Source organism: Accipiter gentilis, chromosome 11, assembly GCF_929443795.1.
Source record: "Accipiter gentilis chromosome 11, bAccGen1.1, whole genome shotgun sequence".
Classification (NCBI taxonomy): Eukaryota; Metazoa; Chordata; class Aves; order Accipitriformes; family Accipitridae; genus Astur; species Astur gentilis.
This window is the reverse complement of record NC_064890.1, coordinates 25128275-25200363: the sequence shown is the minus strand read 5'-3', so window position 1 is coordinate 25200363 and position 72089 is coordinate 25128275. Positions and strand designations below refer to the sequence as shown.

The 72089-nt window shown below is 39.3% G+C and overlaps 1 protein-coding gene across 1 annotated transcript; it reads right to left on the bottom strand.

The window, feature by feature from the left end:
• Nucleotides 1–17559: 17559 nt before the first annotated feature.
• On the bottom strand, nucleotides 17560–70741 carry ATP6AP1 (ATPase H+ transporting accessory protein 1). The gene is made up of 10 exons (XM_049813623.1): nucleotides 70482–70741; nucleotides 63242–63368; nucleotides 63078–63146; nucleotides 56278–56471; nucleotides 55170–55213; nucleotides 49891–49976; nucleotides 29631–29872; nucleotides 28971–29024; nucleotides 22211–22448; nucleotides 17560–18188 (listed from the first exon to the last, which is right to left on the bottom strand). Exons 1-10 carry the CDS (start codon nucleotides 70592–70594, stop codon nucleotides 17979–17981), a joined length of 1377 nt encoding a protein of 458 aa, XP_049669580.1. The 5' UTR covers nucleotides 70595–70741; the 3' UTR covers nucleotides 17560–17978.
• Nucleotides 70742–72089: the final 1348 nt, after the last annotated feature.

Sequence of the window (72089 nt, the reverse complement as noted above, 5' to 3'; positions counted from 1 at the left end):
TGTTAATCACTGTACCATCTAACCTGGCTTCAGGTCACTACCTTTACTCTTAATCTTTGCAAAGATTAACAATCAACCAATTTACATATATAGCTCTGTAAAAGATTTACAGATTCAGATTATAGGAATGAGCTCCAGATACCCCTGCAAGCTTCCTGTCTTTCTGGTTCTTCCAAATTAAATCCTGGATTATGTTCTCTTCCCACTGTCCCTGCCCCCTCAAAATAATAATAATAATAATAATAATAATAATAATAATAATAATAATAAAAAACCCCCATTCATCCAACCACAGTGGAATAACAATTAAAAAAAAAAAAGTATTTTGTTCTGACTTTTTCAGAACAGGGTCATTGTTTCTAAAACATATCCTGAGTGATTATAACTTTACTCATGAAGAAGGCAGAAGCAAATAGTTCAGGGAAAAAGATTGTGGTTATGTGTGCTGCTGGGTAGCAAGACACAGCAGCTCAGGGCTCTCAAGGGCTAGATTCTTAAATAGCAAACTGAACAGCAGTAGCTTAAATTAACTTCTTGGCCAACTGTTGGATACACTTTAAACAAATTGTCAGCATTTCAATGAAATTAACATTTTCATTCCTTTCCTGTTGTGTGACACAGGAACTTTCATGGAAAAAACCACCCATACAATCCCTGGTCAACTTCCCTTATGTGATGAAAAATGTTGTTTCCTACCTGACTTAACAGTTTAAAATCTCACTATAACACACCTACTTGTTCAATACAAATAAAATACTTCTTGAAAACAAGAATTACATTCCCAGCTCTGGTAGTCAAGGGCAGACTGACACTGTACCAACTATTCAGGCTCTCTACCTTCAACCTTCCAAAAGGGGCAGTAAACCTCCCTCTTTTCTGTCTCCTTTATTGAGGTTGGCACGGCTCAATGTTGGCTTATCCCGCACTTCTGCTTTTCCTACAGGACACCTCCACTGGGCTTGCTGCTTTCCCTGAGAAGGGGCAACTGCTAGTTAACAGCAGTCATTGCCTCAATAGCCAAATTCCTTCTGCCTGCCCACAGCTGCCAGTGACAGCAGCCCTGGTCCAGAGGAGGGTTGGAGCCTGAACTATGGTTTCCAAAACCAGATCTGTCTCTTCTGACTGCTGAGGCCAAGACAGTTTGCAACAAAGATTTCTGCTGCATGTGTTAAGAGCATCCACCGAATGGGGTCCTGTTTCATTTAGGGTCCTTGTGCTCTAGCTACGTACAGACAACGAGCACTGCTAACCCACTATAGGCGAGTGTCTTAAGAGTGGTCGTGACAGCTCTCCTTTACAGGTTGTATATGTTGTGTGTTTATGCAAACACCCCCCCCCCCCTTTCCTCAGGTATTCTGAAAAACAACAATGGAGGGATAAGTGACAGTTTCTGTCAGATTCTGGAAACTCTCTCCTGGTTAATCAAGCAGTCTGCAAATTCCTCTGTCACAAGGTTCAGTGCTTCCACATTCCTTTGCAGCAGTGTCAGGGTGATCTAACAAGAGGAAACATGCTGCTGCTGGTTGCAGAGCAACCAAGGAGAGAAATTCTCTGTATTGTAACAATTTGGTCTTCAGCCAGGCTCAAGTTTGTGTTGCTGGGGCTGGGGAATAGCTGACCGCAGCCGGGTGATGAGACTGAAAGATGTCCACAGCTTTGAAGTTTCCTCCCTAGACCACTTCCTTACAGGGCTCCTCAAAGGCAACTGAGTGGCTTTAAAGCTTTAGAAAGAAAAACCCCCACCACCCGAACCACAAAACAAACAGGCTTTATTATAACCTAAAGTGAGTCAGCTAATATTTTAAGTAGGAAAGAAATCAGCTCGTTCGGATGCTAATAAAATTAAATATATGAATAATAATTTTTTATATATATAGCTCTCCCTCTTCAACATAGTCCTTTACTCTGGGCTTGGTTTACCTAGTTTGGTGGCTTCCTGACCAGAGCAAATTCTGCACAGCCTCCCCTGACCTGGAGAGGCTTCCCTCTGGCCCTGCCAGTGCTGGCCGGCTGCTCCCTGTTCCCGGCAGCAGTTCCCAGCTCTGAGCTGCAGGTTCCCAGCTCCATGCCTGGCTCCCTCGCTACCTCTCTGAGGGCTCTTGAACCTGCCTGGTCCCTCAGCACACTTGCTTGCTCGGGAGCAATTTCCCCCACCTTGCCTTCTTTCCAGTTGGCTCAGCTCACCTAGTTTCTATTTAAAGGATGAGCATGAAGACATCCGTACCAACAAACCAAGCGTCAAATCTGCCTGGCTCAAGACTTCTCAACTGTGTGGACCAAATGGCTTTTTGGTGGCCAGCACTCAGGATAAGAATAGTTAGACCCTGCCGCTCAGCCTCGGAGGCAAAGGGAACCGTGCTGTCACCAGCCCCGTTAAAAGCCATTAACTCGGTTAATATCTTCCTCACCTGTCTTGTCTCTTGACAGGCCACACAGCAAACTCGGCAAACTCAGCGACGGAAGATGCTTGCGCAGAGACAGCAGGCGGCATCCCCGGGGCTGCGCCGTCACTGCCACATTTCGGTCACCTTCGCGCCCTGGCTGCCCCCTCCACGGCCGAGGTCCTGCTCTGGCTCCCCAGAGCCCGAAGAACACGGCTGCCCGCAGAAAGGGCCGGCTGCACGAACCGGGGACGTGGGGCTCTGCGGGGCCGTGTGAGGCCGGGCAGAGCCCGACGGTACCGGCGGAAAGCGCGGGACCCCCCGCGCCTACGCGTCTCCTGCGCACGCAGGGGCCACACGCGTCAGCCCTCTTCCCTGCGAACGAACCGCAAAAGGGCTGATATTTTATCCCGAATTTGAACTGCGTCACCAAACTTTGAGAAAGGCAGCTGCAGATCTGCAGGGGAGGTCAGGGGCATTGTGGATCTGACCATTGCAATCAAGGCCCGTCCCTTAACAAAACAAAAAATCAAAAATCACAATCAGAATAGGCTAAGCTGCAGTACAACATTCCTCTTAAGTCCATGCCCTCTGTCGTCGATACTGCACGCAATGGAACTGAAAATATAATAATTAGTAATTAACCTCCTTACCTAATGCAAAGCAACATTGACTAATCTCTCTGGCTGAACATATTTGGTTTACAGATAGTAATCGATGTGTCGCAAACAGTGGCTATGTCAAATTCAGGCAGCGTGGTGAGTTATAGGTGAGTATAACTGAATACACACCCCGTGTTCTTCCTAGCTGAGTTTCAAAAATCTGTACACAGGATTCCCTAATTTCCTACTAATTCACTTTATTTTAACTAATTTTGCATTTACATTCTTTTTTGTCGAAGTTGCTCTTTGCAGTGGTTCTCTGTTGTTTGCTGTAGCATGATTTGACAAACATTTCTTGCAGAAAACAGCAGATCAACAGGCTGTCAATACATTGCAGTAAAACCATATTTTATAGAAAGCACATGCTGTATTTTTAAGCTAAGCATGTGTAAATTCAAAGTTACAACACAGCAACGTGAACAACTATTTTTAATACTCAAACTTTTTCATAAGCTCTGCTATTGCAAAGTCAGTGGAATTTGAATGGTAGTAAACTTTCAAACCTTTTTAGGTATAAAACATTTACCACTTAAGGCAGGGTTTGGTGAGATTATTTATGGGCTACACAGTGCACCATTAGTACATAACAAGAAAGATTTCCTTGTTAATTTTTTTGAGTAATCTTCACTAATACATATTTCTGTGTGCCTTATCACACCCCAAAGGAAAGAAAGAGGGAATTTTTACGGGGGGGGGGGGGGGGGGGGGGGGGAGGTACCTTATATTTGTTTATATCTCCTTTGCTAAAGATTCTGAATTATTAGTACTTCATTATTAAAGCTCATGCATATATCCAAGGAGTTTACATTAATCAACTGGTTGTCACTGTTTACAACAAGCACACTAGAATATCCACCAAAACAAAACAGAAAAGATGGCATAAATATAATCAAAACAAATCCATTTAGAAGGTGAATGACTATTCATGGTATTCATTCAGCTCTAGTTACATATATTCAACTTTCCTTCCTCTGGCCACGGGAACTGAGCCTTTCCTATCAACAGTGCCTTGTTCACACTATCTGAAGCAGCTTTTTCAGAGGAAGAATGAGATTTTCCAGTGTTTTCTTTGATTGCTCCTCCTTTTTTCATCTCACTTTTGGTACATTTTATCATTTCTGTCTCTCTGCTCTGTCTTTCCTTCCTATCTGCTCCGTCTTTCCTTCCTATCTGCTCCTCAGTGGACTTGCTGGCAGGATGACCTGCAGAAAAATCATAATTAAAAATGGTTCCTTTCTCTGCTTAACAGGATGCAGTCCTCCCAGCTCAATTTATTTCACCACAGTGAGATTTGTGTCACAGTCAGGCAAACAGTATTACTTCAGGAGGAAGGGAGAAGTTTTCAAAACTGGCTTTTCAAAGCACTCCACCGACTTGTTGAAAGACACCAGGCTTCACAAGGCATCGAACCATCTAGGTCATTTGTCTCTAAACTAGGTATAAAAGCATCCTATTAATTTTCATTCATTCCTCAGATAATGAAATAGGCAAATTAGTATCATGCTCCTGAGGTTCTAATGTTTACCAGGCTTGAAGGATTACTTGCTCAAAGGGTGGCTGAAGGAGAAGGATGGCATTCTCCTGCAGGAAGAGTAAGGGATTAAATGTGTCTCACTTCTTACACTTGGAACTTTTAAAAATCTTTTGAATAAAGAACTGTTTACAGAGCTACTCCTCATTTTTTTTCAGTTCATGCACAGTTAAGAAGTCTGAATGTTTCTCTTCTCTCAGCAAATTGTAAGGAACCAATGTGCGTTAGATGTCTGAGGATCTGACTCTGTTACAGGTACTTACTGAACATAGGGTTAAACTGGCAAGGAAAACCACAGCGAGAGAATTGAAGAAATTAAAATGTTCTGAGCATTTGACATTACAAAAATTGTTCCTAACACCAAAACCAATTAGACAGTAGAGCAGATTTTCAGGAAAGTTCATGGGCATGCTAGGTAGAAACAGTAAAAACAGTTATACAAGGCCTGAGTACAGACTAAATGATGATGACATTCTTTGTAAGTGATGGTGACACAACGAGCTTTCGCTGTGGCTTAGTATGCGGCTGGATGTAGCAATGGCAAAGCAGAGGTGCTGTCTCTAATTCCCTCTGTGTGACAACAAGGTGTGTGGCTTTGCTGAGCCATTGGCTTCCATAGCAGCATCTGGGTTCCCAAAATTTCTTTAAAGTAGCGTACATATTTAACTGAACAAATACTGATTGAGGGTCTACTTTTCAACAACACTTTAAGTCCAAACTCCATGATTTTATGCAGTTAACTTATGGCTCAAAAGACCTAGGGACCTTAATAGGACTACAACAGTATTGTGGGGTTTGTGCTGTAAAATCACATTCCTTTTTTAGTTCTCAAAATTAAGTGTGTTAAGAAAACTTCCACATGAACTGAAAGCACAGGCAACAGGAGAATATGAATTTGGTACTTTATTTTAGGTGTTTAACATCTTGATGCAGTCATTAGGCAAAATATGATGAAATGATATGAGGGTAAAATGTCAGTATTTGCCAATGATTTGAATGTCAGGGCACTTGTCCTTCCTAGATGCTTTCTAGGAGCAGCTGGATGTAAACATCCACAAACGAAAGCAGACAGAATTATAATTTTGTGAAGAACTAGCAAGGCTTGCTCTGCTTCTCAAGACCAGGTTAAAAACTGGGGGAGAGGACAACCCCAACAACCAGGATTCATCACTTCCAAGTATTTTCATATTGCTTCATACTGAAACACAAACTTGCTACAGATTCCTTTGAATTCTGGGAATCCTTTTTTTCCAGATACTTAATTTTCACCAGCAAAATAAGCCGGAAAGCCTCTTCCCTCCAGAGAAAGGTTCAACTTAGATACCACTACAGAACAGTATATAAGTTATTAAATCCATAGCAGCAACTTAGCTAAATAAATTATGATGAAGGTTTATCTTCTTTTGGGTCTTTTGTTTTGTTTTGTTTTTAAATCAATGTAATCTGTGTATTAATTTATTTATATTGCAGTCTAGCCTACAAGACTCAAACTGAAACTGGACACGTTGCACTCAGGGTTTAATGTCTAGTTTCCTTCTACCTTAAAAACTTGTCTTTATCTTGAAAAGAAAGAAAAAAAAAATCAAAGCCTGCAATAAACCAATCAAAATAACATTACAAGTTTATTTTCATTTACTTTAAAGAAACAAATCTTGTTTTACCACTACAATAAGTGAGGGCAAAATTAGAACAGCTGTCAAGAGTCTAAGTACCATTTAATCTAAAATAAAAACTTCTCCTTTTCCAGTTTACTTTAAACTAATGCTGTTTTACTGGCACAAAACAAATAATGTCTCAGATCCTCTTCCTGCAAAAGTAGATGTTCAGCTATCAAAAGAAGCATAAAACACTTCGCAGTTGCACAGCATGATTTACCTGAGCATCTCATGGCACATCTTGGTGAGTCACCATTTTACTGAAGCAGAAATTGAGGCACATGGACAGGAAGGCCTGAAGTTTTGAAAGCAGCCTATAATTGGGAGTGCTTCCATGTTAGGGGGGGGTCAGCTTTCAAGAAAGTTGATTTCCAGTCTCTGAAAGTTTAGGTTCAACTGGCATAATGTTTGCTGCATTGGACAATATCTGTTTTTATTAACCCGCCTGGTGTTTGAGGGCCTTTACCTCAGCTCTTTGTCTAAATTCCAACTGTAGTATCATAAAATCGTGTCCAAAATTTGAGACTGATGATTTACCACTAAATGTCATATTGTAGATTGTCAGTAGACTAAATGACACCCAGAAAAATTGGATTTCCCCAGTTCTGACCTCTAGGTAATTTTGCCTCCCCACTTCAAGTCTTCCTGATGTACTCACAAACCTCCTCTTTAGAGAATTACAATTAGGAGCTTAACATTTTAAGATCTAAAAAAACCCTAAGGATGAAGCATTTTATCTCAAGTGTCTGCTTCATACAGAGTAAGTTAGAAAAGCAATATGAAATAGTAACGCAAAGGAATGAACATCAAACCACACTGACGGAATGAACATCAAACCACACTGACATGTGAACATCTGGCAGTGACACCTACCTCCATGCTGGACCAAACATTACATGGCAGTACAAATTTCTTCAACGGGAATGAAATTGCAGCTCCTTATCAAGTGTCTCCTACTGTATAAACTGAGGCTGCTCAAGTCAGAGTATAAAATTACATAGTTATACAGAGAGCTTTGGAGAAGCAGCAAGTTCTTTTATTTATTCCTAAAGCTGCCTTAGAAAAGGGTTGTGGCAGGCTGGTGGGGCAAATACCAGGCTATGCAAGGGCTGAGTAGGAGCAAGCGCAGACGAATAAGTCATAGAGCTGAAATGTCTGACTATCAATCTTCTCGATTGGTTTGTAGTCACTGAATGAGAGAAAAACTGAAAAAAATTTTTGCTATCTTGGCTGGCGAGCACTTCATTCAATTCAGAAATCAAAAGTCACGCTGAGATCTGATAGTCCCCACTTTGCAAAAAAATGACCAAATTTCACTGACTACTTCTTGTTCTGCTCAGAGTGAAGGCTATGCTGTCAGAGACGCCAGAAAGACTCTTCAATTCTAGCAATAAACTTAATTAAAGTTAAGGTTTTAAAAGTTCAAGCTTCACTTATGGAGCTACTTAACCAGTTACTTGCATCATAATTGACTCATCTGTTGCCATTTGCGTGAAGTTAAAAACAAACCCTGTTGTCTTTGGTGCCTTCTCTCCCCCCCCCCCCCCCCATCATATTGCAGCAGCCATTTCTGATTTGTTTACTAGAGATGTGTGAGAGAAGATTTTGTTAATGATGTTTCTATATCAGGACTTCATTTAATAGCCTTCCCTTTCCTGCAGTAGGTGTAAGCCTAACAATAAACCCTTCGACACACGGGCACTGTAACCCTCCCTGGCGCTACCCACATGAGTCAGCCAGAGGCAGTGGCGCAAGGGATGCCCATAACACAAGGACCTGAGGGGTAAAGTAGTCTCTCCCTCTCCCTGCCTGCGGTGAGGGGATTGAAATCCCAGTGACCAGCTCTAATTCAGACTGGGAACATAAGGGGTTTGCCTTTAAAAACAGGAGGTTCACAATCCCGTCGCTCAGCCACGTGCTTTGCGACCTCTTACTCAGTAGACCATGCAGTGGGGTCTGCCACGCTTCCAAGACCAGGCCAAATCTGAAGCCCACTGAAGAAGATGGAAGAATTCCAGTGCCTTTGAACCAGGCCATCATTTCTAACTTTCTAATCCAGTTATCATGGCAGGGCATCTGCTGGAGAGTGTATCATCCTTGGGCAGAGGGGGAGAGGGGCACCACGCTGTGCTGGCACATCCCCTGTCATTACAGAAACAAGGGATGCCTGACAACTGAAAGAAATCAATGCCAATTTCCTCATAACTGCTTGGCAGAACAGCAATTACTTCACTGATTAAATCATCAGTTAACTAACAGAGGTAAAATTCAGAAGTTAAAGGAAACTTCACAGCGTCGTTATGTAAAATTTTCTCTATTCCGTTTTCAAGCTGGTATGTGATCTGGTGAAGTCCCGCTTTGTTCTCTCAGAGCCCGTTGCCATGGAATTGACTGAAATATCACAAGTTAAGCACTATAGCCTCTATTTCCTAAACAAATAAGCAGCTTTTCCCTCTGCAAAGGACCACAAACGGTACTTGTGTTGCTCTCAGATATGCATTACACTTGCCAAATGCTTTTAAGCACCCGGCTCGGCTCTAAGCAATTGGGTCACCGAACAGGAAGGACCAGCTAGAAGGTGCTGCCTTGTGTGTGGGCAGAAGGGGGGTGTTCTGGAGTTTCGGACTTCACAGTATTTCCAAATCAGATCAGGTCAGCCCTCTCTTCTGCCGTTTACTAGCAAACAGGTCCATTGCAAACACAACGGGGAAACGAGGTGATCTTCAACTCAGGCAAAGCTTGAAGGGAGACATCCAGGTGGACAACGTAGCCCCACGAGCGAAAAGGATGAAACAACAGAAGGCTCAATATTCAGCTGCCAGACCACTTCTGCCTGTTAGGGAGCAGGATGATACCTTGGTTTTTTTGGAGAAGAGAGCTAACATGGCTTGATGTGCTTTTCAGAAGCACTCTTTGTGTTCGGGAGAACATAGATACTGCTGCTTTGCCTGCTGCTTGCAAGGATAGAGAGGGAGCAAGAAGGACACCTTGCTTCCCCGCTCCCTAAACCACAAGAAACGACATGAGGCAAGCCAGCCCACAGCCTGCAAGGGGGTGGACCTGAGCAGCACAGCGCAGTGTTTGTTTTCCCTGCCCGATCCATTCAGAGCAAGCAAACAGGAGAACTGGGAGCAGCCTGACACCGCAGTCTCCCTTGGAGTCTGTTTCCAAAGAACAAATATAGCGGTGCTCACTTTTTCAGTAGAGGCACATCCTTTCTTGGAATAAAAGCTTAACTCAGAGAAAAATCCATTTGCATGTTGTTTTTCACAACATAAGCATTCCTACCGAACAAAGTTTATGGTGACAGAAACATTCCTGACATTTTAAAGCAGCTGCTTTGTTTTCCCATTTGTTTATTTATGTATTATTCCCCACAGGAAGGAAACTGGGAAGAAGGGAGGAATTTCACTTTCTTCTTTACAGGTTTCCTATTAAAAATTTTGCAGCATTTCATAGGTTTATACAGAAGTCCTGTATCCTGTGCCTGTCTTCCAATCTCATTCTAGAGCTGCTGCATATAAGAAGGGAATTTTTTTTCCCCATTCCTCCATTTTCTAATTTCTAATATGTATTTATCTAGATGTGGGGAAGTATATCTCTCTTCATCAGAAGGAAACTTAAGGTTTGGTCCTTGACTGTTGATCCTTCCAGCTTTTTAGCTAAAATGTTTTTGAGTAGATGTAAGTTCTGGGTTGCTTGTGCTTTTGGCAAGCTTACAGAAATTGAACTTTAGAAAAATTAGGCAGTGACTCCTGATTTCCAATCCTAACCGCCTTGGTTAGGACTGAACGAGCTAAGCAGGGTCAGGGGCACTCAGTGAGATCAGCAGACTGGGTGGCTGTTGCTGGGAGCTGCACTGGTGAGTGGCACTGGAGCAGTGGTGTTTCTGAAAGGTGGTGGGAGCACCACACTGCAGAGGAGGGAGACATAAATCTGTATAATTTTTGCATTAACCCTTCAGGTTTTGGGGGAAAACTGCTGATTTTAGTGTCTTGGCCAAACCGTATGACCTATAGAATCAGTGTCATCTCAGATATAAGCTGTGTTCTTCACTTAATAGGCAATTTCACACCATGCTGTCGCACACCAGTAAATAGAGGCTATGTTCTGTCAAAAAGCTGCAGTCTTTCCATACACATGAAGCAATTTCCATCAACACATTTTGATTTGGAGACCCTTTCTGTATCAGAGGCTTGTATTAGTATCTGGTATGAAATAACTACCACCACAGCACCACCAGTAGAGCAAGGTTACCATGTTCCTTAACAGAAGTATCTAACAGGTAATTGTTTAACATTGGACTTGGTGATTAAAGGGAAAATATCATCCTCCTTCCAAATACACTAAAACAATAATATGTAATGACAATAATGAAATTGTTTCACTTAGAGCACTAATAATAGACATAATCTCCTCTGTTTTAATTGCCCTTTAGACTTCCTTTCCTATAAAGCATGCACAGGTCTGGAGTGCAGATTATATTGCAGTTGAAGTTCTGCGCTAATACTTTGAGACAGGTGGCCCAATATGTTGTAATATCAGAGGAACACATGAGCTATAATTTTGATCACTATATAATTTCCAGATACAACAATGGCCTTACCATAAACAGCTTTTAGAATGAGAGTCCCATTGCACAGCAGCTGAATCCAGCCCTGGATTTGCAGCAGACACATACACTGCTGATTAGACAAGGTGCAGATTTTACTTAATAAGTAATGTGCAAACTTACTGAATCTTTGAAGTGAAACCTTTGGCTATTCCAGATGAAAATAATGACCCTACTGAAGGAGTCCTTCACCTTTCTGATAAGGTAAGGTGGTAAAAGTAACTAGCTCACACGTTAACCAAGAGTTTCATAACAAAGAGAAGATAGTAATTCATTAGGCAAAAACCTATGTCTTTCTTAATTCTTAGACACTAATTTTATCCAGGGAAGAGTTTCAGATATTACAATTAAGAAAACTGACCGTTAATCTTTAGCTCATTTATCTGTTGCCAGAAGCGTGCTCAGCCCAACAATCTATGACCACTAAACCCTTTCTGCTCCCTTGAACTTCAGAGTGCTATAAAAGCAATTATAGCAGAAATGGGTCAAATTATGTCAGAACATAAGCACACTTTAAATTCCCTGATACATCCAATAAAGAATTTTTTTGCTAGTTAAGGCAAGCAAACAAACAAACACCCCCCAACACCCCCCCAGTTTCTCTCCTTTTAGGTATCTACTCATCACTATTAGACCACACAAATTGGTAGCAGTAAGTCATTAAGGTCTAAATTCTGGCCTCAAAACCAACCAGTACACCCACAAAAACTTCTGTGAAAATCTAAAACAATGAAAACTGATGCAGCCACTCCATTCTTGCTGTATAAGCACACATCCATGAAAGCTCTACAAGCAAAAGCAGACCATTTATTTTGTAATTGTAATACTAGTTAGTTATAAAAAGATAGATGAAACCTCAGATTTTTCCATTCAGAATTCAGCTATCAGTTTCAAACACTCTGGGGTCCAGTTCTGTTATTTTGTGCACGTGGTAAGATAAATGCGGTATAGCTGCAGGGTTCCCTCCTCCCACTCCTTGTCAGCTACCTTGGAGTTTCTGGAGGGCAGCCAAAGTGGCGGCTCCTGCCTTATTTCACAGACAGCCCCAAAGAGTGGTTCTGGGAGAGAAAGCTGAACATTTGGGTGACCTTCCAAGACAGCCCAGCATCGCGCAAGTGTGCACACCTTCACTGGCGGTGGCAGGACCCTTTGTTGTCACCCTTGCTTTTCCGGGCAAGGATTCTGGTGACCACTCAGAAATGCAAGGAGTCTCACTGTCTATTGAGGAAAAGGGGATGGTCCGTATTGCCCCTCCTCTTCCACATTTGTTTTTCCTCTTTTGCACTAAAAAGAAGGGCTGAGACCTTTGGGGGCCTGGGACTTCCCTGTTCAATTGCAGTCTGAAGATACAGAGTGAGAGAAGGTGGCCACAGCTGGATCTTCTTTCTCTCTAGGTATCTTCTGCCGTGGACAGCCTTTACGGGTCTTTGCAGCAGGATATGAAATAGAACACTACTGAGCTTACCCTAAGATAGGTTATTAGCTGAACTATGTTCAGGCATGCAGAGACAGAAAACGTACTTCCTAAAGTGGAGCTGGTCCTGCCTCTCAGGATACTGGCAATGTGGTCTTTGACCCTGACAAGGCACATGGCTGCTTGCATGACTTGGTTTCCCCTTTTGACAGCTCTGATAAAAATCCTTCCCCAATATGTGTTAAGACATCAGTGTTTGCAGCTATCTGCTTTCCTCCTCTGCCAGGATTTTGTTACTCAGCAGCAGGAATGACAGACCCACACAAGCACCTGCATCTCAGCTACTCTAGTGCAAAATCTGATATATTACATCCTTGGTGGAAAAAGAGAACACAGTGGTGTGAACTTAATGAACAGCTGAGGCACAGGTATAAGTGAATGAATGGCAGGGTAGACAGGGACAGTAATATCTCAAATCATGCCAGTATGCTTCAGTGAAAGATATCTGCTACAGAACTAAATTGATCACTCTGCTATCCATATATATCCATATTTATCCAGGATAAATAGGATACACAAAATTATAATTCAAACATTACATCAGAAAGTCCTTAACTTATCCACCTTCCAAAAGTAATTCTATGAAAGCATTTGTCGGGGGTTTTTTATGTTGCAAACATTATTTTTTGCACAGTTTTCATTAAAGAAAGTTGCATATGATGTCACAGTGACTGTACACCATTCATATTATGTTACTTCTACACAACTAGTTAAAGGAGTATTAAGACAGACTCAAAACGGGTTTCCCAGTCTTCCACTGGACACCCGCACTTCCATTTGCAAAGCAGAAAATATATCATCATTCAGTAAACTATCTTCCATTATGACAATAATGAAAAATACATAAAACAGTCTAAAACTAAGTTCAACTATAATAAACATACCAGGTCCAGGGGTTATACAGAAATCCAGCCAATCTGGAGCAGGGGACCTGTGTTCAAACAGGAGGCATTCAAAAAGTTGTGGTGAAGACAAGGAAGCCACTTCATTTGTGGGACATCAATAGCAGATGATTTCCTTTTGGTCTCAGTCACTGTCGTAAGTCTCCTGTCCACCCACACAGGTAGGAAGACTAAGACACCATCCCACATTTTGGAAGTGAGAGACTACTTAGGGAACCACCCCTTAGCAAGATCTCATTTCTTTCTTTTTTTTTTTTTTTTTTTTTCCCCATGCATTTCAATAATTTTCAAGGCTTTAGAAATCTGACTTCTGAAGAAACGACTCTTTTCTCCTTGATTTTGCATTAAGTTTCAACAGGGAATAGGCTGATCTGAGAGCAGAACATTTATTAGTAAACTGAAGAACAGTTTCCTTTACTGGAAGATATTAGACACCACAGGATTTTTTGGCATTTCAGCAGACTGAAGGTGTTGTTTTAATTTTGTTTTTGTTTCTCACTATCCAACCTATTTTAATTGGCAATAAATTAATCTTCCATAAGTCTGTTTGGCTCATGATGGTAACTGGTAAGTGGTGCCCCTGCCTTTATCTCGACCCACAAGCTTGTCCATCTTATTTTCTCCCCCTGTCCTGTTGAGGAGGAGGAGGAGTGAGAGAGCAGCTGAGTGGGTGTCTGGCAGCCAGCCAAGGTCAACTGACCACAGGATGCGACATTTAAAACAGCCCTCAGGAAAAGCGGTCCCTGCCCCCTTTGGGTGGGTTGTCTCATTCTCTTGTTCAATGTAAGGATGAGCTTATCACTCTGCTTGCCCCCACAATCATCACCACCTGCTCAGACTACTGCTAGTTTTTTGCCAGCGGTGACCAGTATCCAACATTCAGGCTTCTTGTATATCTGATTATCTTAGGAGTCAGCTTCTCATGGTTGTTCCTTGTTTTCAGCATCTCTGGTTTCCCCTGCTTGACCCCAGTTTATGCTGAAATAATTACAGAGCCTTCTAACACCTGGACACTGCCTAATAATTCAGCTGATTTAGGTTTGTAAATTAATTATTTATCAGTCACCTAGAAAGAAAGGAGGAGCCAATTACTTCATTGAGTCTTTCCTTGACAGGTGGAATGACTTATCTTCCTTTATTGCCTACATAAAAAGACTACTCTTGGACTATTTCTATTATAATTCTGCTTCATTAAAAGTCATTGCTGGGTTTCCACATGATTTGTGAAAAAAGTAATTTTACAAGCAGAGAAACCAACAGACCATAACACTAAGCAAACCTGTATCAGGTCAGGAAGTTCAGATTCTAGCTCCATCTCAGCTCTCCCCTCCAACAAATGATTATTGCTGAGTTTTGTGAAGAAATACCTTAACTTATGGCTTCAGGACTTTTGTGTTTAGGTTTGGGTTTTCTCTGGTTTTAATCTTGATTTTTTTTCACAGTTAAATTGATTTTTTTGAGTTGTGCCATAGTTTTTTGATAGTTTCTGATATTTTTCCTTGAAAAAGTTCCATTTATTTATATATTTGAAAGCAAAAAAAAAAAAAAGCTTCTACTTTTCTAACTGATGCTCTTTCCAGTCATCCTCTCCATCTTTCTTAAATTTTTTTGTACTTTGTAGAGAAATGAGTTAGCACTCACAGAAGGCAGTACTTCTGATAACTTCAGTGACCGCTGGGGGGAGGTCCTAAAGGCTCACACCTTCCAGACAGAGCTAATACTCTGGCTGGAACAGCTCCCAAAGCAGGCGTGTTTTAACAAGTACACCTGTGATTAAGATGAATTGTGAAATCAGAAGTACACAGAACTGGAAGGCTCCTGGCAGGTTTCTAGCTTTATTCAGAAAGGTAAGCAAACACAGGAAGGTGCAAAATCCTGCTAGAAGTTCTTGAGGCCTAGCCCTATTTAAAAGGAAGCAATCGAGCCCTGCCGAAATCAGTGGTCGGTTGTCTTTGTCTCCAGCCACAGGGCACCGTGATGTGCAGCTGCAGGGGTCTGAGGTGGCACGAGGACTCCGGCAGCACACGCGGTCCCCTGAGGGGGGGTATTGGATGTCCCTGTCCAGGTCCTGGCAGCAAGGGTGGCCTCTGTGGGGAGAGGCCAGAGCGGCTGGGTGGACATCTGCCAGCCAGCCAAGGTCAACCCACCACACGTGGTCAGAGAGCAGCGGATCCTCTTCTGAGAGGGACCGGCCGTTGTTGCCACAGCCCGGTCCACCTGGCCCCCAGGACAGCTAGGACTGTAGGCAGTTCCTCTTCTTTTCTGCTGTCTTTTCCAGCACAGACCTCACAAAGGATAATCCTACCACATCAAGGGCTACAGCACGTGGCTTGAGCTTTCCATCCCAGGGACATCCCAGCTCACTATAGAAACAGGCCCTACTTGCCAAAGTATTCATGGCATCATTGTCACGAGAGAAGGTGGAAGGAAAAAGCTTCTCTCCCCCAAAACGCCTTCCCCTTCACCCTGGAACGTGTAATATCAAACACAGCAGACAGTTCACTCTGGCCATTTTCAGAGGGCTTCAGTTTTACTGAATCAGCGAAAAGCTAATCTCACAAACATTTCTTCCCACATCTCTTCCAATTTGAGCTCTTCTGAAAGAGGCTTATCTCTTGCCCATGGTATGGCCTATATGAGACTCTGCTTCCTCCCCTTCTCCAGAGTGCAGCCCAGGTAAGCAAGAGAGGAGACAGGTATCCCCAGTGCCACACTATAATCAGGACGCCGTGAGCTCTCGGAGACTCCACAGGCTGAAGAGGAGGCTGGGCAAATTCATGGACTATACCTATACCCAGAGTTATTAAATACGAAGACACGACCTCTGGCTGAGGAAGTCCCTGAGCTTAAATGGTGGAGAATGGGAGAAATCTGCAGGAAGTACTGGTATGTGCTCACCATACGCATACCACTGCTGGAGATAGGCTCCTGAGCTGGGTGGCTTTGTAAAGCTGTTCTTCAGTTCTTGTATATCACCACCGTTGAACAAAATCTGTTCCAAATTTTGTTGAATCTAGATAAAGGTCATAAGAAAGCTGTCTTCTACAAACCAAGTCTTTTTAATAGGCTTCCTCTCTTCTAGCTATCAGTCACATGACTAGTATGTCAATTTTCAATTGTCACATTCATGCAACTTGCTTTTAAGGGAGAATTAATAAAACAAGTCCAGTAACTCATTTTTGCAAAGAAAATGTGCCTTTCTAACACCGCATTTCTGCGTAGATCAAATGCCAGCATTCTTTGAGGTTTTGAAAAACATTTGGGAAAAATATTACAGCAGAGGACTCACCTCTGCTAGTTACATGCCAGCTTGCTTTTTGTTTTCCAGATGAGGATTGAATGATTCAGGAGGAATAGCTTCAGACACCATTTAATTTACCTCTTTGACTGCATAATAAAAATGTGACAATCAGGAATGATGGGTAGAAACTATTATTGGTCTTGTTAAATAGTTGATTCTAACTGTCTTTCCTCTGTATCATTGTCCTATGACATGGATCAAGATCAGAAAACTTAGAATTTTTCTCATTTGACAAATGTAATTTTGTCAAAATGACATCTTTTTGTTCTTTAACTACTTATAGAACATGCACAGTCATAACAAAACATTACAGAAGAATGAAAATGTTATTCTTACCATTCTTTACCATTTTACCATTGCTTTTCTACTATTTCCTAGTTTTTCATAACATTTAATAATTCACTCCATAGTCAGATTGCCCAAGGAGAACAATGAGAAGATGTAGTGTCTATTAATTGCAGAAGAATTCAGCACACTCTGAACGTTTTCAGGCTTCTGGAGTCATTGAGATGACCATAAACATGCTCAAACTTAAACAGTACATTAGCACAGTGCTTCTAATGACTTTATATATTTTATTTTTCCTTTTTTGTACAAACTTCATAACTACTCCAAAGATACCTAGAAAAGGAAAGATGCTAAGAAAATTATGTTATCTCTGTTAAGATGCTGTCTGCACTGGCACATTGAATCATACTAGGTTATGGGCTTGAAAAGTTGCCTTCATTGCCATGACACCAAATATAATTTTGTGATCTGTTTAGGCAAGGACCTATCTCGCTTAGTAACTTCATCAGCTGTCCATGGCTAAAATAAACACGAGTTAGCATTACTCAACATCATTCTCACAGGCATAAGATAACAGAAGGAAGCTAAACCTTAATTCACCTATTCTCATTTGTGATACCATATCTGAACAAAGTGATGTATTTTGAAAAAAGTTTTCAAGACCATTTATTTAATTACTTATACTTTATTAGTTCCGTACATTTTTGGATGGTTTTCTCAGGAGAAAAAATGGCAAGACACAGTTCAGCCTTCTTAAGGTGTAGCATCAACATGACATACTTACTACAGAGCCTTTATGGAGACCAGTGGTTTCAATATATAGTTTCCTATCAAATAAGTTATTTATCCTTCCCATTTATCTCTGTTGTGATGTCCTTTCTTTGCCAATAACAGTTGATCTGATGGCAGTTTGTAATGGTCTTTCTAACAGCCAGATACAATAATAAACTCTACAGCCTCACCTCAGACCCTTAATACAGATGGCTGTTAGCAAATGATGGTAATAACAAGTAGAACTATTATTGTTGCCAAGTGTGAGGATCCTTTTTATATGTAGTTTAATTATCCCTTTCTGCTATATCTTTTGAGGTTACACATATGAAGTAGAAAGGTTCTAAAAATCATAAATATCAGACCAGGAAAAGCCATAGCAGCATTAAGTCAATCCATGGCTATTCTGTCTGAGGAACTGACAGAGCTGCACCTTTGGGATCATCAAATCTGCTGTTTGTTGTAAGCTGCATGATCATATGGATACCATAGGCCAGGATCCACAGTAAAATTATAGACGTCACCAAGCCCATCCAGATTCCAGGAGTGAAGAAACCTGTACAGTCACTTGCATAAGAAAACTGGTTGTTTTCAATGTTGAAACCTTGAATCTGAAAATGAAGAAAGGTAGATAGATAAGTGTAATTAAGCATGGAGCATAGGCCCTACTTTCAGGATATATGTGGCAATTACAAAAACCGTACCTGTTAATTACCACTCACACTCTGCCCATTAAAAGACTGAGAACCAATTCCTCTGCATAACAATTTTCCAGATCCCCTTTTCACACAGGAAATTAAAGATGCAGAATTCATTTGTTTGGCAAGAAGTAGGTTTCCCACTTCAGAAATTTGTGTTACTTTTGGAAGTAAAGTCCCAAAGGGTATGTGTGATCAGTATTGCTCAGTGACCACTTATGAAGTAGGAAACTCAAAGCTCTCAAAGACATGAGAGTTAAGGCCTTCCAAGATCATGAGATTTGTTGAAATACCCTGAGATTTTTTAGCTAATAACTCCTTGACAAGCGGAACTCCTGAAACCTACTTTAAAATGCATCTAATGAAGATGACCTTTTTGGCTGAGTTTTAGTTAAAGTTCAAGGAGAAAACAGTTGTGAAATCTTTCTTCCACCCTCCTTAGACATCAGAGACTCGAAACAGGGGAGAAGGTTTGCTTTACTGAGGTATGGGATCTGTGTTGTTTATTAACATATGAAACCCGTATAGGCTTTTCCAGCAGTTAGAAAAATCGGTAATATCTCTCCTTTGACTGGATTCTCGAGGTCTGCCACTGACTGAGCTCCTACCATATTATTTTCCTCATAAAAATCAACTAATTTGGGGATCATCATGGATTTCTACTTTTCTATATTCCCACTCCATGATTAGCTTATACTTTACGATAAACTAAATTGAAAGCTTTGTGGTAATGAAAGAAAGGTGTTGGTACAAACATTGAAGAATTTAGTGAGCACTCTGGGTTTGAGTTCATTCATGGCTCAGGCACCTAAAGTAAATGTGTACATAGTATTTGTGTTAAGACCAATGTCTATACCTTCCAGAATGCTGTTTAATAAAACTATTATTATATGCAGAACTAAGGGCTATTTAGGTACTATGGAGGTGAAGACAATTTTAGCAATTTAAGCTTTTTTGGGCCTTTTAGATGAATCTTTCCAGTCAGATCATGGTAGCTGACTTGCAAAGACTGCCTGCTTTCACTATAGGCAGTGAGACTTCCAATTAAAGCAGGATTAGTGAAAATAAGCTTTTGGGTTGGATAACTGTTTGCACAGTTTTAGAGAATACAGGTGATTACCAAAACCTTCACTTGTTAAGGCACTGCTTTGACAACAGATGAGAATGCGAATAGGAGTGATGAAATGTAGTCTCAAAGACTTATTTGCAATAAAAACAGAAAGCATCTGATGATTTATGTCATGTATGTTCAAAAATGGATTGAAATTGTGGAAAAAACTACATGCTTGTTACCACATTTACAAGAACTTTCTGAAGCACTTAACAGGTATATTAGGTTTAGAAAGGCTTTACTGCTTCTGATCTAGAGCCAGAAGTACTGGATTTTATTATGTCAATCCTATTGTGGGGTTTTTATGAAGCAGGATTATGCTTATTGAACCTTCGAGGTGAAAGCTTTAATTGTACATTCTTAAAATGTTATGTCTACTTTTAGGTGGGAGATGAAGTATATGCAGCGTTCTTTTATTGTTTTTCTGAAGCTTTATCATTTCTGTGGGGGTGTTAGATCCCAGGTGGGAGATAAAAATGTGACTCCTAGCAGCATTTCTACCTATAGAAAAGTTAAAAATACTTACATGAGGTTCTCTAGTTTTTATGAATGTAAAAGCCTTTTGGATACAGGCCTATGTACTGTGGAAGTTTTAATTTTAGTATCTGGACCAGCGTAATTTGTCTTCATTATACTAGTTTGCATTTACTGTTAATTTTTAAAATGTTTTTTTGCATGGAGTTTTCTCATCATTTGACCTTTGACATAGCCTTCAGGTAAAATCTGTTGTTTTCATTGCTTGTAAGCATTCACTGAACATCTATTTTTGAACTTAGAAATATTTTAGCCACAAAGAATCCTAATATTCTTGATTTTAAAGTTTTTGGCAGTTTTTCTTAGGAGCAAAGGGGCTTCTAAACCGCTATGACACATAAGAAAGAAAAGCAGTGCTTTTGGTGGCAGCCTCCTCTTCAACTTCATGGACAATTCTGAGATCCTCAAACCATAAAAGACATTGTGGTAGAACAACTGTTCCTGTAACAACAACAACAAGGCTTCCCTGTGCAGGTGGTATGTCCCCCTAATACAGTGATACTGTTTTCAGGACCCAACATTGCAAAGTGTACTTGTACCAGCTAGATTGGCATTGGATCCTGGTTTCTAATTCATGCCATAACATTGACAAGAAAATCATGTTCCTCAGTTTCAGCAACAAGATTTTGTGCTGGCTGCAACCACTGAGAACATCCCGTGTGCTTTCTTCACCATGCAACAGAGCGTGGGTGTTTCTAAACCTCATTCTAGAGCAAAGGCTGATATTGAGATCAATCAGATTTCACAACGTATCAGTAAAAGATACCTGGAAAGGTATGATCTAGTTCAGATAGAACTTAGAAATGAACCCAGAATGGTGACCTTCTGTTTTCTCACACAACAGAAAAGATCGGAACAGGACTTTTCAGGTTGTGTTCCATGCTTAGGACTCGACTAGAGAAAAAAGGCCTTTCCTAAGAAGAACTGGAAATTCAGTTGTCTTAACAGTGGAAGCAGCTGCTGCTCCAAATCACTAAGGAAGGCAGGAAACCTATTACTACTACTCTTGATCAAGACCCCAATGAAAGGATGCCTACTAAGAATGGAGCAAGGCCCCTTGGTAAGCTTTGAGAAGGCATCGGTATTAATGTATATAGAAATTCAGGGAAAAGATACATTGTAAGTGGATGCTTTGTATCTTCATAGCCCATGTACTTTCATAGCCTAGCGATGCCAAAGTCTAACTTCGGAGACTTGACTAGGCAAATTACAGTTGCACGGATTTAGGTATTTTCAGGCCTTTCCATAAAAAATATCATCAGGATGAACCTTCACAACATTGGTGTGTATTGCTACATTGCTTCTCAAAAAACTGTGGGACTTGATCCTGGAATCTGTGGAAAATAAACCTCAGCACCAATGCTGTTCCTTTGAGATATCTATTGTTTAAGCAGAAATGTCAAATCTGGACTCAGATTATTGAGATTTGGTTTGTTATCAAAATCATAAATATATTTATATCAGCATTTGTATCCAGTTATCATGGGGTTAGCTCATCTTTGACAAATAGAGTCCAGTTTGGAATGATTCCTACCATTTCCATGATCTCTTTAATCAAAGAGATTGCTTAATGCAATATTGTTTTAAGATATAAATGTTGATGTGCTTCTCCTAAGTCAAGATCAATGCTCAAAATAATAAAGATGCAGTCATCGACACCTCACATATGTAGTCTGTACTACTGCACTAAATACACAGAAAATCTATGCCTCATTGAAAAAAAGAAAAAAAAAGCCATCTGCTCTCCTTCTGGGCTGTGCGGGACCTACTGTTGCTCCTGATTGAACTCCATGGCAAACCTTCCATTAAATCTAATTGCACTGGGCTTTGTTTCTATCTGTAATACAGTCAGTCTATGTCACAGTAACCACACTAAGCTCTACTTTCTAGGTAAACAAAGTGCAAAGTAAGCAGCATAAAGCCAGCCACCTAAGAGGCCCATGTTTCCAATAGCAGCCCAATTCATTAAACAGGCATGGGGACTTAGTCATTCTTTGCCTGATTAAGGGCATTTGGTTTATTGGTTTTTCTTTTCTGTGGACAACTTCATAGTTTGTTTTTGGTTTTGTGGGGTTTTTTTCAAAGCTGTGCTTTCATGTTCTTATTGTTCAGCAGCTGCCATCTTTTTTACCCCTTTATTGAATAGCTCACCTAGGGAGAACAGCTTTTCTTTTACATTTTCCTTCAGGCTGAAATGAAAGTAAGGGCATTATGAATGTGTGTTGTTCAGCACCTACAATAGCAAGTAATAGTTCTTGGAATTATCTCTGAAATCGCAATGTGTACTCACTTGCAACTTGGAAATGAAAACATCCCAGTTTCTTGCCTCATTGTTGGATGGAATCAGCCTTGCAGGATAGAGATTGCTTGTTCCCACCAGCTGACAATGAAATGAATACTCTGCAGGAGCAGAGATGACAGAAACATTAAATTTAGCAAACTTTTCTCCATCTTGTACAATCTCAACTGAATCTAAAGTGGACCAATTTCTAGCTGAGCCTCCATAGAACTTGTTGGTCATTAAAAACCTAGAAAGACAACAGAGGGGAAAAAAAGTCAAAATGACGGAAAGAAAAAGTTAATATTAATTTAATAAATTAGTGGTGGTAGATAGATGTTCACCACTGCTAGCTGCAAACATCACAGTTGGTATCTTAGCTTGGCGTCCCATGTCATTAGGATTGTTCATAAGTGAAGAGACTATGTGAATATGTTTTTACTACTTCTCAGAGTTTCATCTCACAAGCACAGCTTTCCTTCCATAGCTGTGGCAGGCAAGAAGCTAATGCAATTTCATTCTTCAAGGGCCTCTGCCAGTGCAGTATTTCATCAGTTACCAACAGCTTATAATCAGTGGAGCAGAACCTGCGAGACTGTCAGTAGGCCTGCAGTGGCTCTCAATAAACATTTTACGGGATTCTTTGAAAATTGCTTTTATGATAGGTACAGGCATGATAACCCTTCTGATTTATCATTGCAATTCTTCCTTGGCTCAGATGCCTAAATGGCAATTTCCTTTGCAAATGTCTGAATTTGCAGTAGAAGACAGTTTTCTCTCACTGGAGGGTGGGGAGGGGTTGTCAGCCCTAGTTTCCCAATTTGTAGTGGGTTAGGGACAAATAAATATTTTCTCATTTTGAGAAGGTTTGTGCATGTGCAGTATTGCAGCTGTTTCCAGTAGTTTATAATGATGGGTTTTACATGTATGTTACTACCACTGCAGTCTGAACACCTCCCAAATGTTCTGAAACAGAAATAATTGAGAACATCCACAAGTACATCCTCATCCTTTACAGATCAGGACTAAATCCTAGTCTTTACCACTTTTTACCCAGTTACTTTCAGGTATTCAAGTTATCTCATAAGGAAATTATAAACTTTTCTCCTTATCGTATGTTGCTTATTACTTTAACCCTACTTGGTCTATGAATGTATTGTTCTATATAGTTTGCTGAAGATTTTTTTTGCTTATTGATAACCACAAAGAATTTAGAAGAGGAATCTTTTTAGCAATAAGTGAGACTTGCTACAAAAGAAAATATTCTAATATGTCTATCCACAATGGGTAAAAATGTATGTGGATTTTAAATGCAATACTTAAATGCACTAATGCAACTTAAATGCAATAATAACAGGTTTGAAAAACAAGCAGTCATCTATAAATATGGCACAACATAGAATATTTTATGTCCTATGAGGTATACATATATAGAGAGAGAAAATATACTCTGTTGTAGAATATTGCTTGTTTGTTCAAATCATTTGCTTGTCATCCACAAAACATAGAGTCTAAACTCAACACAAACAATGCTCCTTAGGAATAACACACAAAATTTGACAGGTTAGGTTACTACAGTAATTGAGCCTTTTTTTTTCTTACTACTCTGTGGCTTTTGACTCATAGAACTTCATAATCCTCAAGACTTTCAAAATGATCAGATGGAATGTTAGAACTTAAAGTGTCGTTCAGGTGAGAAAAGGCTGTTTTGTCTCATGGCGTTCCTTACGTTTTGAGCCTAAACAGTTCTTTCCATAGAACATCCAGCTGCAAGCATCAGTGAAAAAGAAAAAAACATTTGAATTTCACCTAGCACACATTCACAAATATTTATGGAATTGTTCTATTGTTATAGTGATAAAGTTACAAAATTAATACATGTATTAGCCTAGATAATAATTGCTAAAAGAAAGGAATCTTTTCCTGGTATACAGCACAATCTGAACACTATTCCCATGATGTCTCAGTAGCAATGCTATAGGCACTAGCTGAAGGCCAGTTATAAGCACAGAGAAGTTTACTTAAATGTTTGTGCCAACCACAGATGCTGGGTGTGCTTTGTCCTTTTGCTGAGAAGATAAGAAAAGTGGTAAACAAGGAAATTCTTTGGAGACTTACCATATGAACAAACAAGTTTTATAAGGCTATGTATGTGAGTGCAATCTAAATTGGCCTCCAAGGGAATGCTGTCTCTTCACATTACACCAAAGACTAAGATTTTATGTTACTTGCAGATTTATGAGAATTAAGATTCTAATTAGTGAACTAGTTGAGCATGGTTAACTTAATAATACAGGCTTTTATCTTTAGCATTTTTCCAAACAACTGATAGTGAATAGCCTCCAACAGGCATGAGCTTAACTGGGAACTGATACAACTATAATTCATCAAATTACAAAAAAGACATTCAAACAACAAAAATCAATACAATTACTTCATTTAGTTTAATATTTTCTTAGATGCGTAGATAGCAAATAGAATAAGCACAATACAGCAAATGAATGACAAAAGGAGGGGATATAAGAAAGATTTTATCTGTAGAACTGAAAGTACCTCGGCTTCTATAGGCAACACTGTGTTTGTATTAAACATTAGAGCCAATACAGGAAGCAAACTTTCACACAGACAGTATGTACTTTATGTATTGTGGCACAAACAATTCCTGGTCATAGGCCAGATTCCCTTTGTGCCAGATAACCATATGAACTCTAAATGCTACCACCTGTTACCGATCTCCATCTCATTTCTGAAAAGGAAGCTAGCTAGAATTACTACTGTTTCAAAGATTCAAAGAGAAACACAACTGTTAGGTAAAAGACTTTAAAACGTTGTTTTGGGGTCAATTCAATTCTGTACGTGCTACAAGCAACAGTAACAGTCAAGTACTTATCAATTTAAGTGGGGAAAATACTAATGCTCTGCACTTGCATCCACTTCAACGCCTTTTCCCAGAGAAGGTGCTTCAACAGCTGGATGTCATCAGCTGCTGAGAGAGCTGAGACAATGCTTCTTCCAGCAAAAACTACTGCCCACTGCTCCTACCCCTGCTGCAGCAGTAGTTCACTTTTCTAAAACTAGCACAACCAGAAACACTCTACAGCCACCCCATAACAGCTCGCGTCTCAGCGGCAAGCGGAGGAGGATGGATGGATGGGACTGCTGCTCTTGCTAGAGAGAGGGAGAGGGAGATGGCAGCTGTTTGCATAGGATGAAGCAGCTATTGCAGCTGCTGGGAGGAGGTGGGGTACGACTACCTGCTCAGCACGAGGTGGTAGACTCACGGTGGTAAGGGCAGGCTCTGGATCCAGCTCATGCTGCTGAAATTAAAGCCTCTTTTATTGACAAAGAAATTGAGCTATTTGAATGTGGTCCTCTCTGGTGCCACTTTCTGTCTTCAAGAGATGTTCTCCTACAACTAAGTAAATGGCCTTTACAGAGGGACAAAATGCAGTCACGGCTCTAAGCTCTGTTCCTTCCCACCTCTTTGCCCTGCTTGTGTCCTGTTTATTGAGGCAGACTGTAACCTTACCAAGGAGTCATCGTGAACAAGAAATGTAATCAAAGTAAACCAGAAGGGGAAAACAGAGGTTGTAATGTATCTCTCTGAGTTTTAGAAGCTCTTGACAATAGACATGCTGCGGTAAACAAGGTGAATAAGGTGTTCCTGAATCATGAAAAGATCAAAGGATTGTTCTGGTTCTGTTGAGTATATCTTATTATTTGCGTTATATGCCATGCAATATTGTATTATGGTAGCTAACAGAGGCCTAAATGACACAATTGTCTCTTACATCAAGAGGTAATCCAACAGAAAACAGCACAAATAACGAGGTGTGTCTTTAGCAGGAAGTTTTCTTTATAAAGGCTTCTGAGGTGGTGTGGGCTGATGCCAGCCAGCAGCCAAGCACCCATGTAGCTGCTTGCTCACTCCCTGTCCCCAACAGGACAGGGCGGGAGAACAGAAAGAGCAAAAATGCAGAAACTTGTGAGTCAAGACAAAGACAGCTTAACAAGTGAAGGAAAGAGGAAAAAAAAGCAATACAGAAGCAATCACTCTCTACCTCCCACAAGCAGGCCAATGCACAGTGAATGCCCAGGCAATGACTACCCTGGAAGCCACCCCCCACCTTCTTCCTCTATTCCATTTTTTATTGCTAGGCACCTGCGTCACACACAAAAAATTAATCAGTTTAGGCATTTTGTGTCTAAATACCCTGAGGGCCTATTAAAAACCTGGATCACACCTAGCCCAATGCAATAAATCAAATTCTCCTGCAAAACACAGCCAGCCTATGCTACTTTAATTACTTGCTGGGCATGACAGTGGTCAGGACTTCACCTACTCTCGAATTTTCAAGTCCTCACCTATTGTGGAGCCCGAGTTTCTTATCCCAGCTTCAAGGGCTGTTTATGCATTTTCGTATTTAGTTATAATGTATTCAAGTAGAAGCACAGGTCAAGAGAAACTTAGTGAGTATTTCTGCCTTTACTACAACAGGCTCAAAGGATGTAAAAAAATATTCCAGAATAAGAGAGAAAACATGAACCATTCACCTTTTGTACTGATGTTCTCCTTTAATTTACAGGCAGACTGTCTGCAGACTTGCTTCAAATTTCTTCTCTTCAGATGCACCTCAGATTCATGATCACATTAAAGTTTTCTTCCAATAATTAATTAAAATTATAAGATTTTAACAAACAGATGACTAAACATAAACCTGAATAATCCTCATTAAGTCCATATGCGTGCACTAACATCACATTTGATCTTCTTATGCCTGCTGCAGCAATCAAAATCTAAAATAAATGTTTCAACTGCCAAGTATTTTTTTGCTATAGTGGCATCCTAAGGTTTGCCATTTACTGGTGTATAGTTGAGCAAAACCTGTTGACTTCTTTAAAGAAAACAACCTCTCTAAGATCTATCAATTAACTTGGTAGCTAGTTTTGCAGCACAGCATCATGCTCCATAGGATTTTCAAGTGCTTTGTGATTCATATTATTTCCTTGGAACTGTAATTTTACTAGAAAGCATGGTATTATGCTGAGGATGGTCACATTGAGGACAAATGTAGGAAGCTACCAGATTCATTCATACAGAAAGAGATTACAGGAGGGCAGCTAAGACCTGCACTAGTATGAGCAAAAGTGCAGAATAAGAATCCAGGACACTGGTTTGGTGGGTCTGTCTGTACAAGAGTGAGACAGGAGCAGCAGAGAATAGACAGAGAAGCACCAGGGCAGCACCAGAGAAAGTGATATTTTGTGACTTGGAGTCAAAGTAAAGACACAACTTGGGCAGAGTCTTGGTTTGACAACAGTATTTTTGGAATGGGATCCAAGGAAAATGTTTCCTTAATTCCCCATGGTTTTCAGGGAAATGCATGTCCCTTTGATAATTTACAGTACTGAAACCGAGAAATGCTTGAGTCCACCACCAAGGACTAGTCTCAAGGATCCTATACAGAACTAAATACAATAGTCAAAAAAAGTCAAAATACTATTCTAACAGCAACCTTTTTTGTACATTATGTTTTTTTCACAAAGCTTTAGATGCTTGCTGGGGAGGGTAGATATTAAATAACAAAGCATGTATTTTTTTTGCCACCTATCAAGGTCTCTGATGATGACCGCAAGAGTCTCTAGGCACGCCAAATACAACTCCAAACACATCACTGACTCACTTCAGCACAAGTCCTTCTGGGGGTCCTTTAACCTAAATGTAGAATGTCCTTCTATCCCAGTGTAAATAATGGTATTTATTCATTTGTACTTATCATCTTGGTGCCACGTGCCTCTTTTACTCTCCCATCAAAATATTGCCCAAGCTCTGATTATGTGCTACATTTAAACCTTCTCTCTTTGGTTTCCCTGGATTTCAATTTCCCTTATTCAAGATGTCAAAAGCGGTTTAGATGGCAAAAGTCATTTGTCCTCCTGCTGCCCAAGCACACATCCAGTTCATCCTCTGATATATGCAAATTTAATTTGGTGCAAGTTTCTTGGCCCAAGTCCTTCCCAAAGATATTTATGCAATTAACTGAGGTACCTAAATGAAATGAGCAGGCCACATCATCATTGCCAGAGCTCAAGAAAATAATTTCAACTGCTGTTCCTGCTGCTGAGGAAAGAACGGAGGTTTGTGGACCAGCAGCTGTATGGCAGTCCTCAAACAGTAGCAGGTGCTTTCCCCATCCCTAGAATCCACTAGTGAAAGCAACCACTGCAAGTTCTCCCTTTGCCTTTTCATCCCAAGCCTTCCCATTCCCTAACTTTTCTTCTCTTTTCTCACGGTAGGAGAAATGTGGTCTTGTCACCATCCATGGAGCAGAAAAATTATGAGGTTTTGTACCCGTCATTAGCCACAAGCTAGCTCTGACAGAGTACACTGGTAATCACACAAGGACTCAATACAACCCTGGCCATGCAAGTAGACTTCAGCCCCTAGAATTGTTTACAAATCACAATCAGATTTCCCTGAGACAGGATCGTGGTCTGATCCTATTAGCAAAACAGGATACTGCATATAACCAGTACCTTGCAGTATGGTTGTTTGCCTACACCACTTTTTCAAAACTTTACCTGAGCATATTAATATATTCTCTGTATAAAGACTCTATTATTGCTCTCCTGCATAGTGACTCCTCAGATTAGAAAGCAAATCATAATTTCAAAAACATTTTTACTTAACTCCTCCTCTTTTTTTTGCTCCTAATTTACAAATAGGCTTTGTACATCAGAAAGATCTATTTAAGAATAAATCATAAGTTACCTTATCTCTAGGCTGCTGATTCCATTCACTGGCTTTGTGTATTTTAATGACAGTCTAAGAATAAGAAACAGATTTTTAATGTTAGAGTAGTCAGCTTTAATTAGATCATTGTGACATTTCAATCGGAGGGAATATTCTAAATCAATAGGCAATTACAAAAGTCATATAGCAAAGGTTCAGTACACAGAATAATATGACAAAATATTTCTAGAGGTTTTTTTACCCAAGAGCAAGTGCTTCAAAATAAAGGAAAACAGAGATCATGTTTCATTAATATACTTCCAGCTGAATTACTACCTAGTAACTGGCAATACTCCCCTTCAAGGGAGTTTTACAATGAAATGATGATCTCATTAATGCCAGTGGAGACTCCTGTGATTACGAGATTGGGCACACAGAAACCTGTTTGGACCAAATATAAACAAACAAGGAACTAATGAACGTAAGAGGAAAAAAAATTGTGAAAATAAGAGCTTGCATCTGAACAATTTTTTGTGGTCTTGACTAGTTCTTTTTCTTCTAGGAATATGCAATTTAGTATTTTTATTTTGGATGCTTTAGAAGAAAAAAATTAAATTAGTATTAACTTGACATTGCACCATTTCTGATTAGTTTTCAGAATCACATGTATTATGATATGAAATTTCTTGTGCTACTCACGTTGTGTTGATGTCTGAGCACTCAGAGGAAGAAATATCCACATTTTGCATTACAAATGTTGCATTTGTCAGATCTATAAGAACGGAACTGTTGGCTTTGAGGCTGAAATTACTAGCATAAAAAAGGATGCATATATCATTTCCAGTGGTCACATTCAGAGGAGGATATGATAAACTGTCGTCTTCCTCAGTGGCCATTAATTGTCGTCTTAATTCCCCCACCACATCAGTTCTTCTAGAAATCTGGAATAACAGCACATTAACAATTCATATCCTTTGCAAGAGATAATATCAACTGAACACAGACCTTCACCATTCTGTACCATGAGCACCCATCCTTCTTAAATCCTCAGTCAACCTCAATAGTTATTATTGTCTATTTAATTGGCAGTATGGAGGCTAATGTGGTAGCGTTAACCTAGGTTCCCATGGTCAGGTGTCCACATGTGAAAACAAGCGCCACTGATATTAGGCAAATGAACATAAACCCATGTTGTTAATGCTGCCTTAAAATAGTAGTATGCATTAGTGCTAACAGGTAAAAGAATTTATTTCTTTTTTACAGAAGAATATACTGAAAGAAATTAACTTTTTTTATCTGCAATAAAATCACAAGAAGACTTCAACTTGCCAGTTCAGTGACCACCCCCATTAGTAACAATAACAGGTTTTGCACTCTTCATTTTAACAGGTGTGAAAGCCAGCTACTTAACTACAGCAGTGTAGTATTTAGACTCTTCTGATGGCTTCTGGAAAAAGAAGATCTATGCTCATTTGGCTGATGTGGTGAACTCCTACAAGAGACTTCACTGCATGTACACATTGGCTTTTAGGAAGTTTCCAGGAATTCCCTTTAATAGGTAATGCTTTTTTACAAATGTGCCCAGGGCATCCTTGGCAAAACAACCCCTCTGATATGAATGGTAAAAGCTAGCCAACCTTATCAGATGGTAACTTAATCCTGTTGTTCATATCTGACTCTCCACTTCTTACTCTGTTCATATCTGGGCTAGTCCATCTATTTTTAAGACCCATGTCAGCTTTACAACTTTGTATTCTACAAGTGGCCTCTGCCCTTGGATAACTTTGGGATACGAGAAATGAGAGGCATCACAGGGGTTACCAGAACTATAATTATGTGGAGCTATTGCCTGGAACCACTTTTAATGGGTTTAAAGACAGGCAAGGCCCATTTTCCAGTCTGGAACAGAGGCTATAATATTGCTTTATAACCTGCCTGTGGAGAGGAGCCCCAGAAGATTTTGTCACCTTAACCGCTGCTCTCTAAACGCTATGGGCCATCTGTTATTTACAATGCATCTTTGCGGATACCTCATTCTATGAACAAAGCAGAATGGGCTGAGTTAAAAACCTTTGACTAAACACTTAAATGAAGATTGCAATCTTCCTCTCCCATACATGCATACTTTATGAATTTCTTTTTAATTCAGAGTAGTGCCTTTTCAAATTCATCAGAACATGCATTATTTTAAATGAATACCATTTTCTTTAAAAGAAGAGTGTACAACAAAAGAAAATATTCAACTTTTGATATAAAACTTTTAATCTTCCCTTAGGCTCTCCTGAAATGTAATCATTTTATTTCAAACTGAGAGGAAGAGCTGAAGTCTAAATTATATCCTGTCTAACAATTGACTTCACTATGTGGGCCCCGTGTATCATCTAAAGAGGGCTTTAAAAACCACCTGCTAATAGCTGAACACAATGCTACATTGGAGACTGTGATTGGGCTAACCTGGGGGATTAGGTTTAAGTATCTTAAAATAAAAAGCAAGCTATTAGAATATAATCATGAGACTACAGCTTTATTTCTGTTGCTCTGCTGCCAGTACTTTGTCATGAAGCTCTCACATAAAGATTCCCTTTCGCCTCCGAAAAAGCATATAAAACAAAAGAGCATTTGCCTGTGAAGAAGGGGTGTCAGGGACTAAGAAATCCACTAGCTTCCCATGATTAAACCTGTTTTAACAAATTTACCCATGCTGGAGAAAGGAGGCAACACAGCTTGCCAGAAACATTACTAAAAGTGGGCTTTGTTTTGGTCACATTTGCGGCTGAAAATACAAGGGGTCATGGATTGTGCAGCCCAAAGACTCAGTACCTGCACAGCTATAGGCAGGCAGAATGACTATGCTAAATGGGAACCTGAAAGTATCAGCTCCCTGCAGAACTGTCGCCCCAAACACTTACCAGCCTGTATATTCATCCCTTCCGCCTGGAGATGCATTTCTCTAAGTTACCTGCGGGTGAGGTAATTTAGCACATTTGAAATCAGAACACATTACCTCACAGAGATTCAGGAAAATTTAGTCTTGAGGCTGGAAGGAGGATCTCCGAAACACCCCAGCCTGGGACCCACTGGAGACCTGAAGGCGGCAGTCGCTCCTTCCAGCTGACCTGCAGCGGGAGTGAGAGCTGCCCTGGTACACCCTGCCTCTCTGTTTCAGGCACACCTTCTCATCCTTTTGTTGCTGCACAAACATGAGCTTACTGAATTGAAATCATTCTCCCCGTGCCATATATTTCATGCTAAACTATAAATGACAAGATACTTCCTTGAGAAATGGATTATATTTACATGGAATTCTTGTAAATCAAATTAGATTATTTAGTGGCAGTCTTGTCAGTCATTAAACCATATTTTATTCTGTTGTTTAGTGCCCCCTTTGCCTTTACCTAATCTGAACCATGGGATGTGTGAGTCACTGTCTTGTTCCTCAGGGTTCTTCTGAATTTATCAATGACATACTTGATCTCAGATATGCAGTGAACAATCACAAGACCTGACTAAATAAGATACAGAAAATAAAGGCTGCCATTTACATTGTCCTAGACCAGAATTGAACACTGTAATTACCAACTGAACCTGAAATAGAAGTAGCCTGGACAAAATTCTTCCCTTTGATCTATTTTGCAAGCCACCTAATTCAGAATCATCTCTCTTGGAAAGGAGAAAGACAGCTAATTTGGCAACATTTTGATGCACCAACATACTGATGTTTTTCAAAGCAAACAGAGCTTACATCCAAAATTATTCATTTGTTTTGTTGTTGTTGCTGGGGTTTTGTTGGCTGTTCCAAAATAGAATAGCTAGAGACAAGAAAAAAGAATTGGGGCCATTTTATACATTTGAAATTACAAAAAAATATAAATCGAATGGTTGCAAACACATATGAGAAAAATACAAAATACTAGGAAAATAAAATTTTCATTGGCTGAAATGACAAATGATAATGAATCATAGAAACAGGCTACACTTCACACTAGTTTCAACGTGCGATTTGTGGGTTATCAGTTCAACGGATGGTTATGCTTTCTTTTCCTGTCTTGTACTTCTTCACTTTTTTATTGCTGTGTTTAGGTGTGCACATCAAGAACAAGAAAACTGTCCTGGTGGTGCTTGTTGCTCCTTTTCATTTCTAACAGTATGGGGGGTCTATGACCACATCTTCTCTGTGGAGTTGTTGCTCTTACTGTAACAGCCAGAGGAAGGGGAAGGTCTTTCTGCACTTTCAAGGAGGGAGGCGAGGAGGAAGAAGGGTCCACTCCCTTTCTTTGTTTAGGTTGTATCTTAGCCTAGTTCCTGCCCCCAAACTGCGCTGTGCACTACAGTGCGATATACCCTACTTAGCTGACAAATGGTAATTTTTCCAAATTTAGTCATAACACGATTAAACCAGGTGTTGGAATCAGAAAACTACATAAAAATCTTAGCTTCTATTTAAAAAGAAAAAGTGCGGTATACAAACCAGATACTGCTTACTAGTATTAAACTTCACAAATGCAGAAAAGAGCTTGAAAATATTTAGGGCATGCAGGCACAGACAAAAGCTCAAAATACAGTGTGAAAGGGGAGGTCAAAGAATCCTTTTGGGTCACTTTTGATGGTCTGAATCATGAGGTGTAACGTCCGAGGAGGGGAGGGCAGGCACCCCAACTGCTACCATAAGACAAATACCTGCTATCTGAACTAGATTTTGGGTTTGGTAGCTTGAACTTCATCTACCCATAATGTACCATCAGTAATTCTTTTCACAGGATACTAGGTTGACCGTGTGCTTGCATTTTCTCAATTTGCTTTAACAGGGATCTTTACAAATTTTTTTTTGCAAGATATCATTTAAAAAACAATGCTAGGAGGCTGCTGTGTGCTGAGTGCAGGGGTGCTGCTCCCCGCAGAATGGCAGATCATGCTGCTTGCTGGGGTTTGACTGTGGCACATCAGAAGCCACTCAGCATTCACATCCCAGCCAAGTATCAGTGTATTTCAAATCCTTTTTCTGAAATTGCGATTTCAGTTTCCTTCCCACGCAAACAGGTCAGTTTTCCTCCATGTTTTCTAACTGACGTAGCATCATGGCCTCACTACAGACAGCATCACCACCACCCCTGCTAATACCTCAGTTCTTCTGAAAGATACTGTACCACAAATCTGTGATGCAGGCAATGGCTGCTTGTATCTCACTGCTAAAGGTCAAAAATTTGAAAGGCAAACATTAGAATTTGGCATAGCCACAAAGATGTTCTTTGCAGTGTCGAATTTATAGAATCACATGTATAGCAAGCAGAAAGAATGTATCTGGTTACACTTATTTCATTCATCTGTCACTGCAAGACTGTAACATAACAGTGCTTTGAGCTGTCAAAATCCAGAACATTAAGAAAAGAGTTACTAATTATCTCTATTTTTGAGACTTTGAACTGTTTACATTTTTATGATTTCCAATGTTTTGTGGGTTTCGTTTTTTTCTTCCCCTTTAGGCTATCTTAAAATACAATTTCAATTATGGCCCTAGATGTGGTGAATCTTGCATTCCGTATAAACCTCAAGCAGTCTCCCTCTGTTTTGAGGAGACAGGGTTTGTCCTTGCTTCATCGTCTGACACACCAGAGGGTCGTGCTGCCATCCAGAGGGACCATGACAAGCTGAAGAAATGGGCTGACAGGACCTCATGAAGTTCAACACGGGGAAGTGCAAAGTCCTGCCCTTGGGGAGGAACAACCCCAGGCACCAGTACATGCTGGGGGCCAACTGAGTGGAAAGCAGCTTTGCAGAAAAGGACCTGGGGATCTCGGTGGACACTAAATTGAACCTGAGCCAGCAATGTGGCAAAGGAAGCTAATGGTATCCTGGGTTGTGTTAGACAAATATTGCCAGCAGGTCGAAGGTGGGTGATCCTTCCCCTCTACTCAGCCCTGGTGAGGCTGCACCCAGAGTGCTGGGTCCAGTGCTGGGCTCCTCAGTACGAGACAGATGTGGTCATACTGGAGAGAGTCCAGGAAAGGGCCACAAGGATGAAGAAGGGTCTAGAGCATCTCTCCTGTGTGGAAAGGCTGAGAGAGCTGGGACTGTTTAGCCTGGAGAAGAGGCGGCTTAAGAGAGGGATCTCATGAATGCATATAATTACCAGAAGGGAGATTGTAAAGAAGATGGAGCCAGGCTCTTTTCAGTGGTGCCCAGTGACAGGACCAGAGGCCATGGGCACAAACTGAAACACAGTAGATTCCAGTGAACATCAGGAAACACTTTTCCTGTGTAAATGTGACTGAGCACAGGTTCCCCAAAGAAGTTGTGGAGTCTCCGTTCTGAGAGGTGTTCAAAATCCAACTGGACATGGTACTGGGCAACTGGCTCTAAGTGGCTCTGCTTGTGCAGGGGGGTTAGACTAGATGACCTCTATAGGTCACTTCTAATCTCAATTATTCTGTGATTCTGTGTGATTCTGTCCTAAATCATCTACACATCTAGACCTCAGCATGACCTGAGTAGCACACAGGATGAGGAAACCTTCTTCATCACAATGGTCAAGGTCTCGATTCCTAGTTTTCAAAAGATACGGAAGCTCTATCTTGTTAGGATGTATTTTCCTGCCTACTAAGTGAACTACACATATTTTACCTACTATTTTTTCCAAGTCCTGTTGTTTGAATTAACTTACCAGCACAAAATGTGAATCATGAGATTCTGTCTGTCCATAACCTACAAAGCTATGAAATTAGGCATAGTGCTGAAAAAACCCACTGGTTCAGAGCAGCACAAAATTTCGATTAAGTTTAAATTCAAATGCAAGCTTTGATGCGGCAACTACAGTCTTTTGTGCTCTGTTGCAAAGGATCTTACCCACCTGCAACTTATTTTGACTTGCATTCTTCTAAAACTGACAGAGACAAAATTTCTACTCTGCTGCAATTGAACCCAGAGGATGTTTAAACTGTATTTTCCACCAGGAATGTTTGTAAGGTGACCTAGTTATACTCAAAATCCCCCAAACATTTCCAGTGGAGATGCTTAGCTCATCAGGAATTATCAGAAGCTCATTACAATACACCTTTCTTGCTCATTTACCTATCTTGTTCAAGGTGGTAGGTTATCACAACTTAAGGCAGTTTTTCAAATTTGAAATTTCTGCTTATACTAAATCACCTGAATTTTATAACTTGCATATAATACAGTAAAACTTATGTATCTAAAGATTGCACAAATCCCAAGTAATTGGTTTTATCAGAACCAGAATTCAATTTCTGAAATTGTTCTTTCCTTCCACATTAATTCTCTTCAATGCAAACAGCATGAGGTAAAGCTACAATACAGCTTTCAAGAGAAACAAAGCAGGTAAAAATGTGCATTGAATAGATTCAGGAAAATTTAGAAACCTCGTTTAGAAAAAATCAATTTTTGTATGCATGTATAAGCTGCAGTAAGCTGACTGGATTGTGAGAGCCAAGCCCTTACATTTTTTACTCAGACATATTTCCTGTCAACATTAATGAATTTTTTCCCAAGTAGAAACTTTAAACTGAGCAGAATCACCAGTTTATGTAGAAAAAGCAAGCAGGTATGTAATGTGCTTCTCTTCAGTGAAAGACAAAATAGAAAATTTGTTCTAAGTTATAAGCAAAGACAGAAACGTGCTTTAAAATAATCTAATTCAAAATCCATGTACAATTGAACTATGACAATACCTGGCATAAGTATGGACTTGGATACCTGCATTTCTCACATACATATGTGCATTCACACATACACATAGATAGAAAGAGACAGTGTAATAAGTCTATTTAAGGGTTTCCTTATGTGTGTTACTTTCCTTCATACTGGATTTCATCTGTCATATACTCAGAAGTGGAGAATTTCTCAGAAATCTCATTCTTTTCCCTGCTGACTGCATGGATCTACAGGTAGATCCAGATGGAGAATGCAGAACTGAGGGCATTTACAAGAAGACTGAGAGAAGAAGTTTAAAGTGGTCATACTTAAAAGCACACACAAGGAAAAATGTTTTCAACGCAGGGTTAATTTTGCATTGCTGAAACTGGAATGGACCCCTCACGAAAAATGGAAATTAAACTTCCAGAAAACAGTCTCCTTCTTAACACTATACTTTGTCCTTCTCACTTCCACTTCAGCAGCTGGTAGGGAATCATTAGGCCGCTGCTTGTTATCATACTGAAGTGAATTCTATGCTATTTCACACGTTTGTAAAGCAACAGTAAGCTTAACCAAGACTTCAGAATAAAATGTCAATAGCATGACATTTTGCCCAGAGGAATCCTTCACCTCTTTTTCCCTTATTAATATTCTGATAAAGCAGGGGGGAAAGAATGCACAGAAATGAGGTACATTATATCAATAGCAATCATTTATTAATAATGTTTACTATCATTTTAGTGCCCTGCAGGATATTTGACCAAGCTTACTGGCTCACATTACTATCTGATGGCTCTCCTGTCCAACCATGCATACTTCTACCAGCAAGCCAAATGGCTCAGGGACCATGACACTTGGCTCCTACCCGGTGTTGTGCATCTCCCAGGGTTTTTCACAAAAGCAAGGCTGGGACACGAATGCTAAAGTCAAAATATAAGTCTCACTGTAAGAGATAATGATCTCACTGTAAAAGATAATGTTCTCTTTTATAACTGATAGTACTGTTATGGGTTGTGGAGAGTATCCAAGTCATGACCAAGCACTTGGAGACCTTCTGTTAGAAGGGACAATAAAACTGCAATATTTATTATACTGCTCAGTTCAGTGGCCTGCGTAAACACAATCCGCAGTGTCAGCTCCTATGTTTATGGCTGGTTGTGTTTCTTCATAGGCCTGTCTTTTTGCAGCACTGAGGTATATAAGAGATCTCTTGACTGTCATTTACAGAGAATGTGACTACTCTGTGCAACGGAATATGGTGCAGAGATGAGTTAGCAGGGACCATCCACGTGACAGAACCCAGAGCAGAGGAAGGTGCTGTGAGGCAGCACTTATGATTATCATTCTGCTTGAAAGACCTTAAAATGAGGCAAGGGATTTTTGCGTGTATGGGACATACAAGCACAACTGTAAATGCCACAGTAGTCCCAATTTTCTGAAGAAAATGATGATATTTCTGGTTATTTTCCCGCTCCAGCTTTTACCGGGTTTTTGTATCAAACTTTTTCAGCTACCTTAAGGAAGAGCAGGAATTGGCCTATAAAAAGATCTTGATTTTAGAAAGTAAAACAGAATATGTATAAGCTGGAGTAGCAGTGGAAGGAGCTGCTAGATTTAATTCTCCACTTTAAATTTCACTTAAGACAAATAACCCCAATACAATTATTCCAATGAAAACAATGTCTTGGTCATCTGCCAGAGTGTTGAAACTAATTTACATCCTTTTAGCTAATCAGATTTTTCAATCTAATATACAAAAGAGAAGAAAAAAATTGTATTAAGAGCTTGCTTTGTAAAACAGAATTAATCCTGAAAGGAATCTATCAGATATATCATTCAGGGAGTATTCGCTTATGCCAGTCTCCCCAGCTTTAATGTTACATTTTGTGCCCTGTTTCAGGCAATTCTGCCATAAAGATAAAAGAAGCTACAGATTTTACATAATTTTTACACTGCTAAGGGAAATACCCACTCCAACTGGGTTTTTTCCCCACTTTCTTATGTCCATATGTGGAATCCAAGTTGCCATGGGAGATGTGGAAAAGGATGAAGAGCCTTTGCTGCAATAAGAGGAAACAGATATATGTAGGGAGGGTTGGACTGAGGTTAGGGTCTGGTGGGTTACCTAATTGAAAAATGCAGATAGGGGCCAAAATATGTTACTCATGGTGCTGGGAGAGTTGCCAGCACTGTTTGTCCCAGATGTAGGCTGGTCAGAGGGAAATTAAAAATCTGAATATCCATAAAAGTCTCTCTCCCTCCACTTAATATTTTGATGCTGCAGCACTTTGGAGGACTAATCTGCAAAACTGGGGAGCTTGTCTCCCTTTTTTTCCTAACCTGAAGAAAGAGGTGTGGACAGGATGATAGTATTACATGTTACACATCAAATTTGTATTGATACTTAGAGGAAATTAATTTTTAACTTCAAAAAGTTACGCATCATTTTTACAATTCCTTGGGTCTGTCTGTAATAAATTACAGTTTAAATACCAGTAAGTTTTTCAGATGGTCAGATTCTCCCTGTAAAAATACTGTGTTCAATGTGACAACGTTGTTCTTTGCTTTTGGCATCTCCATCTGTGTGTGACAACTCTGCTGGAGAAAACCAGAAAGCCAGAACTTGCACTGCAGGAACTTGTAAGGGGAGTCTGGCTCTGTCTTCCCAGTTTTGCTGAATCAAACGGCAAAGACCAATGATTCTAGCAAACTGGATCTCTTTGACAGGGAAGTTAAAACAAGCATTTTTTTCACAGAAAATCAATGAAAAGGTGCTTACCTTCTGCTCTGCTTTCTTGCACTCAGTATCTACTTAATTTTTCTGACAGTAATGTATGTAAGCTAGAAGGTACATATATAAAGAAACCCACATCAGAAAGTCTAGGCAAAGCTAATCATAGAAATAACATCCATGCTTTTTTGAAGGAGATTATCACGCTTTCTTTTCTCTTGATAAACCCTTTTTCCTCTTCCAAGTTTGTCTCCACACAAACTTTTCCACCAAAGCCTACTTAACACTTTCAGTTAACAAATCTCTGCCAATGTCATCAATCTCAATTTCCTAATTTCCTTCATCCCCTACCAGTCTCTAGCCCATCAACTAAACAAAATGAGAGCAAAGCATGCAACCTTTGCCAGCAGTTAGGTGTAACTGCTACCTCTGTGGCTGGAAGTTACTGACCCTAGTCATGATGCTTTAATATCAGACTTTGGAAAACTGAACTTTAGAAGGTGAGGGGTATTAGAAAACAAAGACCAATTTCCTTCCAAAACTCCTGTGGGATTGCTTTAGCAGCCTGATGCTTATTGCTGTGCCTACACCATAGCCAAGCTTCAATGCCAGGTAATGGCCAGCCTGGGTGGGGATTTGGTTCAACTACCATCAGTTGCTCCTGCTGGCAGGTCAGATCCTGAGAAAACCTGTGGAGCAGTAGCAAGGAATAGCGTTAGGGTCATAAGGAAATCATGTGCTGGGGAGGAGGAAGGAGTTTTCAACAGTGAGGAGGCAAAATGGGATCCAACATTCACCTTGCAATAGTTCTGCTTAATGTAAGGCAAGAAATCCTGTTATTCTGTTCCCGGATTTTGCAAGTGATTTGGCTGAAAGCCCCAGAGGCAGAGACATCTAGCTGTTAGAATACTTGCGGTTTAACTTTCATACCATAGTGCACTAAAATGTAGAATGGTACTTTTTATGATTCATTAAATATCTATCTGTGAAGTCGCTCGATCATTTAGGCTAAACCAGAAATCCCGTCACAGAACAGCAGCTGCAATGTTTCAATAAAATTGTAAACATTGTGGGTTTAGTAAAATGAAAAGGACAGAATAAGAACAAAAACAAAGTATAGCATTTAATATGAAATTTGATGTCAGGCACCACTTTATCTATGGCTTTTACAGCAATACTTCCATTAACAAATTAAATAAGAGGCCTGTGGCATTTTGGCAGGAAAAGGATGAGTTTCTTGCCTTTTTTTTCTCTACCAGTGACACTGAGGACATATGTCATACAACAACCGAGTAACAGAGGTTCCCATGTGAGGTTGAAGTGAGCTGGTAAGCCTGCGTGGAACAGTACAGTACTGTGATACTAAGTTGGATCCCAGGAAGAAACAAAGACTTGTCAACTCATGCTGGGCAAATTTGCCTCCTCTCTTACAGCATCCCCAGCTAACAGTCCCGGGGTCAACTAGTGAGTCCCAGAGCCCTCCCATCATTGCCTTGGGTCTCCTGTAGTTTGACTGGGGCTAACACAGGTGATTGCACAGGGGTCTGACTGTACAGGGCTATTTTCTCAAAAGACATTAGCACCACAAATTTTTATAATCAGTAAATTTTCTAATTAGGCAACTTTCTAAAAAGAAAGATACCATATATTAGGTGACTGAAATCCAATTCAAAGTTGTCAGCTACAAGGAATGGGGTAATACGGTCCTCAGAAAGAAAAAAAGACCTGTATTTCAATACACAAACGCTGCTGTAACAGTCTGTCAACATTTTATTAACACCCTGGCCTGGTTCATAGCTTTGTCTGCTAAAGCTCTAATGTGCAAACTTTGTGAATAGAGGCTTGCCTGCAATTCCAGGTTCACAGATGTTTATGAAAAAGCCTATAGGATTTAATAAAAGTAACTTTTAGAGAGAACGTTTCAATAGAACTATCCATCACTAAAGCAAGGATATATTTCTCTGTTAAAGTCATAAATATGCTTGAAAATTACACCAAAAAAATTATCCTCTATCTTGATTTTAGTCATGTATGCTGTACTTATGAGTTTAATGGGTGCATATGCACAATGGCTATGTATGAATAATGATGGCCCCTCTTTTCTGTTTCAAATGGCAGAAAATCATTAGCTGATGGCTTTAAACAGTCTAATACTTCAGGGGATCGCAGGCAGGGTAAGAGTTAGAAAGTAGAGAAAAACACAACCACTAGATGCATAAATATAGCAGGTCTAGAACTGTGCAACAAAATGTCTTCCTACCACAAAACACTGAATTTCTAAAATCGAAACATTCTGTGGCACTACATAAGTGAATGAATTGTTTTCTAAAATGAAAAGAAAGATAGAATATGATATGCCAATTGAAACTAAAATTAAATAATCTGGGTTTCTTCTAACTAATCTTAACTGTGTTACAGATTGGATGCACTAAAACTTGGGGGCATGTTACCAATTACGGGCAAATTTTTATGTCATGTGTTGGTAAAGTGCGTGTTTGTTCCTCTAATGTCTATTCCTTTAGCACAGACAACTGAGGCTGCAGTAGAAATCAAATGGTGCAGGTTGTAAATGCTTTCACCAGTGCATGCGGCATCCGTGTGGTTGCACCAGCTGGTTCTTTTACCAGCTTTATTCATTTAACTCCCTACAATGGGAAGGAAGACAAAAAGTACTGCAGGTAGATGTTTAGGTCAAGGCTGCTCTGACCACGTGCCGGGACTATGTAGCCACACAGCACCAAGCTGCTGGCTCTTCAACCCTAGGAGCATGTTGGGAGGAGAGACATATGCTGTGATCCTCTGAGTAGATGGGATCATTTCCCATTTCTAACCCTTTGCTTCCCCAAACTGGGAATGCATGTCTGCCTCTGGAAAAGATGATGCCTATGGGCTTTGGTACCTGGAGAAGGTGCTGAAGATACAAGTCTCTCTGCTCAGTGGCAGCAATGAATGGAGAAAGGATTCAAATTCCCCAGAGGCAACATGCAGGTCCTTAATCACAAGCGTCTTGAGAATCCCGTTTCACTAACTGAAAGCAGGGAAAACTGCACCAAGTTGGGGTGCTACCTACTGGATTTCCAGCTGACACAATCACTTTTTGTTATGGATTTCCTGGTTGCCAGTAGAACAATGATTTATGTGCAGCGATCATGTTTTTTGATGTGGTAATTATTTTCATTTTCAAAAGTGGCAATTCTACAGCAACCTGATAGGTGAGCATGAGGAGGAAAGTCTGGGAGTTTCCTTTAGTGGAGCTTTGTTCAGCCTGTTGGCTGCCTCTTCTGGCTCATAGCCTCTAGTTAAATAAGTTACATATTACCTTTCACATTCCTGTCCCAGAGAAATGCTATGCCAATATCCCAACCTTCCACTGCCAAGACACAAGACCAGCTGAACTGTGTGAGACCAAAGGTCCACCTAGCTCACTGCCAGTACTACTGATAGTAACTGGCAGCTAAAAATAAGAAGAGGGTAAATACAAACAATACTTGTCCCAGGACGCCCTGCTTGATTTCTGTAATCTTTGGGTTAGAAACCTTCAGAGCTGAAGGTTGTATTCAGATGAACACATGTAATAGGATCTACCTTCCATCCTTTCTTCCTGTTTTTCTTTCATCGGTTCACCAAATCACTGAAATCCATGCACTTTTGCCACCCAAAAATTGTTAATTTTGTTTCTTTAAAGGAATTTAGTGCTCCTGAATTCCTACGTTATGGTCTGCGAGCAGTGATAATCATGAATACTGGCCAGAGACAGTGAATAATTGTTTCCTGTTTAGCCTGTTCATGTTCTTGGTGTTTTTATTTATTATTTACCTCATGAATTGCCAATTTGCCTAGCTAAAATATTTTCATCTTGTAGTTCTGCTGTATGCCTTTGGAGATGGAGTGGTCAGAATCGCACACACTATTCCACTGGCTGACTTGCACCCACCAAGGACTTACTGAACTAATTGACGCTTGCTACTTTGCCCTCCTCCTTTCCAAATGACTGGTAACACTGTTCACTCTCCATCCCACTGCTGACTTCTGGGATGTTCCAAGAGATCTACCCACATTTGCACCATAATCTCTCTTCTGAGAAATAGCATCCACTCACCACAGTGTAATATGTCTATTTAAGGGTTTCCTTATGTGTGTTACTTCCCTTCATTCTGGATTTCATCTGTCATTTTATCTCCCAGTAACGCAGTGCTGTGAGTGGTTTCTCCAACTTGTCAGTGTATCAGCAAACTCTGGCACCTTTGGTTTTCAGCCCCCTTTCCATACTAACGCTGACTCTGTTGAACAGCACAGGTATCAACATCAATCCACAGGGAATTCCACTGGTAATTACTCTCCACTGTAAATGTTGATCCTTTGGTTTTATCCTTTTTTTCTACCCTTATTTTTTTTATTTCTGTCCCAAAATAATTTCACTTTTTTACCTTTCTTACTGTAACAACTGGATCACTTTTACTTATGTATTAGATGCCTCTCAAAGAACACCAAATCCATACTGTATTTTCTTCATATATGCACATATTTATTACTTTAGTTTCAACCAATTTTGTCAGTACAGAACATATGTTTCCTGGCTGTATTTGTTCAGAGATATCGAGCCTCTTTTTAAACCCTATGTCACCCTTGCCACTTCCTGCTCCTCTGGGATAAAGGCCAAACTAATTTATAAATTTTATATATACATATATTATATAAATTATAATTTATAAATTATACATTAGAAATCTTGGCAATTTATAGTCTTGTAGGTTCTTTTTTAATTTTATTTAAAACTTAGGTGAAAATTATCTGACCCTGGTAATATGATACTACTAATTTTATCAATTTATTCTGAAATCTCTTCTACTACCACATCAGTAACAGCAAAAGTTTTTGAGTCTTGATGATTACTGGAAAAAAGTCTTACAAGTGAGAAATTCTTTGTGTTCCACCACAGAGATTATCAACAAACAGGCTCATTTGGCTTTGTGATGTCACTCATTTTTCTGAGTTCTTCTTTGTCTTTCAAAAATGCTTTTTGATGTATAGTTTGAGCTTTTAATACATTGTATTTAAACAGTTTGAATACTATCTATAGACAGAGTCAGTCAACATAATTGCAGTACCTTACCAGGCAATTCACCAAATCACAGATATATGGATCATTTCAGGTTTAGGATTAAATCTTTAGGTTAAATCATGTCACTTGGATGCTGTGTTTCGCCTCAGTCTTCAAAGGCTGTATTCCTAGAGTAGAATTCTATATTCCTAGAACATAACATGCCTACCAACATGCCATATCAATATGCTTGTTTACAGTTACACATTCTATTTATTCTACCCTATTTTAGCCTTAAACCTTTATTTTGATCTAAATTATTATGTTTATGACCTCTGCCTATATATTTTTAAGGATATTCTTTGCTATTTTTATACCTGCATTTTACAAGTTTCTGGGTTTCTCCTAAGACAGAATTGACCCTCCCCTGTACCCTTCTTTACCATCCCTCCCCCACTCAAATTTTCCTGGTCCTTGGCTTTAAATGCCCTCACCACTTTTTAATTTGGTGTGTACAGAACACCTGTATAGGCTTCATCTATGCCTTAAAAAGTTAGTTAGCAACTGAAAATAAAAAACGATTGTTCTGATCAGATAAGAATAATAGTTTAGTTCTATGCTGTTCTTCGTTTCCCAGTTAAGTCAATAAGAATACATATATAAAAACATAAATATAAAATGAAAGCTAAAGTTGCAAAAATGTTTAAAGTGAGTGAATCTTAATGCCCTAGGGCAAAGTCTAGGGTTAAAGGTAAAACACTAGTTTCCAGTTATTTCCCTGAATTCCCCACTAACACATGGAATGAATCATACAGAATTGCTAGCAAGCATTTCTCTCATCCTTGTGTCCAATTTCCAAGCTAATTTGGCTAAATGTTTGTTCACTTTTTTCTCTCTAGAGTGACACCTAACTGGCTTCAACCAGTCTTAAGCAGTTCTTCTGTAATTATTTAAAAAGGCTCTACCTCTATTAAGTAGAAAAAAAGCTGAGTTAGCTAGGAAATAATTAAGTGCATATTCTTCATCTACAAGTTAAAGTTTATTTTTTATTATAATGGAATTCTTTAAGTGGGGAGAGGACACAACTAAAGGATAAGGAATTCTTGTGGTTTCTTCTTTTAGGTTGGAAGCACTGATCCTTTATTATACTATATCAAACTATAATTGCTCCTTCAAATGTAAAAAATACAAGAGTAAATGAATAAGGCAATTCCCGTGCTCAAGGATGCATGACAACATCTACCCTGCAACTCCAACTCTAGCAAATGGCATTATAAGCATTTTTATGACATTGGGTTCATGGGAAAGATCCCATTATATAATGTTTGAGTATATTAAATGGTTAAAAGCATTTCATTAATCAGAAGCTGTGAAGTCAGTGGGGTGGCTGTTGCAGAGTTTAGTTTCCTCAGAGTGATGAACTGAACAGTCAACAAAAAAGAGAGGAGCTGGATGTAAGTGGAAGACGCAGCACTGCAAAATGTAATGCATTTTCAAAAATGCATTAGGTAGAAGGCAGAAACAAAGAAAATGCAACCACAAGCACTTATCAAAGAAGATAAAACTCTTTCATACTCTTTTCAGCTGGAGTGCACATCAATAGCACCTGAGGATACCTTCAAGAGACACTTTTCAAGAGTCAAATGCAACCACTTGCGCTGCAGATGCCCATGTTACTTAAGGCTGAATAAAATTCCTGTAACTCGTGTTGCTTGGCTCTGAGTGGGATCAAAGACTCAACACGCTTAAATGCCAACTAGAGGAGACAGCTTGTAGAATGAAGCAGTCAAAAGCCCACGGTAGCTGAAACTCTCTGAAAATGTGGAGGCAATAGAGAAAGTTTAAACAGCACTTCACAATGCATCTGTAAAAAGTGGAGTCAGCAAAATAAATATCAGCTGGGAAGTAGCCATAAATCTCCTTTTGAAACATGTGGTTCCTCAGCATTCAATCTAACTGGGAAGAAACAACTATGAAACTGTCTTGCAGAAGTTTCAGAAGCAAACTTGTAAAAATATGACATGGACATCACAAGGATCTGAAGGATGGGAAATGTGATGAGATTTATGATTTGAAGCATATCTGTCTTTCAATCACTGCAGACTTTTTAACCTCTCCAATTACAACAGCACAGGTAAAATTATGCATTACAACCAGAAGCCAAAAAACTAACTAGCAGCAAGCACTAGTAGAGGGGTGACTTTGATCGTAGTCCCCAAGAACACAAAAATTCATATATTCATAAGATCTCCTGATGCCAGAGTGGAACAAGAGACTGCAGAGGGGTTTGATTCTCCTGAAGAAAAACAAGCTATCGAATGAGTTTCAAAGGGAAGAAAGGTCTTGGCAGGAGACTCCTCAATTCTTGGGATAAGTTTCTGGTTTTTTAATGGAAAAGATGAGAAATGTCGAGTGCGAGTTGTCTGACTAAATGTATATGTCGAGATCTGACCTAAGCATGAGGACTGCCTTTATGGTTGTCAGAGACAAAGGAGATTATGAAGGGTGAGTTTCATTTCATCCTGCAGCAGTCCCCTACAAAATAGGTCAGAAGGATCATACCCTAAAAAGTCTTTGATTGTAAGGAGAACCCTGGTTGATGACTTCGGATGTAGGCAATTACACTTCACTTGCCCAGAATTATGTGATACAAATCACTCCCAATGTCAGCCCAACTCAGCCAGACCTCGAAAGCAAAGAGTTGCAAGACATGGCAGTAGCCTTGTTGGAGGAAGGCAGCTCCTTTAGGACAGGATGGGATATCCAGAGGAATGATCAACTGCTTAGTGAAACCATTTCATGTAGGTCACCAAACAGCCTCTGTTTCAGGGTCTTAATTCTGTCTTCCAGCTTCAAATGCTGAAACTGGAACAGAGCAAGAACCAGCCTGAATAAATCTCCATCGTGCATTGGGGTAATTAACTGATAACTATGATAGCCCAAAGGGATCTGTGGCTGCACTGACTAAACTAAACAGCTCTTTCTCATCAAATCAGAAAAGAGACTCAATCATAGGGGAGTTTTGCTTCCTGTCTCATTAATTCACTTTCTGCAAAGCCAGTACCAGTCTGGAATCTTTTCCAATATATGCATCTCTCACATTTATTTTTCTCTGCTTGAGGCAACGGAAGAATGAGTGAATGTAATAAGATGATGCTATGAAGCCATTAACTGCCCAATAGCAAGGAGGTAGAGTTATCAGGCGAGAAGTATCTCATAGCCCCAGTGTTTGGGAGCTTTACTGCATAAAATTAATTTACCTGATCAGAAGGAGCTGCCTTTTTTTTTTTTTTAAATGTGTCATGCTTAAAGCTCATTTCCTTCATCAATGAGAAAAAGCCAACTTAGTAAATGCAAATCTTTCATACTTAATGATTGCTATTGATTCTCAAATGTACTAAGTAATGTAAACTCTTTTCCCATACGATCAAAGCCTTTTACTTCTCATATATAGTGATCTCAGTTATCACTGGGGAGTGACCCTGTAACCTCTAGATCATGGAATATAGTCTTTATAGCTTAAGCAAAGGTAGTTAGTCCTTTAGCTTAGGGTTGTGAAACAGTTCACACCTCCTGCAGTTCAAGCACAGCCAGAGATATGCAATACATACTAAGAAGAAGTTACATGCAAATGTACAGACCAATGAACCCTCAAAGGTACTTTCCATTTTGCCTTTTCTGGCACTGTACAGAAGCTGATAACCTTGAATGCACTGAAATAACTTAAAGTTATTGTGAGGGGAAAAAATATGTTTCAAATGGTTTTATATGGCATTGAATTTACAGAATTAAGAAAAGTTTAAATTGCTTATTTTTTTAAAATGCAGAACATCTTAAAATGCATTGCTTTAATTATTTAAAAGTGCTCCAGTTGCTCAAACTAAGTCACTTTCATTTAGAAAGCCTGTTGAAATATGCACAGATCTAAAATTCAACAAACTTTTAAAATTGCTCAAAAAATTCCTTCTCTTGACACCAATTCTTTCATTAATTAAAAATATTTTTCATTCCAATTGTTCTAAATGCAATTTTCAGCTAAGAATGCCCATGTCTCTTTGATTTCAAACAAAGAAAAGTAAAGAGCCACAATAACGAAGTATTTTTTTTTTTTATTTTGGACCTTTGTTAAAAAAATTTTACAAAAAAGGCAGATCAAAAATCCTGGACTCATGTCCTCTCCTTTACCACAAAAACATACAGCACAGGATATCAATGTGAACTTGCTTCCTCATGCTGTTTTGTCTTTGTATTCTAAGTCTGGTCTTCAAAACCCAGTCTCTGGAAATTTCACAGGGTGGATTCTTGTTTTTCTTCAGTAGAACTAGCCCTTTTCCCAGAGGCTGAAGGGACTATTCTGATCATCTTGCTGGATAGCCAGAGGTTCAAGATCCTACCTCCCTGCAAAAACCCAGATTATTTCTGATTGAACATAGAAGACCTTTGGGAGGTTCATCCCCTTTTGGCTTAAAGAACATTTATGAAGTGCAATCAAGTTGCATCTTACTCTTCTTTTGGATAAGCTAAAAGGACTTCACTCCATACTCATTTAAAACAGGTTTTCTAGGTTTTGTTCTTGTGTTAAGAACAGTTGTGAATTTTTCTTAGTGTTCCCTCCTGAAAACCCTCCATCTTCTCAAGATCCTGTCTGCAGTGCTCACACTAGATCTAGACAATCCCACTAATGGCTTTCCTGTTGCCTAAACCAAGGAAATTATACCTTCTGTATTCTCAAATGACATTATCTTGAGTTTTAATTAAAATTCAGATTAAATTAAGCTTCATATTAGAAGCTCAGATGTGTTGCCTCTGGAACACATAGCTTGCTTTCAAAAAGTTGCTGATTTTTAAGACACAGCCCATCCCTCATATGCCTCTCTTCTTAGAGGAAACTGTATTCCGTTATCCTCAAGGCATGACTGTCTTCCATTTGATTGCCTTAAAATTAAAATTTGAATATTTCTTGATTACAACCTGTATGCCATACAAAACAGATAAGTCTGCATGAATAACTATCCTGCATTGCTACTTACTGCTAACATAATGTGATGTGATCGATAAGTGATGTTCTGACTATCAGCAAGGGTGAAAAATTTACCTTCCAGTTGTAAATACCAAGCATTGACTAAAAGGAATGAAACCTGTTAATTTAAAAAAGGATACATTAGTAGCCTTCAATTAATTAACAACACTCCCTCTTTACTGAACAGGCACACTAAGAAGCTTGATAAGGTTCCACATAGACCTTACTATAAAACCATTAGAGTTAAACGGAAAAAAAATCTAAAATTATGGTCCTTAAAACCAATAATAAGTTCTGAAGACAGTGGCAGATTTATGGTCTCCTAGAACAGTAAAACTTCAATAGTTAGGTGGTGTAGCTATTGTACATGAAAAATCATACAATCATTTCTGGTCAAAACCTCATCTAATACAGATTGCTTGCTTGTGTAATCTTGAAAATCATCTACAGCATTCCTCTATAAACATAAAGTTGTTAGATGCCAAAAATCTGGCAGTTCTAGGCACTGAAGATTACTCACCCTTGAAGGTCTCACTGCAGTATAAATTACTGAAAAATGAATCCCTCGTTCCCGCAGATCCATGGTCAGTCTTCCAATTATTTTTTCTATAAATAGAAACATGTATAATTTAACATGTATAATGTAAGCTGAGAAAGCTAAAATCCCACAGTAGTTGGAGAGAGGTAATGAGCTAGATGTTTAAGCTTATTTAGTTTATTTAAGCAATTTAGGTGCTCGTACCATTTATATGCCAATAGGTACAAATGGGATAAGACATGTTCAGTGTCTTGAAAAATGCAAAATTTCAGTGAGAAAATACAACACAAATACATTACAACAGTTCAGAAAAAGGAGTGATTTTGAAACGGAGAAGTAAATACCAGAGAAAAAATACCTGAAAGGTTGAACATTGGGCAATTAAAAGCAAGAGCAGAAGAAATCACTTAAGAGATGACAGCAGGATGCATATACTGTTAGTCAAGTGACCAGTTAATAAATAAATAATAAAGCTTAAGCAGTATTATTCGGGGAATTACAAAGTACACAGAACCAATCACTGAGAAGCAATACTCAAAACATAGTGCTTAGTTTGGGGCATGATATGCATAATATTGGCAGCAATATTCCTTTTTTCTTCAATGGATTTAAAGCCTGACTCTGCACCCTCAACAGCATATGGAAAATTTTCCTGTTGACTACAATGGAGGCCAAAGGAGAAATATGGTGGAATATTTCTGAAAAATGAAGGAAGTCAAGTAAGGGAGGACCTTTCAAAGAGGTTCAAAGGCACCTCTACAGAAGATCCACTTTTAGTTCTGAAACCACTGGCAGTTGTGACAAATACTTACAACCGATAAATGTTTTCAAGCTATATGCAGAAATTTTAACATCAGCTCATGGTAAGGAGCATAACAGTTGTGAATCAAGAACCATGATTAGTGTTATTATTGGGACTGATAGAGAAATAAACAAGCTGACCCACATTTACTGTTTCAGTGCCTTCCCACTTCTCATCCATGTGCCAGTATGGTGAATGGATATTTTATAGCCTGGACATACAGGCTTCTCAGATTTCAAGGTTATACATTACAGAAATTGTATTTCATTTTCAGGTACTAGAAGTCGACCTTATATTATTATCCTTTTTAACCTCTTCTATTTACAGTAATTATGGTCTCCTGGCTGAGTAAAATGCTTAGCTTTTGTAAAAATGCAAGCCTTGTTTTTTCTGCAGGGTTTTAACCAAATTTATGTCATCATATCAGTCAAGAATCATAGCTATGTAAATTTGCCTTCTAAAAAATTATTGCTAAAAGGATCTACTATAAGAAACGGACTTACTCAGAAAAACAACTGCTTATGTACTACTACCGCAATTATATTGGGTGTGGAGGTCCAAGGCATTACATAATGTAGATTTTGTATTCTATATGCACAGAGTGCAACTCACTGGAAATGCTCAGCAGCCTCAGCTAAAATTTGTGGAAGAAAAAATAATACATAGAAAAACGCATAGATTGTCTTTGTTTTTTCTTTCATTAAAGGAACCAATTGCTTTCTGAAATAACATGTTATTTGCATTTCACTTCAGTAAGGAGCTCCGTGTAACTATAGTTACCGGTAACATCTATAACTCTTGCCTTCAGGAAGATTCTAGAGGCAATTCCTTCATTCGGAGAAGCTGCTATGAACACCCTTAAGACAGCAGAGTTGATATAGATCTTTGTTTGCCTGTGATCCAAACTCTACCTTGCTTGTGAAGTATTTCCAAATTCTTCAAGGAAAAGGGTCCAGATTGTCCACAGTATTTTAAAGCACCTAAATTACATGCCTACATGGGAACATTAGTCATCTCAGGCTCTTTCTTTAATGGAACAAGAGGCATCTCCAGATGGTGATATTGATGTTAGAGTGATTTTAGAGTGGCTCTATTGAAAGGGTTTTTTTTTATTATTTTAGATAGCATGGATCAAGGAAACACTACATAGATCTATGAATGTAATATAGTTGGTCTAGGTGTCCTGGTTTCAGCTGGGATAGAGTTAATTTTGTTTCTAGTAGCTGGTATAGAGTTATGTTTTGGATTTAATATGGGAGTACTGTTGATAACACACTGATGTTTTCAGTTGTTGCTAAGCAGTGTTTATACTAAGTCAAGGATTTTTCAGCTTCTCATGCCCAGCCAGCAAGAAGGCTGGAGGGGCAGAAGAAGCTGGGAGGGGACACAGCCAGGGCAGCTGACCCAAACTGGCCAAAGGGGTATTCCATACCATGTGATGCCATGCCCAGTATATAAACTGGGGGGACTTGGCTGGGCGGTGGATCGCTGCTCAGGAACTAACTGGGCATCAGTCTGTGAGTGGTGAGCAATTGCATTGTGCATCACTTGTTTTGTATATTCCAATCCTTTTATTAGTATTGTTGGTTTATTATTGGTATTATTACCATCATTAGTTTCTTCCCTTCTGTTCTATTAAACTGTTCTTATCTCAGCCCATGAGTTTTACCTTTTTCCTTCTGAGTCTCTCCCTCATCCCACTGGGTGGGGGGGCAGTGAGTGAGCGGCTGCGTGGTGCTTAGCTGCTGCCTGGGGTTAAACCACGACACTAGGGTAACACCTTCAATTAGCATAACTGCCTGCATCTATGCCTTGGTGGAAGGAGTAAACCTTTTTCCAACTCACTGAAGACATATCCCTTGAATTTCACCAGGGAGTGCAGGATTAGTGCTATTATTAATTTCTAATCTACCTTAATTTCTTTGTGTGATTTTACACGTGGATGGAAGGGATGGAAGAAACTAAATGAGAAGAAATGTTCTGGAAGGAGAAAAGTGAAAAGAAAGGAAGAGTATGAACTATGAACAAGAGTGAAAGAATAGAAAAGAGCAAGATGAGAGGGGGGGAAATGGGAAAGAAGAGAAAGAGCAGAAAGAGGAATGCACTGAGAATCAGAGTGGAAAAAGGAGTACATGCAATAGCAATTAAAGAGCCTCATCTTATGCTGATGAAGTCACAGGAAGCTTTGCCATTGATTTTGAGGTATGCTGGATCCAGCAGGTAACACTGACATGACAGAATGCAACCTCCTTCTGCTCAGAGAAACGTTTAGGAAAACAGGCAAAAAACTGAGTAATAATGTCAAACTCTACTGCATGCAAAAGAAAGAAAAAAAGAAATACTAAAAAGAACCATAAAGAAAGCAGTAAGTCTGAATCCCTTGAAACTAGAGCAGATTTGGATTCTGAATTCCAGTTTGGATTTGGTAATGAGCCTCATTTTAATAACATGCTAAAAACCTCAGCTTACTCCAGCTTCTAGATATTTCAGAACAGCACATTTCTCTTGGGCAGTATCTGAGACCATTTGTTCTGTCTTACATAGCTTCCTGTCTGCAGTGAGTAAAACAGCAGGAGAGATTTCTCTGACATTTTATTACATCAGATTTTAAAACCCTTTACAGCAGAAAGGAAAGAAGTTGCTGTGACAAACATAAGAGGCTTTGTGAACTTCTAGGCATCCTATTACAGGTCTGCAGTGTCTTTCTATGGGCTTACTGTTGGTACCACAAAAAAAAAATTATAAGCAATGTTTATGAGTTAACAATCCTCTTGTCACATAGCAAGTATGTGACAAATAGTATTTTATGTTGCTTACCTAGGTAGGATCTAGCAGCAGTCCCTCCATAACAAACACCAATAACTCATGACCTCGCAAGCAGTTCTGACCTTGAAGGGTGTCCTGACAGTAATATTTGGCAAATGACTGCGGTTGTGCTGCAAACAGTACCTAGACATCTAGACCTGCTGGACCCGAGATTGCATGACTTTGGAAGGCTGTGTTTGGGACACCTTACTACTTCTGCAGTGCCTCTCTTCCAATGCTCTCCCATCTTCTGCACAGACCTTCAGGGGGATAAGTTTAAGGAACTGTGGCTCAGTAACTTTCTTTGAATTAAAACTTCCTGCTGATGTTATTTCCAGTTTTTATTCAGCAATGAATTGAGTGGCTGCTTTGGCAAATAAATCAGAAAGTGAGGATTCAGCCCACACTCCCACTTTTCTAGAGTACAGCTGACACGCAGAATACTAAGTGCAGATTTTGCACTTGGCCATACAAAGTGGAACATCTTCCCTGATCCACACACCTTTTTTCTGATAACAGCTAGTTGACTCTAATTGGAAAGCTGGTATAGCCTGTTCCTCCATCATCCCACAGATCCAGCATTAACTTTGCTGTTCCAAAACAAAGTGGCCTGAGATGAGGTTTGGGAAGCTTATTCTTGAGTTTGTCCAGCTGATGGAAGAAGTGTCCATAAAGAAAAAGCTAATGTTTAGCCAAGGCCAGCATTAAGTCAAGGCTTTTCCTATCTAAGATGCTCTGGGGACAAGAAAAGAGAACTAAACAACTCCTCTGCAATTCAGAGATGGAAATCCAGCTGCTTATTAGAGTATAAAAAACACTCATTTTGGAGTAGTGCAAAAACAAAGAGAAAAAGACACACCACTGATTTCAGTACTAAGGTACTTTCCCCTGATTTTCAAATCTGTTTCTGATTTTACAGCCCCAGCTCTGGGCAGAAACAATCATAAGCACTAAGGACACTGTTTAATTGTCAGCCTACTACACTGCGCTACACTGCACTGTGTGTCCCTGAAACTACCACTACAGTGATTTGCAGACTTTATAACTCAATCTCTAATTTAGAGTAGTAAGTAAAAGCCCTGCAAAAACCCAGATGCCTCTCAGTGCCTCTTCAGTGTATGGCATCTCTTTTTCAGCCAGATGCTAGGCAAGAAAACCAATAAAAGACTCTAAAATCAAAGGCTGTGAAGGACATCAGTATTGTGTTACAAAGACTAGAACATTTTGTATTCATTCAGACACCCTCTGTTGAGACCAAGACCTTCAAAGTGCTGGATAAGCCTGACACCTCCAGCTCCTGGTGCGCGAGGTAAGATGCAAGGAGGCAGTCCAAGCTGCATGGAGATGCACGGTTCAGCCTCTGAACTGGGGGATCTCAGAGCATGAGCAAAGGCCCATGCCTGAAGCAGAGGTGAATTACCATTACATTTCAGGTCAAAGAGCTGTGTCCATTTAAGTGGATTTTGAATCAGACACTCAGTACTTCAACACTATGATAATTGACTGCTTTGAAAGTACTATAGATGGGGGGGAAAGAAAACTTTTAAATAGTAGTATTAAAGCAAACCCCAGAAACTAGAGAATACAATCTGCTCAAGTGAAAACATGGGCTTAAATGATGAAATGCTAGTTATATCTTGGTCATATTGCTTACCATTTTCAGCAACTGCTTCCAGGGTGGAAATCTCATTTAAACCACTACAGAAAAGAGTGGGAGAAAAAGAATTAAAAATCTTTCTAGGCAAGAACACTGTTAACTGGAAATGTACAAAGATACTGACTGGTAAAAGGATTGCTGTCAGCATCAGTGCCCCCATCATTCTCCCATTTTCTCCTTATGACCTTTTTCTTCTGCAAAGCCATTAATAGGGCAAGGACCACATCTTCAGCTGATTCCTCAAACCGCTCAAACTTCCTTAGCTGCAGAGAAGCCAGTGATGTTATTTTGACCAATCTCCATGCAGCTTTCTTTTCATTTGGTGTTGGCCCCTTGTGCAACACTTGTACGTGACCTCCTCAAAATGGATACCACCTCTTTTTTTGTGTGGTGACATGATAGCTATAATTGCACTTCCCTAGGACCCATTGATACATGCACCGTATACTGACATGTACAAATGCCCAAGTAACAGGCTGGGAAGAAGAAAGAGCAGGAGAAGCTGAGCAGAGGGACTCGATGCACCCATGCTTTGTATTTTCTAAATATACATTCACCTGAAGGAACAGTCTCTCTCTATCTCTGTTAGATCACAGTTGTCATAGGCCTAGAAACATGAAGAATTATAGCCGTCCTCTTCCTTCCAGAGTGATGAAAACCAGTCTCTTTATTCATATTAACTTCAGGTTTGTCTGTATGTTTATTTGCTTGCTTATTTATCCTGCTAGGTTTCTTGACCCCTGGAATGCCTCCTAGCAATTAATTCTGCAGGTTAATCATGTGTTGCGTAAAATAATTCAGCCTTTCTACTAGAAGTGTGTGGCCATTTAGTTTTATTAGTTGTCCTTTTGTTCTCATATAATGAGGCAGACAAAATAGGAACGCCTGACTGACTTTCTCAACATAATTCATCTATTACACCTGGTTAGCTCATCAGGGGACTTTAAAATTTAAACACCCAATTCACCCTTGCAAGAAAAATAACTTTGCTAACCCTGTAAGCTTCCACTTTGGTTTTTATGTTTCCTGAATACACGTGACATTTTCAAAAGCTTTAAAAATCAAGCACACATGTGGGTCAGTTTTGTTTGTGACAAGCTCCTACCTGACAAGTGGTTGTAGCTGAACCACCAGCAAGTGTGGTTCAGATGTATTCACTTCCAGCTGAGAGACATCAAGATTAGTTACGTTTGTTAACTTCCAATATCCTGACTCCAGAAGAAAGCTCAGAAGATACTTGGTAGCCTCACAGTCAACAGCTGGCAAAACTAAAGATGAAGGAGAAGACTGAAGAATTTCCTGTAATAAATTTATGAACAGTTTGTTTACTTGCTTAATAATTAAACACAACCCTTTTTTTTTTTTTTATGTATCCTTAATCTAATATTCAAGGTGAGGAACCACCACGGTAAACACTACCTGAGTTCTCACTAGCCTGATGCTGGCTGCAGGCTATTCCTGGAAAGGGGCAGTGAAGGGACAATTGGGTTCCTCTTATTCCTGCACCTTCTTGGGGCAAGCTTAAGGCACTCAGTGACAGCAAATTCTTACTGTCCTTTCCACCCATGTGGTGGAAGAGGAGAGACAGATATGTAGAAGTTCTCAAGCTAAGAATGTATTGGAGAGACGGGTTATGAACGCTGCCAGAAGCCAAGCTCATCAGACCATGAGCTAACTAAATGCCCTCAGAGCTGCGAAGGATCGATGTCAGACACCTCAAGTTCCAGCAGCTCTGTTCAGTACAGAGTCATACTTTGCATAAGAAAAACCCTTCCTTTGTGTACATCCTGGTGGTACAGCACACAGTACAGCCAAGTGTATAATTTGGAACTATTAATTAAAGCAAGCTACATGTTTCAGGATCTACAGAACCTCCAGACACACACAAACAAACTTCATGTCATGTATTTTCTGTCTTTCTACTCAAAATACAAATTATAAAGCTCAGGCTGAGCTGGTTCAAATAATCAAGCATCGGGGTATCTATCACTTTATTTATAATTCTCATAGCTGAGTTTCTGATGAAAATACTTGAGTGAAATTAATTAAAAAAACATTCTCATTCTATAAATTTGAAACCTGTGTAGTCAGAAAACATCTTTCCAAAGATTTTTCTTGATAATAAAGTTAAGTTGAAATATTCAGGGAAAGAAAATGCAAGATGGAGACTTGAGAATGATCAAAATTAATGTACCTGAAATTTAATGTGAAAATTAGAATTTTTCCATAGAGTCCTAGTTTACAACTTGTTAACTTTGCTTTCCCATTTTCTACATTTAAGTCTAGATTGAGTCTGTCACTTGATCCAACATTCAGATATTCAGGTTGTTATAGACTCTCCCCCTCTAACTGATGCAAGTGTTGTAGTGCTGCTAACACTTTTTTCCTCCTACTCTTTTTCCTTTTTGTCTGTTCTCTGGCTGCCTAACACTTTTCTGACCTGCTCTGGTTCTTTCTAATTGCTCACATGTTTTCCTTCGTAGGCAAAGGCTAGTTATTTTCACATTTCTATAGATGCTCATAAGGGAGGAGTATGCAGTATTGTCTGATTTGCCAGACTGATAGAAAAATAACTGCAGAAATTAAAATAGAGCAGAAAGAACAGATCTGGTCTGCAGGTCTTTGAGTAGTGTTTTTAGCACCGCCTGGAAGGAAAGGATGATACATTTCATTTTGGTTTGTCTGCGTATATGAATTTAGAGCTAAAATTCTGAGCAGTAGTCAATTTTTTTATTTTCAATATTTTAATCCCTTGCCCCCTAGCAGCAGCCAGAATGGCAGCAGCCACTTCTTCCAAGGATATATATTAAGCAGATTACTCATTTATTGTAGAATAAGATATAAAATGCATCATTACTGACTAATATCTGAATTGTGCCTCTGCTCCTAACCAATCCTGCACTGCCATCTGTCTCAGCTTCCAGCCGCTGGTATTCAACTCTTTTCCACCTGAAGGGCAGACACAGCTGGATATCTACTCATTAGCCTCAGCTAGCCATTCTGATCCCATGCTCCTTGCTTGTCCTCCTTGACATTTGGCCACTGCACACTTGTCTTTGCAATACCCATATGTTGCTTTACGTATCTTAGGATTTCAACTGCCATGCATGTTCAAAACATGAGATCTCCAAAAAAAGGGTGGAGAATGAAGAGGACTACTGACAAACACCTTATTCTGCTTTCTGCTAAAGGACTAGACAAAGAGGTACAATCACAGGGTAGCTAGGAAAGGTAAAGGGAGAGGGAGAGGAGAGAGGGGAAAAGGAAAAGGTAAGGGAAAAGGAAAAGGAAGAAAACCTCCTATTGAGCTGTTGGACTGATAGCAGAACTTCCTGCATTAAATGCCAGAATCTTTAACCTGTCTATGAGCAGCTTACTCTGATTATGAGTACATTTACCTTCTTTAGTGTCCCCTGAAGCACCTCTCCTGAGTGAAGTATTACAAGAAGTTTCACTCTTTGATAACATATATTGCTGTTCCGTTTTTTTTTCAAGGTAGGTGTGGGATGACTCTGTCCACATTTCTAGCCATCCTGAAGCTAAGTAGCTGCACTATGATAAAGCTGTACTTGGACTTACTTGCCCAGCTCTGGTCTCAGTGTTACATTAACTGGATTGATATTACACCTAAGCAGTTTGAAGCTGGAATGGAGTACATCAGGTCTATCATTAAAAACCTATTGTTAAAATCTTTGTTAAAGACTCATGCATCCATCCATAAAAGATCACGTAGGCGGACTTGTTGTTCTGAACTAGTTTATGTTTGGCATCAGAGCTGATAGACAGCCCTATAATAAAAATATTAGTTGGGAAAAAGGCTCCTGTATTGGCTCTGGAAGTATCTGTGAACCTACACCCAAAGTAGGCAGGCTTTTCCATGTGAAAGAGATCTTTTAAATCTTCATCTTTTACCTGTGACTATGTCATTTAAAATATTTAAAAGTATTGTATTTATTTTCTACAGCATTGGTCGATAGGTTATCATAAAAGAGAAAAATCTATTCAAACAGATTTGGAAGCACACCTGTTTCTACACACAGTGGTAACTGCAAACAAAATTATCATTGTTGCATTTTAACTTTCTGATTACTATTAATCTTACAGACTTTTAAACTGTACCTGTGTTCTCCAAATGTATGCATAAAGCTATATATTATGATTTTAATGAAAATTGATCTGATGTACTTTAGCTGCTAAAATATGTTGCAGCTACAAAAAGTATTGTTGAACAAACCTCCCTACCACCGTACTGTATGGTGGGAAACATGACACCGGATTTTTTTTCAAGGGTTACAGACAGATCTGAGGAACTATAGAGAAGCAAACCTGGAGTGCAAGAACAGGAAGAACTATTCCAAAGAATAACATACAGACTATAACAACAAGGAAAGATTACACTGGGAAAAAACTGAAATGGCTTTTGCAAAAAGTCGTGCCTCACAGTTCTGTTGAAAATCTCTGAAAGAGTCAATAGGCATGTGTACACCAGGGAGTTCTAGCTGACAGATTGTACTTGGATCCACAAAAGGCACTCAGCAGACTCTTGAAGCGAAGGCTCCTAAAGAAATTAAGCTGCTTTAGCTTGAGAGAGGCAGTCTTCACATGGAAGTAGGTAAAGGATAGGTAAAGAGTAGGTAAAGAGATCACAAGCAAGGGGTAGAAAAAAGTACCCGTTACTGCACTAGGATCTGTTCTGTTCCATATGTTCATAAATTATCTGGTAAAAAGGCATAAATGAGTTAACGAAATCTGCTGATTACACTGAATTATTCAAGATACTAATGGCAAGGGCTGACGAATTGCAGAAGCAACTTCTGGTACAACCTCTTGGGCAACAAAGTAACCGATGAGATTCAATGTAAATTGATTTCAACAGAGCACAGGGTGAGAAAAAAAACATCACTAAATTTATGTGCACAATAAGAGATAATAGACTCAGAACTGAGTGTTACCCTTCAGTAACGAAACCTTAAGAGGCAGAACAGCTCTTTGAAAATGGCAATTCAGTGGCTGATAGTGATCAGAATTGAAAAATCAAATATTAGTAGTTTTTTGGAAAAGGCTAGAGAACAAAGCACTATCATGTCACTGAATAAATCTACAATGAACTTACATCTTGATTATTATGCAGTTCTGCATGCCCCCTTGTCAAAAAAATAATATAATAAAACTAAAAGAGGTAAAGAGAAAGGAAACAAAGGTAATCAAAACTATAGTAGGATCTCTGTATCACATATGGCTAAATAGTACTCCTCAGTCTATGACCACTGAGTGAGGATACGATGGAGATATAGAACTATGAATGGCAATGACTTACAATAATAATTATGCAGCTGCACAGCTGGCCACTAATTGGAGTGTGTTACCATACAGTGCAGTTTTAAGGAGCTGAGCGTTGTTTGGGGAAAGCCAAAGCTAATATTAAAGAAAAATAGTTTGTAGGGTAGGTGACTGCTTGACAAAATGTTCCCCAAGTGCTAATCTTTGTATTTTATTATTTAATTAAAAAGTTCTTTGAATGTTTAAGATAAATGATCTACCTGCAAGATTCCTTTTGTATTAACTGGAAATAGAACTCTTTTATTGCATACAAACCCATTGATCCCAAAAGCTCAGAACAGCTGCTAATGTAGCTGAACAAATCTAATATCTGCAAATGTCTCTGTGGTTTACAAGCCTATAACTCTTTTACAAATAACACTTCCTTATTGTAGTACACATGCTGCTACATGCACATATACCTTCTAAATGACATCTTCAGTTTAGGTTTGTGAATAAATTTGCATTTCTGAAGTTCAAAAGGAGCATACTCAAGTGACATGGAACGTCTATTACAGCTTAATGAATCACTTGTATAATAAAGAGTGTGAGGGTATAAAAATTTGTGATTATGCAACATCAAAAATTCTAATTTCCCCAGTGAGAAAATTCAGACCTGACCTTCACTTTGTCCTGTGTTCTGTGAATATTACGATACAGTCTTTCATAGCATGATTAAGAACGGATTTCTTTCCCAAAGTAGCTCAAGCGGAGTGCAACTGAACAAATTTTTGCAGCCTCTGTAACATCCAAGATGGAACTGGATGATTATATAGATCCTTTCTGGCCCTAAAAGCTAGAATTCTATGCAATAGATATTGACAAAATTCTCCATATGAGCACCTAGGTGAAAAAGAAATATTTAATTTATACATCTCGTTTTCTTTCACTCAACTTACAGCACCTCACCCCCACAAAACTATGCTAGAAAAGTATTAAGATTTCCAAGTCCAACCGAAAAAAAACTAGGAAGTGCTGGAGTTAAGGAAAGCAATTTCTCAAAGAAACTTTCCAGTTTTAAAGAAGCTGTAATGAGAAAAAGTTTCTCAGCTCCAAGACAGAAAGGGAACAGAGGCAAGGTCAGAAAGCAAACAAACTGTTACTGACATTTATTCAGCTTGTTGAAAACCTGGGTTTAAATCTTTGCTCTGCCAGATACAGACTAAAGATTTACTTGAACACGATCCTTTAGCTGGGACCTCCTCACTAGCCCTCAGTAGGTCCCCAATCCACTCAGTGTACCATCCATCAGTCTCTGGACTCATCTATAAGCTGTATCTACAGTGCTGATGGAGTCCTGATTACCAGTCAAAAGAATAAGGTTTTAAATACTTTAATTTCCCTCCTCTTAAACATCCAGGGCCTACTTAAATAAAACTACCACATCATTAGGAGCTTGCAATGCCATGTGTACATTTCACACAGCTTCCGAAATCAAACCAGTTTTGCAGTCAGACAGCAACAAAATTTGCTCCAGACACAGCCTCGCATAGATTTTAAACCCAGAGAAAATAAGGCATACCAGAGAAGTACCAGTAGATCTGCCTGTGGACACAACCACTGATTCTTACACTACAAATGAATATTACTCCCATTCATTCATCAGAAAACCCATGCACATCCTCTGAATAGTTGTTTTTGTGCCAGCATCAGCGTTACAATGCCGTTATACGGCAAAGAGATGAAGATCTCCAGTATCAGTGATACAAGGAAGACGTGAGGTTCTTAGACAGTATAGATGCAGAGACAGGTAATATGTGAATATTTATGTATTTAATTACACATACAGCTTGCTGTGTGGTGCTTGGGAATTTGCAGTTCCTCATGTGCTCTGATACCAGTTACATTACTAATAGCTCTGCTCATACTGCACTGCCTGCAGGAATGCCTTTATGACTTCCATGTGTGAACACTTCCTTTGCCTAATTACATTTCAATAAACTGTCAAGTACAACCATAGATGCTGTACACAAAATCCATAAACCGCCTCAGTGAGGACAGAAGAAGGTGCTGACCGGCTCAGGACTCTGTGTTAAATGCTGTGCCCAGAGTTTATTTCAAATTACTCAAGTAGCATGACTTTTTTTCATGAAGATTAAAGCAATCCAGTATCTAGTCATATATTAACCACATTCAAATATGAAACAGTTAACTCCCTGCATGAGCTTCAATTTCTATGAAAATAAAATGGATGTTCAATTCTGAAAATCAGGAATAAATAATTGATTCCTATAATTTCTTTTCTTCCTATGTCTTCAAACCAAAATGTGGGGGTGTCAGTCTTGAAGTTGATATTGTTTTTTTCAAATACAAAATTGCAGTATGTTTAGGAACAATTTTTTCAGTTATGATGAATTCTGAAAACTTGATCTTCAGAAATAAATAGCTACAAAACACACTTCTGCAAACTTAGTTGATTGCCTTTAACCCATCTGCTTAAACTGGAATAATCTCAATAAATAACTTAAATAGGAAAACTGCTATGATTCAGTTTAATTTTTCCAATTATTGTCTGTTTGCATCTTTCTTACATCTTTTTTAATTTTAAATACTGCATATAAAGAAGTAAAAGAGAGAAATGCTTGCCTGCACATTTTGAAATGGATTCTTGTTACCGTAGAATTCACTGAGGTATGTGAAATCACCTATGCTAAGCTGAAAAACAAAGAGAGTACATTGGTGAGAAGGAGCCATGGCATCTCATTTAGGTACTTGGCATTGGCCAGAGAAAAAGAATTAATGTTACATACTGTATCATGCAGGAACAAGATAAGGTTTCTGGAATTCTGGGTAAAAACAGGTTGCAAGAGTACGGTCAGCTCCTGTGCTGAGACAACATGTCCTTCATGCAAAGCAGTGTCTGGATTCCACTGTGATCTGCAAAGAAAAATTATTTTTTTTCCTGTAAAATTTGCTGCCAATGGTGACACCTCTTCTTTCTTTAAATATGCAGCAGCAGGTAATGATATCGTCATCTTTGGATTAAGATCAGGTTTACAGTTCAGTTTACATTCATTCTACTCAAGAGGAAAAGAACTTACCCATTTATGCCCATATCACATTAACTCTGTTACAGCAGGGATGAAATTGGTCCAATCAAGGTAACTGTCTCTCTCTACTTTCTTATTTGTGTACAACAGCATAGTTGCATCTTTCAAAAAAATTAGCTACTAAGTGGAATGAAGAATACATTGAAAACCTTCAGAGACAATTCCCAGAGGGAATCCCAACCCCCCAAACACTTTCCAGTGCCGTCAGACATCTTGGTGGCCAGAGAGGAGTAGAACCCTCTTCTGTTAAGTGAAAGTGGCTTTTTTGGTGTTATTGTAAACAATATGTTCTCTCCTAAGGCCTTCACGATGAAGGAACCATTCTGCAGAAGCAGCTCAGAAAAGCCACCCTTCCAGAAGAAGTTGTTCTTCGGAATGAATGGCTCAAGACACCAAGAAAAGCTTATGATTCTTTTGCTAACCTGTCATTATGAGGACTGGACAGAGAAATAACTCATCTATTTAGTTTTGCTGCTACAAAAACCAGTTATGGACAAAACAAGAGGTGGCATTATTCTTTCAACACCTGATTGGGATTTTAACAGTATGCAACATGGGTCTATAGGGATGAAATTTATTATGAAAATTTTCGTCCTAGTGTTTTGACTAAGGTAAAATTGTCATTCCGTAGAAAACCCAGAGCTTGAAATGTCATCTCCCATCTTCTCCAAATACACATCAGTTGCTAAAGCCTGAGAAATCAGATATTCCAGACCCCCTAATTGGTTCTAATTACAAAGAATAGAATATAGAGAATTGCTATGTGCTGTAGCATCAGCTATTATATGATTGCAATCTGGTGAAGTTGAGATGCTGATTAAATTTTCTAACCCAAAAGCAATTCAGAAATGACCCTTGCACAGCAAGCTTTTATGAAGGAGAACAATCTTTGCAGCCTCCTAAGATGGAGGCAGAACACGGGTAATGTACACTGAGGGTAGTTTCAGTGTTGTTCCTTGGATAAAGAAAATCTGTCTTTCACTTCAAGACTTCCCAGTAATACCCATCAAGACTGCCAAGAGTGAGTTGAAAGCCTCTAATTGCACCCACGATGGAGATAAAAACAGTGCAGTCCTGCAGTACTAGATACCTAGCTCACTTCAGATTTTGGCATTTGGGAGAGTGTTAGAGCAAACCGTACATGTGGAAGACTCTTTCAGGACAACGTGCTGTTAATGTTAAAATTACATTCTAGTATATCTTCTGACTGTCACTTTTCAAGTTTAGAAGTACACGTTGCTGTGTAGGAATGAATTTTTTTTCTATTTGGTTGAAATTATCATTTGATATTTTCTTAGTTTTACCCAGCATCTTCATTTCTTTGTTAATTTGTGCTTGGAAATCCACATTAACTTATATTTATGAAGCCAAACAACTTAGGAATTGTCACAGACATGCCAAAAACTCCCAAAGATTCTGAATGAATATTCAGGAACTGGCTTTCATACTGACTTTATGCATTGCATGGCCACACCAAAATACTAATGATATTAAAGGCAGCGGGGTTGGAACTAGATCTTTGAGGTCCCTTCCAACCCAAACCATTCTATGATTCTATGATTCTATACAAGATGTTAAAAAATGGCTTGTGTGAAGGAAAAGATGGTGAATATCCTGGTATATTTATTTTAAAAACTAATTAATCTATTTCATGCCTAATATTAGAAAAAAATGAAGATTTTGAGAGCTTTTGGGACTTGCAATTAAGAATAAAAGGTAACAGCACATGAAACAAAAGCGGCAGCACAATGGCAAAGGCTTTTGTTGTGAACTCAAAACCGCAGAAATTTAATGATTCTGTTTTAAAGCCTACTTGCTTCTAAGGTATTCCCTATTCCTTGAAGCAGCTCTTGCTAGCTAGCTAACCTTGAAAAGTGCCTTTTGTGAGACCTTTTATCTTCCAAGCAGTCAACTTCAGTAACTCCAGCATCGTCATTAGAAAAATAAATCTACATCAGTTAGTTAATAATTCTATCGTAATGCAGCATTTGCCTGATACTTATATTCACCATATTACACATACATTTATTTTTCTGCTTTTGAATAGTTTGCTGAGCACTGTGCATGGCAGTAGGCAAGGCTACACCCTTCATTGCATGGGCTGCTACTGTCAGCAAGGTGCAACAGTATTCTCCCCATGGTTCAGACAGGAAATGTCTGTATGTTTTACATGCTGGTTTACTGTGAACTGGAGAGTGAGATACGTGACTGCCACAGAAAGTGCATCGTGGATATGCTGATGGTGTGCCTTACTGAAGGCGATGAACCAGACCATCCCTTTGAACTCTTTACCCCAAGAGGTCAGCAAGAGATCAGTAAGGAATGGTGTAGGATGACAGAGGCAGTAGGCTAACACACATATTGATTCCTACTATTGATTGCTCACACAAAATTTAATGTCCAAAGATGCACAGCCTTGTGCAGTCATCTGCATGCCAAGCACATCAGACTTTTAACCTCCCCACCGTAGAACCATCCTGGGGTCCTCAGGTGTGGGGGCTCAAAACAACCAGCATCTCTACTAAGGTATGTGCTTTCCTGCTGGCTAAAAGGAGGAAACTTAAAACTCAGCTGCTCTCTCTTTCCTCCCATAGCCAGACAATGCACTAAATAAAGAGAGGAAAGAAAGCTTAGCTTGGTATTTTGCTTCTTGTCCCTAACTGCTCTGGCATGACAACAAGTTTAAGCATACAGATTCTTCTCTGACCAGTGCTCTTTCTAGGTAGAACTGGGGTTTGAGCACTTTATTTTTGATGGAAGCAGAGATTTCAAGATTTCTTGTACCTGGATCCACCAGAAGGGCAGATGGTAAGATAACAGGACTTCTATCACTCTAACTTGTGAGCTTACATTTTTGCTTTGTAGCTGGCTTCTGCACTCTTTCCTACAAATTATTCTTGTCTCTTTCCATCACCTTGTGATTACCATATAAGAAATAATATTTTCTCCTGCACAGCAGAAGTAAACTGGCATGCATGCTGGCACACAGTATCTCCACAGACGTCCAATAAAGTTACAGCTAAAACAGTTTTCTGTTCCACTGTATACTTTTTATGTTCCACCTTCTTCCAAGAGATTTTTCAGTAAATTCCTTGCAGTTTTAGGAAACACTGCAAATGTACTATTTGACATTAATGCCTTCTCAAAGTCACTTATAATCTGGATTTTCCAGAAAAGGATTAATTTCCCAATATTAGCATAGCATAAATGAAGGTAGCAATATATTTTCAATGACTGGAGGCAAAAATCATTCCTAAAACAAACACATGAGGGGGCAATTGCAAAAGCTAATTTTAATGAATTTATTTCCTCAAGCTCCCTCTCTAATCTGTGGAGGGAAAGAAATTCTTTTCAATATTGGTTCAAAATGGCCAAATCAAGTTTTGACTGTGTATTGTATGCAAGAGCAACCTCTCCATCTCTTCCGCTTCGAAAAGCAAGCAGGGCATATTAGTTTAAAGGCTAATTTAAGATAAAGGTCAATTTTTCCAGGCCAAAGTTATTTGAAGAATATCCACTGATATATTAGTATTCCTTTGTGAAAAGCAGGACACTGTGACCTACTGAGTTATTCCCACTTCATTCTTCTCCTGAGTTCAATGGAGAAAGGTTGTTGTTTGGTAGAAAACACTTATTTTTCTCCAAGTAGAGATCTGCATTTTTCTTTCTAGAGGAAAGAAGTATTTGATTTACTAATGACCCTGTAAGGATTTATATCACACTTCCCTTATGCTTTGCACACTGCATGTATTTGTCAGTTGCAAGTTTCATCTGATGTCTAACCTTATCTTTAATAGCATGATCACAGTACAATAATAATGCATAAAAGAGAAACTTTAAGGTGTTACATTCTTCTAATATAGCTGTTCTGAGACATGGCTTTTCAAACACTTGTTAGTTTTAAAGAAGAGCAAAATGTATTATCCTTCAACTATCCAATACCTAACAGATAACCTGAGAGAGGGTGATAGAATAGATTGGTAAATCTCAGCTTCTGTTCATTAATGAATCACTGAACTTTTAAACTGGTGGGACATGTTTGCACAAAGTGAATAGAAAGCCATTGATAATCACTGCAATTCTTCAGTTACCCTTCCTAAAACTCTTAATAGTAGTTTCCAGATTTCATAAGCCTGTAGATCACACACTGCAAACCCTGTATCACTGCAAAGTACCAAGATGTAAAGCACAGAGTTAAGGGTTAGCAACCAAAAGTTGCTGTTACTGTTTCTTTATTTATAAGATAACATAAATCTTTGTTCCAGTTGCTTCATTGGCTTTCACGAGAACTAATTTCAGTTGCTTCATTGGCTTTCACGAGAACTAATTTCTGCCCCACAAGAACTTCACCTTTCAAAACTGCAAAGGTCATGGTAGAAGGACACTTCTTCCAGAAAATGTTCTGTTCGTGGAAACATGAAACTAGTTTAATCAGTCCACTATCCTGATTTTCTTGCACTAGATTTGTATAAACCTGAACGATCTGCAGTAGAGCAAGTTGCTAATTGCATCTTGGTGGAAAGTTTGCTTTTATGACCACTCAGGATTAACTGATAAGATTTTGCTTATATTGACAACAGGTTTGTTGTTTATATAAACTAGGAAGTAGGACAAAGGAAGCAGTGATCTTTTCTTAGACTTTTAGGATCACTTTTATCCTAAGAACAACTCTTTCCAACATTTACTTTGCTTTTAAATGCAGAGGTTTAGTACTCATACACGTGCCTGTCTTATATAGAGATGAATCAACTAAGCATTTTGAATATAAAAAAAGTCTTGATGTTGAAACATCCATTTATTTCTTTCAGGGGAAAAAAAAAAGTCGAAGTTATCAAATCAAACTTTATCAAAATTTGCAGATTTCTATATGCTGTAGCTCCCCAAGGACCAGAGGTTCAGTTTCTGGAAATGCTTAAGAGATGGGTAGACATATGTTAAAGCTGGTATTAATTACTGCTGGGAAAAGAATACAATGTACAGGATACGTATGAAAAAGACACAATCAACACCTCCTGCACAGCTGTTTTCCATGGCCCTCAACATTACAGCATAACATACAAAACAACAGAAAAGTAGCATGCTTGTCTATATGGCATTATACATGGAGAAAGACCTCCTGAAGAACTTAATCTAACTCATGATGTTCATAAAATTTCTGAATCCTCCTATTGCTGTCTTAAAACTACCACATTAAGATGCAACAGAAAACAGAAAAAAAAAAAAAAAAAAAAAGATTAACAAGACTTAGCTCTCAGATTTAAATCTTAATAATCTTGCCTGAAGACAAAAGATTTACACTGGGATAAATGAGAGCAGAATTTAGTCTAATTCTCTTCCTAGTGACATCTAGATAATTCAGAGTCTCAAATGTGTTGAAGAATGGCTCAAAGCCTCAGGAAAGGTAGAGCAAATTCAGTGCAACTAGATGAAAGGATAACTACCTCCCAAGAAACCATTGGTTTGGTTCCTTTCTCAGTTTCCAGAAGAGTGAATCACAAGTAACTCTCTGGGAATTAACAAAGCAATAAAGATGTAAAAGAATCAAATCCCATGAATTTAGACCTGGCAAGAGTTAATGACCAAAGGAGTTCAGAAGCAGAACTCCCCCTGCCCAGGCACACATGGCTTGGTCATGCCAGTAAAGGGACCCAACAGGAATCCCCATCACTGCAGCTCCTTCTGTTCATCCCTACAGCAAAAGTGAGGCTTAACCTGCACCAAGGCTTTTCGTGACACAGGAAAGAATTTTATGCTTATGAAGCCACCCAGCTGGATTGCCAAATTCCAACATGTTATGGATTATTTGTATTAGTGAAATGAATAAATATCCAGCTGAGATCAGGCCTATTGAACTAGGTATATAATACGTATGTGCTTGCAGAGGGTATGAGATGAACTCTCCACGAGACGGTTTACAATTTAGCTAAACCAGGTTAAGAGTGTGGAGGATTTAGGAATTAGGAGGAGAGATTCAAGTGATTTACTCAGCCCAAAGCACACCTTAGGCAAACCTAGAGTACAGCAGATCTCTTGTTGCCTTCCCACCCAGAACAGGACTTTGCCTTTAGCAATTCCAGTTAGTCCTGTGATCCCATAAGCCCCTCAGGAGCCTTTTCTTACAAATTTCTGACATCAACTTACTAGGTTTTGGGACACTACTTCCTAGACAAACCCAAGGTGTATGCCCTGCAGAGACAGCCTTGTGAATAAGTGGTGCATAGTCCTCTGACAACTTTACATCTCCAGTACCCCACCTGAAGCCACTTCGTTGCCCAAGCTACCGTATTTCTGGAAATCCCAAATAAATATATAAAATCCTTAAAGTCTGCATGAATAAAATTCCTGGTTGGAAAAAAGAGGTCTATATCTGGCTCTTTCAAGACAGATTCAAAGTCTTATTTCCTAAGTATATGCAAACCCCTGAATTTCACGTGTCTCTTTGGACCTGTCAAGACTCTGCAGTTGTTTCTAACGACTGACGTCTATACATACAGCGGTGTATTTTATTAAAAAACCTGCATTAAAAAGAACATGAAAGTGAAAAATCAGGATTCAGGAATTAGGAAATGCAAGGATTAAGGATCTTTACACAGTTTTTGGTCAGCTCCTTTTTGTAAGACTGCCTTCTGTTGTGCCTTTAAGTCACGACACCTCTAACAGTGGAGTTCAAGGTTCCCTTAGGGGGAATGAAGCATATCTCATTCAGATTTGAAGAATATGGATTTTACTTCTTACTGTGCATCTCAGAACCCTAAAATTATAAATAAAAAATGGTGAATTCATCTGTTAGGCTGTTTGATTGCCAAAAGGCAAATTTATTTATTGGGTAATTTTATTGCCCAGAGGTTATTTACCACAACTGACGATATACAATATATTCTGCACTCACACGCACAGAGCAATAGCATAAACAGAGATGCTCTTTTATGAGATTTCTTACCTCTGAGTTGCCCAGAGCAGCATCGGTACATGGTCCACTGACAGCGACACTTTGAACAGCACGGCAAGGGTGCACACCAGCGGGGCTGCAGCAGCGGAGCAGAGCTGCGTCATGACTCCAGGCAAGCGCGGACATCAGTGGCCAGCTGCACAGGGAAGTCCAAGCTCATGCACAGCTGCACTTCCCGGTTCAGCTGCAGCTATCCGGATTCAGCCAGGCTGCTGGGTGAGGCTGCTCTCTGACCACAAGGCGAATTTTCAAAACATCGGCTTCCTTAGCTTGAAGTTGGGAGTTATACATATTCTTAATAACTTTCAGGTTTGTGATTTAAGCAGCTCATAAAACTCTCTGCAGTATAAGCACAGGTAGATTCCTCCAACATTCTCGTACGAGGGTGAGCCATGAAGTCCAAACTCCTGTCCTACTGTTTTCTAACTCCCTGATAACTGCAGGCTGATAACAGAGTTGCTCAACTTCAAAATGGAGTTTATAGAAAAGTTTTCTGTACTGCACAAAATGTATTCTGCAGAACTTCTCTCTTCTTCCCTTGCTACATATTATCATGTCCCTCAGCTTAGCTCTTTCACATGTATTGAGAGCTGGTGTCACACATTTGGGTGTTGACAGGTTTGAAATCTGCAGTAAATCTATCCATTGCAGATTCCAGCAAGAAGGAAGGGAAGAGAGTGAGAAAATGGTACGCTTGGAGTGTATCCACTAAAACATGGAATTGTTCAGCTAGCTTTTGCATGGAGCTATGCTGTCCCAAAAATCAAGAATTTCAAAACTCAGGAGCAAATTATAATCACTTCAGAACCTGACATGACTTCAGTATTTCACAAGTCTCATGCAAGATCAAAACAGTCATAGAGAATTTCTTCATGCTGGGAAGCAAATTCCTCCAGCATACTTTTTTGCTCCTGCCAAGCACCGAGCTGTTTCTACGCCTTGTGACTACATTAGGCAGCAGCAGTCACTCGGCACGTGTTCAGCACAGTGCACCGACGCTTCTTCACAATCAGAGCAAGATGTAAGGCATAATAGACAAAAGAAATTGTTAGCTATATTAAAACAAGTTATGATAAGGGAAAAATAAGGAAGCAAACTGAAAATTGTAAGAGAAGATATAAACAGATGTCAGAAGACATGCGCTTCTGAATCTGAGCACACAGAGCTTGATTAATTAAATCCATTTGCCTTAACTCACAGCATACTGTTACAGTGCTGTTGTCTAATATAAGGCAATTTGTTCATCACTTCAATCTGAAATCAGATTTCTGAGACAAAAATAATTTTGAGGGAAGCAATAAAGCCAATCATCATCTACATGTTCCTTTTCTTCTCCATGTTACCTTTACATAACACTGAATTTAACTCTTTAATTGCACTTTTTTGTCTTCTCCTCAGAGATATAATTAGAAATCCTTCATCTCCCTTTCACAAGCTGGTGTTTGTTCATCTGTTTAAGGGTGCGTACAGGTAAGACAGCAATCCAGAGCACAAAGACAGGGATAGAACTGGAATGCCCTAGGGACAATTTAGTATGAATTGGAATAGCTCGGTCAACACAAGCAAAATGTTTTGTAATCCTCAGAGTGGTGACTCTTC

What these genes read in the sequence shown, in the direction of transcription:
- ATP6AP1 (XM_049813623.1), bottom strand. Translation starts at nt 70,594, where the DNA reads ATGACGCAGCTCTGCTCCGCTGCTGCAGCCCCGCTGGTGTGCACCCTT. An exon ending in TCTTGTTCCTGCATGATACA is followed by an intron (nt 63,147 to 63,241) that starts GTATGTAACATT and finishes TTTGTTTTTCAG; the next exon opens with CTTAGCATAGGTGATTTCAC. An exon ending in GGAAGCAGTTGCTGAAAATG is followed by an intron (nt 49,977 to 55,169) that starts GTAAGCAATATG and finishes TTCTATTTATAG; the next exon opens with AAAAAATAATTGGAAGACTG.